At 44.4% G+C, this 72089-nt stretch overlaps 2 protein-coding genes across 5 annotated transcripts; one reads left to right on the plus strand and one right to left on the minus strand.

The window, feature by feature from the left end:
- Positions 1 to 246: 246 nt before the first annotated feature.
- On the plus strand, positions 247 to 23701 carry LOC121573284 (inhibitor of nuclear factor kappa-B kinase subunit beta). Its single transcript, XM_041885141.2, has 22 exons — positions 247 to 385; positions 920 to 1068; positions 8488 to 8582; positions 10973 to 11093; positions 11211 to 11280; positions 14517 to 14605; positions 15311 to 15400; positions 15711 to 15835; positions 16375 to 16482; positions 16611 to 16743; positions 16890 to 17084; positions 17277 to 17391; positions 17546 to 17669; positions 17839 to 17990; positions 19069 to 19130; positions 19224 to 19327; positions 19488 to 19537; positions 19700 to 19799; positions 20186 to 20333; positions 20428 to 20528; positions 20800 to 20899; positions 22632 to 23701. Exons 2-22 carry the CDS (start codon positions 964 to 966, stop codon positions 22689 to 22691), a joined length of 2247 nt encoding a protein of 748 aa, XP_041741075.1. The 5' UTR covers positions 247 to 385; positions 920 to 963; the 3' UTR covers positions 22692 to 23701.
- A 1833-nt stretch (positions 23702 to 25534) lies between these two features.
- On the minus strand, positions 25535 to 46479 carry LOC121573279 (voltage-dependent anion-selective channel protein 2-like). 4 transcript variants are annotated; one of them, XM_045226956.1, is made up of 12 exons: positions 46375 to 46469; positions 43746 to 43860; positions 42085 to 42200; positions 37109 to 37180; positions 36471 to 36520; positions 35555 to 35557; positions 34520 to 34672; positions 34280 to 34332; positions 33840 to 34067; positions 33419 to 33569; positions 33231 to 33288; positions 25535 to 26938 (listed from the first exon to the last, which is right to left on the minus strand). In XM_045226956.1, exons 3-12 carry the CDS (start codon positions 42194 to 42196, stop codon positions 26847 to 26849), a joined length of 972 nt encoding a protein of 323 aa, XP_045082891.1. In that variant the 5' UTR covers positions 42197 to 42200; positions 43746 to 43860; positions 46375 to 46469; the 3' UTR covers positions 25535 to 26846. The 4 variants fall into 4 exon arrangements, with proteins under 4 accessions (XP_045082891.1, XP_045082889.1, XP_045082892.1 ...); XM_045226954.1 differs by lacking the exon at positions 43746 to 43860 and having other exon boundaries at positions 46375 to 46479; XM_045226957.1 differs by lacking the exons at positions 35555 to 35557; positions 43746 to 43860 and having other exon boundaries at positions 46375 to 46479.
- Positions 46480 to 72089: the final 25610 nt, after the last annotated feature.

The following is a 72089-nucleotide window of genomic DNA, read 5'->3' on the forward strand; positions in this document are numbered from 1 at the left end:
TCTCCTTCTCCAAACAAAGACAGCACTAGTCACTGAGTCTCCATTGGAGACATTGACAGAGATTATGAACATAGCTACTGTATCCGTGTATCAGGTATTGACCTATATCAGCAGTGACCTATTTCAGCAGTACCAGTCTACAGTAGGCCTTCAGTTTCACACAGACGAAGAATGCGCTATGCTCTTTGTGGGCGGATCAACCCCGCGTTCAGGTTTACAGGAAATCTGACTTTCAGGAAGTAGATTTTGAGATTTTTTTTGTCGCCATCTACAGTAGTAAGTCGAGAGAAAGTGAAGGTTACTTTCATGAACAAAAGTGTATGCTAGGTAGCTGCGTCTATCATTATAAACCGAACTTTTTCATTGGCCAAAGTCTACGTTTCAGGTAGGCCTAATTTTACAGTCACTACTCACGATCGAAAGGTGAGAGGTCCTCGCGGTAGTTGTGCTACATTACAGTAGCATCGGGGAAGCCTAATGCCAGCTGTAGTCTTCTATAATAAGCGGAAAACAGCAACTAGAAAGATTGTGATGTTTATAAACACAATATAAGCATACTTTTATTTTTTATAAATCGAAACACACACACAGAAACTATCCGCATTATACTGCTGTGCTGCTGCTTTATAAAGAATACATTTTATGTTCTCCTGTAGCCTGCTGACAATCAGTGTTGTCATTTCAGTGTTGATATAATGTAGCCTATTATGTATTCAGAGAGAACAGCTATGGATGTTGAGCTAGTAACCCTGTCATTATAGTGCAAGTAGTAGCCGAAGTTACTTGTTACCATATATTTAGAAATAAATACGGCCTGCTTGCTACTACCTTCAGTGCCCCAAAGGTCCAGACATGCTTTAGTTAGGCCTACATACAGTGTACATACAGGCAAATAATGCTGTAGTAAACTTTTTTCCAGATCCTGTGTTGTTGTGTGGCTGAGGTCAGGACTATCTGAGGACCATGAGTTGCGTTCCCCTGCAGCAGCAGCAGAGCTGTGGCTCCTGGGAGCTGAAGGAACGCCTGGGGACCGGGGGCTTCGGGAACGTCACCCGATGGCAGAACAAGGTAATAATAATATAATAATAATATGCCATTTAGCAGACGCTTTTATCCAAAGTGACTTACAGTCATGTGTGCATACATTTTTACGTATGGGTGGTCCCAGGGATCGAACCCACTACCCTGGCGTTACAAGCGCCATGCACTACCAATTGAGCTACAGAGGACCACCCATACCATTCATGTGTGTATTTTGTTACCTTTAACTTTTACCATATTTTTTGTGTTTGCAAAGGTGCTATGCTATCACGTATAAGCTGCCTCAGTGGTGGCATTTTTTTATACTTCTTACTGTCATCAGATAGCCTACGACCTATGCTGCTGCACACCTAGCAGAACCTGTGGAGGCCCCCACATTAATATCTGATGTAATATTACATTCCCTCATCATGAATGCTTTAAATTTAACTTACAGGAAATACACTCAGCTTTATCCTGTCACCTGGCCCATCCTCCCTGGCCTATGACATCACAGGATGAGAGGGACGTAGATGTACAGTCAAGTTCTTCCACACCAATCTCGACAAACCATTTCTGTATGGACCTCGCTTTGTGCATGGGGGCATTGTCATGCTAACACAGGAAAGGGCCTTCCCCAAACTGTTGCCACAAAGTTGGAATCACAGAATCAAACCCAGATTAGTCCGTTGGACTGCCAGATGGTGACGCGTGATTCATCACTCCAGAGAACGTGTTTCCACGGTTCCAGAGTCCAATGGCGGCGAGCTTTACACCACTCCAGCTGACGCTTGGCATTGCGCATGGTGATCTTAGGCTTGTGTGCGGCTGCTCGGCCATGGAAACCCATTTCATGAAGCACCTGACAAACAGTTCTTGTGCTGACGTTGCTTCCAGAGGCAGTTTAGAACTCGTGTTGCAACCGAGGACAGACAATTTTTACGCGTTACACGCTTCAGCACTCGGCGGTCCCATTCTGTGAGCTTGTGTGGCCTACCACTTCACGGCTGAGCCGTTGTTGCTCCAAGACGTTTCTACATCACAATAACAGCACTTACAGTTGACCGGGGCAGCTCTAGCAGGGCAGAAATTTGACGCACTGACTTGTTGGAAAGGTGGCATCCTATGACGGTGCCATGTTGAAAGTCACTGAGCTCTTCAGTAAGGCCATTCTACTGCCAATGTTTGTCTATGGAGATTGCATGGTGTGTCCTCGATTTTATACACCTGTCAGCAACGGGTGTGGTGAAATAGGCGAATCCACTAATTTGAAGTGTGTCCACATACTTTTGTATATATAGTGTAACTTCGGTCTGTCATAGGAAATGGAGGGAAGGGCATGAGGTGCTCTGGCATTGTGTTCATGGTACTTCCTCTGCTACTTTCTGAATCACTGGTGATGATGCCATCCGTTACTTCCTGGATTGTTGAGGATGCCATCTTAATACCCCAAATAAACAATAAGCTGGTCGTACAGCTCATTATGTGTTGCCCAGAGTTTAAGTGTTAATTGATTTATTACTGCAACTCGCTGTTGGCTGGGCTCCCTGCCTATGCCATTAAACCCCTACAACTCATCCAGAACGCTGCAGCCCGTCTGGTGTTCAACCTTCCCAAGTTCTCTCACGACACCCCGCTCCTCCGCACACTCCACTGGCTTCCAGTTGAAGCCCGCATCTGCTACAAGACCATGGTGCTTGCATACGGAGCTGTGAGGGGAACGGCACTTCCGTACCTTCAGGCTCTGATCAGTCCCTACACCCAAACGAGGGCATTGCGTTCATCCACCTCTGCGGAAGCACAGTTCCCGTTCAGCCCAGTCAAAACTGTTCGCTGCTCTGGCACCCCAATGGTGGAACAAGCTCCCTCACGACGCCAGGACAGCGGAGTCACTCACCACCTTCCGGAGACACTTGAAACCCCACCTCTTTAAGGAATACCTGGGATAGGATAAAAGTAATCCTTCTACCCTCCCCCTACCCAAAAAAATATAATATATATATATATACAGTGGGGAGAACAAGTATTTGATACACTGCCAATTTTGCAGGTTTTCCTACTTACAAAGCATGTAGAGGTCTGTCATTTTTATCATTTACATTTTAGTCATTTAGCAGACGCTCTTATCCAGAGCGACTTACAGTTAGTGAATACATATTTTTTTATACTGGCCCCCCGTGGGAATCGAACCCACAACCCTGGCGTTGCAAACACCATGCTCTATCAACTGAGCTACATCCCTGCCGGCCATTCCCTCCCCTACCCTGGACGACGCTGGGCCAATTGTGCGCCGCCCATGAGTCTCCCGGTCGCGGCCGGCTGCGACAGAGCCTGGATTCGAACCAGGATCTAGTGGCACAGTTAGCACTGCGATGCAGTGCCTTAGACCACTGCGCCACTCAGGAGTTATCATAGGTACACTTCAACTGTGAGAGACGGAATCTAAAACAAAAATCCAGAAAATCACATTGTATGGTTTTTAAGTAATTAATTTGCATTTTATTGCATGACATAAGTATTTGATACATCAGAAAAGCAGAACTTAATATTTGGTACAGAAACCATTGTTTGCAATTACAGAGATCATACGTTTCCTGTAGGTCTTGACCAGGTTTACACACACTGCAGCAGGGATTTTGGCCCACTCCTCCATACAGACCTTCTCCAGATCCTTCAGGTTTCGGGGCTGTCGCTGGGCAATACGGACTTTCAGCTCCCTCCAAATATTTTCTATTGGGTTCAGGTCTGGAGACTGGCTAGGCCACTCCAGGACCTTGAGATGCTTCTTACGGAGCCACTCCTTAGTTGCCCTGGCTGTGTGTTTCGGGTCGTTGTCATGCTGGAAAACCCAGCCACGACCCATCTTCAATGCTCTTACTGAAGGAAGGAGGTTGTTGGCCAAGATCTCGCGATACATGGCCCCATCCATCCTCCCCTCAATACGGTGCAGTCGTCCTGTCCCCTTTGCAGAAAAGCATCCCCAAAGAATGATGTTTCCACCCTCCATGCTTCACGGTTGGGATGGTGTTCTTGGGGTTGTACTCATCCTTCTTCTTCCTCCAAACACGGCGAGTGGAGTTTAGACCAAAAAGCTCTATTTTTGTCTCATCAGACCACATGACCTTCTCCCATTCCTCCTCTGGATCATCCAGATGGTCATTGGCAAACTTCAGACGGGCCTGGACATGCGCTGGCTTGAGCAGGGGGGACCTTGCGTGCGCTGCAGGATTTTAATCCATGATGGCGTAGTGTGTTACTAATGGTTTTCTTTGAGACTGTGGTCCCAGCTCTCTTCAGGTCATTGACCAGGTCCTGCCGTGTAGTTCTGGGCTGATCCCTCACCTTCCTCATGATCATTGATGCCCCACGAGGTGAGATCTTGCATGGAGCCCCAGACCGAGGGTGATTGACCGTCATCTTGAACTTCTTCCATTTTCTAATAATTGCGCCAACAGTTGTTGCCTTCTCACCAAGCTGCTTGCCTATTGTCCTGTAGCCCATCCCAGCCTTGTGCATGTCAACAATTGTATCCCTGATGTCCTTACACAGCTCTATGGTCTTAGCCATTGTGGAGAGGTTGGAGTCTGTTTGATTGAGTGTGTGGACAGGTGTCTTTTATACAGGTAACGAGTTCAAACAGGTGCAGTTAATACAGGTAATGAGTGGAGAACAGGAGGGCTTCTTTAAGAAAAACTAACAGGTCTGTGAGAGCCGGAATTCTTACTGGTTGGTAGGTGATCAAATACTTACAGTGGGGAAAAAAAGTATTTAGTCAGCCACCAATTGTGCAAGTTCTCCCACTTAAAAAGATGAGAGAGGCCTGTAATTTTCATCATAGGTACACGTCAACTATGACAGACAAATTGAGGAGAAAAAAATCCAGAAAATCCCATTGTAGGATTTTTAATGAATTTATTTGCAAATTATGGTGGAAAATAAGTATTTGGTCACCTACAAACAAGCAAGATTTCTGGCTCTCACAGACCTGTAACTTCTTCTTTCAGAGGCTCCTCTGTCCTCCACTCGTTACCTGTATTAATGGCACCTGTTTGAACTTGTTATCAGTATACAATACACCTGTCCACAACCTCAAACAGTCACACTCCAAACTTCACAATGGCCAAGACCAAAGAGCTGTCAAAGGACACCAAAAACAAAATTGTAGACCTGCACCAGGCTGGGAAGACTGAATCTGCAATAGGTAAGCAGCTTGGTTTGAAGAAATCAACTGTGGGAGCAATTATTAGGAAATGGAAGACATACAAGACCACTGATAATCTCCCTCGATCTGGGGCTCCACGCAAGATCTCACCCCGTGGGGTCAAAATGATCACAAGAACGGTGAGCAAAATCCCAGAACCACACGGGGGGACCTAGTGAATGACCTGCAGAGAGCTGGGACCAAAGTAACAAAGCCAACCATCAGTAACACACTACGCCGCCAGGGACTCAAATCCTGCAGTGCGAGACGTGTCCCCCTGCTTAAGCCAGTACATGTCCAGGCCCGTCTGAAGTGCATTTGGATGATCCAGAAAAGGATTGGGAGAATGTCATATGGTCAGATGAAACCAAAATATAACTTTTTGGTAAAAACTCAACTCGTCATGTTTGGAGGACAAAGAATGCTGAGTTGCATCCAAAGAACACCATACCTACTGTGAAGCATGGGGTTGGAAACATCATGCTTTGGGGCTGTTTTTCTGCAAAGGGACCAGGACGACTGATCCGTGTAAAGGAAATAATGAATGGGGCCATGTATCGTGAGATTTTGAGTGAAACCCTCCTTCCATCAGCAAGGGCATTGAAGATGAAACGTGGCTGGGTCTTTCAGCATGACAATGATCCCAAACACACCGCCCGGGCAACGAAGGAGTGGCTTCGTAAGAAGCATTTCAAGGTCCTGGAGTGGCCTAGCCAGTCTCCAGATCTCAACCCCATAGAAAATCTTTGGAGGGGAGTTGAAAGTCTGTGTTGCCCAGCGACAGCCCCAAAACATCACTGCTCTAGAGGAGATCTGCATGGAGGAATGGGACAAAATACCAGCAACAGTGTGTGAAAACCTTGTGAAGACTTACAGAAAACGTTTGACCTGTGTCATTGCCAACAAAGGGTATATAACAAAGTATTGAGAAACTTTTGTTATTGACCAAATACTTATTTTCCACCATCATATGCCAATAAATTCATAAAAAATCCTACAATGTGATTTTCTGGATTTTGTTTCCTCATTTTGTCTGTCATAGTTGACGTGTACCTATGATGAAAATTACAGGCCTCTCTCATCTTTTTAAGTGGGAGAACTTGCACAATTGGTGGCTGACTAAATACTTTTTTTCCCCACTGTATGTCATGCAATAAAATGCAAATGAATTACTTAAAAATCATACAATGTGATTTTCTGGATTTTTGTTTTAGTTCCGTCTCTCACAGTTGAAGTGTACCTACGATAAAAATTACAGACCTCTACATGCTTTGTAAGTAGGAAAACCTGCAAAATCGGCAGTGTATCAAATACTTGTTCTCCCCACTGTATATATATATATATATACAGTGAGGGAAAAAAGTATTTGATCCCCTGCTGATTTTGTACGTTTGCCCACTGACAAAGACATGATCAGTCTATAATTTTAATGGTAGGTTTATTTGAACAGTGAGAGACAGAATAACAACAAAAAAATCCAGAAAAACGCATGTCAAAAATGTTATGAATTGATTTGCCTTTTAATGAGGGAAATAAGTATTTGACCCCTCTCATGACTTAGTACTTGGTGGCAAAACCCTTGTTGGCAATCACAGAGGTCAGACGTTTCTTGTAGTTGGCCACCAGGTTTGCACACAACTCAGGAGGGATTTTGTCCCACTCCTCTTTGCAGATTTTCTCCAAGTCATTAAGGTTTCGAGGCTGACGTTTGGCAACTCGAACCTTCAGCTCCCTCCACAGATTTTCTATGGGATTAACGTCTGGAGACTGGCTAGGCCACTCCAGGACCTTAATGTGCTTCTTCTTGAGCCACTCCTTTGTTGCCTTGGCCGTGTGTTTTGGTTCATTGTCATGCTGGAATACCCATCCACGACCCATTTTCAATGCCCTGGCTGAGGGAAGGAGGTTCTCACCCAAGATTTGACAGTACATGGCCCTGTCCATCGTCTCTTTGATGCGGTGAAGTTGTCCTTTCCCCTTAGCAGAAAAACACCCCCAAAGCATAATGTTTCCACCTCCATGTTTGACGGTGGGGATGGTGTTCTTGGGGTCATAGGCAGCATTCCTCCTCCTCCAAACACGGCGAGTTGAGTTGATGCCAAAGAGCTCGATTTTGGTCTCATCTGACCACAACACTTTCACCCAGTTCTCCTCTGAATCATTCAGATGTTCATTGGCAAACTTCAGATGGGCTTGTATGTGTGCTTTCTTGAGCAGGGGGACCTTGCGGGCGCTGCAGGATTTCAGTCCTTCACGGCATAGTGTGTTACCAATTGTTTTCTTGGTGACTATGGTCCCAGCTGCCTTGAGATCATTGACAAGATCCTCCCGTGTAGTTCTGGGCTGATTCCTCACCGTTCTCATGATCATTGCAACTCCACGAGGTGAGATCTTGCATGGAGCCCCAGGCCGAGGGAGATTGACAGTTCTTTTGTGTTTCTTCCATTTGCGAATAATCGCACCAACTGTTGTCACCTTCTCACCAAGCTGCTTGGCGATGGTCTTGTAGCCCATTCCAGCCTTGTGTAGGTCTACAATCTTGTCCCTGACATCCTTGGAGAGCTCTTTGGTCTTGGCCATGGTGGAGAGTTTGGAATCTGATTGATTGATTGCTTCTGTGGACAGGTGTCTTTTATACAGGTAACAAGCTGAGATTAGGAGCATTCCCTTTAAGAGTGTGCTCCTAATCTCAGCCTGTTACCTGTATAAAAGACACCTGGGAGCCAGAAATCTTTCTGATTGAGAGGGGGTCAAATACTTATTTCCCTCATTAAAATGCAAATCAATTTATAACATTTTTGACATGCGTTTTTCTGGATTGTTTTGTTGTTATTCTGTCTCTCACTGTTCAAATAAAGCTACCATTAAAATTATAGACTGATCATTTCTTTGTCAGTGGGCAAACGTACAAAATCAGCAGGGGATCAAATACTTGTTTCCCTCACTGTATATATATATATATATATATATATATATATATATATATATATATTGTAAAGTGGTTGTCCCACTGGCCATCATAAGGTGAATGCACCAATTTGTAAGTCGCTCTGGATAAGAGCGTCTGCTAAATGACGAAAATGTAATGTAAATGTAAAATGTATGTGACTATTATACTTCAGACAGGCTTTACGTTGCGTAGGCGCTTTACATTGCGTCAGGCCTGTCTCTTTCTGTGTACTGTGTGTATTGTAACAGCATTGTAAGTGTGTTTGTGTGTGTGTTTATGTGTGTGTGTCTAATCCTACGTGTGTGTTGTTGTGTAGGACACAGAGGAGCAGATAGCCATTAAGCAGTGTCGTCAGGAGCTGAGTGAGAGGAACAGAGAACGCTGGTGTCTGGAAATACAGATAATGAAGAGGTGAGAGACTTTTTCCCACCAAACTTTTTTGTCTACGAAAACGTTTTATTTTTATTTACCGATCTTAAGGGACTTGCATCGTGCGAGCAATATGGCAATGGGTCCACTTAGCTTTACAATGGGTTTAGGGTAGCTGTAGACCAATCCATTTGCGTCATATCTGCCAACACAGCAGGGGAAGGGATATGGATGGCTATGGAGTACAGTAAGACAGGAAGTTGGCAGTGTGAATCCAACAAATTAGCCTTATTACCAAATCACCAATTGGGATTACGTTACGTATATCCCACTTGAGCCTGTCTTACTCACAGCATCACTCAATATTACACAGCATCACTCAATATTACACAGCATCACTCAATATTACACAGCATCACTCATATGCTGCTGCTACTCTGTTTATTATATATCCTGATTGCCTAGTCACTTTTACCCCTACCCACATGTACATACTGTATTACCTCAACTACCTCTTACCCCTGTACATTGACTCGGTACTGGTACTCCTTGTATATTGCCTCGTTATTGTGTTACTATCTCCTTTTTTATTTACAAAATATTTTTCTTACTTTTTAACGCTGCATTGTTGGGAGCGGGCTCGTAAGTAAGCATTTCACTGTAAAGTCTACACCTGTTGTATTTTGCGCATGTGATTTGATTAGATTTATTTGTAACGAAACATTCAGGGAGATTTGCATGTTTCACAATGCCTATTTGCTTTGTTCTCTCTGCTATTAGCATCATGCCTCAGCTTGCCTTCTGTCGTAGAGAAAGGCCACATAAGATGTCACGGCACATTCCATGACACTGACACTTGTTATGGCCCCTCATTTGTTTTGCAGTCCACATTGGGGCAGGAAAAATACTACAATGGAACAATTGTTTTATTCAGCTGTAGTAAAAATGAGCAATGACATTAAAAAGACATGAAAGCTGGGTCTATTTCAGTCTGTGGGTTCTGTGTTGGTCATTTGGCACAGGATAGGTAGTGTTCCACCAGCTCATCTTGGCTGTGGTGCCAGTGGTACTCCTGTTGGCGAGTAGCGCTGTGTGGGGGGGTGACAATTTGTCTTGGTGTCAGAAGGGGTGGGAAGGGGGGGGCTAATTCTTGGTGGTCAAGTTGGGTGTGGGTGTGGAGAGGTAATTTGCCAGTGTGTGTATTTTTGTATGAATGTGTGAGGATTTCTTGTTGTCAGGTCATGCTTTAACGAGTGTGTTGTTGTCAGACAGATGTGGTCTCAACCACAACCCTCTCTTGTACCCAAGCACTGCTAAGCCACACACACACACACACCGTCATAGCCTTGCCCATGCAAAGTTTAAACCCAAAGTTCAATGTAATAACATCAGATTTTCAGCCAAGGTCAACTGAAGCCCTTAAATGTTGAGTCAAAGTCAGCTTCAGGTTTTTTCTTTTGTGTGTGTGTGTGTGTGTGTGCAGTGCAGTGCAGTGCAGGCATGAAAGCCTTTGATAGAGTCACACTTTTACAAACACCTTATAACACCTCACACACACCCCACTACATCATACATTTACAGACACCCCATAACTGCACACACACTGCCCAGCGGACGTCAGTTAACCTTACAGAAGTCACTAGAGATTTTCCATTTCCAGTCATACATTTTTCACTATACTGCCTCACACCGTGTCCAGTGGTGATGGGTTGTTATGATATTCTGATAATGTTTGGGTTAGCAATCAGTTACTTCTCAGACTACCATTATGAGACTAAAACACACAATGACTGTACATTGTCTGCTGACTGATGATGACCTCATGACTATTTATTATCCCAGTGATTACCATCATCTGTATCACCTAACCACTTGCATATTAGGTACAGTAATATAGTGAAATTGTTTTCACAGGTTTTTATTGGACGGTTTTAGGACAGTTCAGCCTGGACAATCAGAAACACATTTATACATTCTACAGTGATGCAACAGTACATAACTGTCTCTCTCCTACCCTCTGTCTTTTTCTCTCTCTCTCTCTCTCTCTCTCTCTCTCTCTCTCTCTCTCTCTCTCTCTCTCTCTCTCTCTGTCTCTCTCTGTCTCTCTCTCTCTCTCTCTCTCTCTCTCTCTCTCTCTGCTCTCTCTCTCTCTCGCTCTCTCTCTGTCTCTCTCTGTCTCTCTCGCTCTCTCTCTCTCTCTCTCTCTCTCTCTCGCTCTCTCTCTCTCTGTTTCTCTCTGTCTCTCTGTCTCTCTCTCTCTCTCTCTCTCTCTCTCTCTCTCTCTCTCTCTCTCTCTCTCTCTCTCTCTCTCTCTGTCTCTCTCTGTTCTCTCTCTCTCTGTTTCTCTCTGTCTCTCTCTCTCTCTCTCTCTCTCTCTCTCTCTCTCTCTCTCTCTCTCTCTCTCTCTCTCTCTCTCTCTCTCTGTCTCTCAGACTGGACCATGTGAACGTGGTAGCAGCGAGGGAGGTTCCTGAAGGACTGCAGTCCTCCTTACGCATCCACGATCTACCTCTACTGGCCATGGAGTACTGTCAGGGAGGTGACCTGAGGAAGGTGTGTTATATACACACACACACACACACACACACACACACACATACACACACACAAACACACAGCCTTATGCTGTTCATGTTTCTCCTGTGTGTGTGTGTGTGTGTGTTTCTCCAGTATCTGAACGTGTTGGAGAACTGCTGTGGAATGAGGGAGGGTTCCATCCTTATTCTGCTACGGGACATATGTGAGTAGTAGCTCTAATGCATTGCATTTACACTGGGATTTTGACCAATTCTCAAAGTGTCAGACATGGTGTCTGTGTCAAATGCCAGCAGTTTGGCCATGTTCCACGTTCCTGATGGTGACATCACAGAGCCACTTCCTGTGAGGTGACAGTTAATGTATGATCAACTTCCTGTTGGATGGAGTAAATGGGCATGGCCTGTGTGTGTCACACACACACCTGTCTGTCTGACTTTTAGAGTGACATCATCAACAACCCTAACCACAGGCCAGTCACCATTGACACCACTCACACATAGTGTGATGGTTTGATTCCTGCATAGGCCACATGTACTGAAAATATGTGTTTACTGTGAGTTTCTTGCTTTGGTAATAGCGTCTTCTAAATGATTATCTTATTACATGTATATTACATAGTGAAGACAAGCCAGGAAGTCCAGTGAACCCACAAACATGTATTTTCATTTTCATCATCGAGTAGGCCTTTTTAGATGCTCGACAGTTGCTGAACTTGCTTTAACTGCTGACACATTTCAGATACATTTTGTCTAAACTTTGATAGTGTTTTCCATTCACCCTGTTTACCTTATACATTTAGCAGACACTCTTATCCAGAGCGACTTACAGGAGCAATTAGGGTTAAGTGCATTGCTCAAGGGCACATCGACAGATTTTTCACTGGCATGACATGACCAGACATGACCATACTAAATATGAAACTGCAAGTCTTCATAAGCTAACCGCAAACTTCCTGATATTCATAGGCACACATCGTCACACTCACACCAAATCATAAATCATCTTATACATGCACACAGATATGCGAGAGCAGGACTGTGTACAGACTTCTACACTTGAACACACTCACACCATACTCACAGGAGGAAACACGCATAAATAAACAAACACACACACGCTCAGGGATGCATATACAGTGGGGAAAAAAAGTATTTAGTCAGCCACCAATTGTGAAAGTTCTCCCACTTAAAAAGATGAGAGAGGCCTGTAATTTTCATCATAGGTACACGTCAACTATGACAGACAAAATGAGGAAAAAAAATCCAGAAAATCACATTGTAGGATTTTTTATGAATTTATTTGCAAATTATGGTGGAAAATAAGTATTTGGTCAATAACAAAAGTTTCTCAATACTTTGTTATATACCCTTTGTTGGCAATGACACAGGTCAAACGTTTTCTGTAAGTCTTCACAAGGTTTTCACACACGGTATTTTGGCCCTTTCTCCATGCAGATCTACTCTAGAGCGTGATGTTTTGGGGCTGTCGCTGGGCAACACGGACTTTCAACTCCCTCCAAAGATTTTCTATGGGGTTGAGATCTGGAGACTGGCTAGGCCATTCCAGGACCTTGAAATGCTTCTTACGAAGCCACTCCTTCGTTGCCCGGGCGGTGTGTTTGGGATCATTGTCATACTGAAAGACCCAGCCACGTTTCATCTTCAATGCCCTTGCTGATGGAAGGAGGTTTTCACTCAAAATCTCATGATACATGGCCCCATTCATTCTTTCCTTTACACGGATCAGTCGTCCTGGTCCCTTTGCAGAAAAACAGCCCCAAAGCATGATGTTTCCACCCCCATGCTTCACAGTAGGTATGGTGTTCTTTGGATGCAACTCAGCATTCTTTGTCCTCGAAACACGACGAGTTGAGTTTTGACCAAAAAAGTTCTATTTTGGTTTCATCTGACCATATGACATTCTCCCAATCCTCTTCTGGATCATCCAAATGCACTCTAGCACGGGCCTGGACATGTACTGGCTTAAGCAGGGCACTGCAGGATTTATGTCCCTGGCGGCGTAGTGTGTTACTGATGGTAGGCTTTGTTACTTTGGTCCCAGCTCTCTGCAGGTCATTCACTAGGTCCCCCCCGTGTGGTTCTGGGATTTTTGCTCACCGGTCTTGTGATCATTTTGACCCCACGGGGTGAGATCTTGCGTGGAGCCCCAGATCGAGGGAGATTATCAGTGGTCTTGTATGCCTTCCATTTCCTAATAATTGCTCCCACAGTTGATTTCTTCAAACCAAGCTGCTTACCTATTGCAGATTCAGTCTTCCCAGCCTGGTGCAGGTCTACAATTTTGTTTCTGGTGTCCTTTGACAGCTCTTTGGTCTTGGCCATAGTGGAGTTTGGAGTGTGACTGTTTGAGGTTGTGGACAGGTGTCTTTTATACTGATAACAAGTTCAAACAGGTGCCATTAATACAGTTAACGAGTGGAGGACATAGGAGCCTCTTAAAGAAGAAGTTACAGGTCTGTGAGAGCCAGAAATCTTGCTTGTTTGTAGGTGACCAAATACTTATTTTCCACCATAATTTGCAAATAAATTCCTTAAAAATCCTACAATGTAATTTTCTGGAATTTTTTTCCACAATTTGTCTCTCATATTTGACGTGTACCTATGATGAAAATTACAGGCCTCTCTCATCTTTTTAAGTGGGAGAACTTGCACAATTGGTGGCTGACTAAATACTTTTTTTCCCCACTGTATAAATCCATAGATCTCACATCTCTGAGAGCAGGCACAGACAGATAGGTGCAACACTTGAAATGCAGACATGCAAAACATACTCATACTCAAGTAGTAACACACACCCACTCAAATCATTCCTCTTCCTGTTGAACTTTGGTGGGCACTTCCTGCTGATGAGAGTTTTACAATGTACCACCCGCCGAGCCCTGACACACACACTCACATACAGGGGCATTGGGGTTACGGGATCCGCATCATTTAACACTCTTAGCCAACTCACTCACCAGTCACCCATTGATGCAGGATGTTAAGTGACCATGCCAATCAACCCTACAGCACAGAGACAAAGGCCAGACCCTTACTGGACATCAATGACACAGTATGTTGAATCACACAGTACCATGCACAAGTGCCCCCCCCACACACACACGGCTGTATCATTAGTCTCGGACTCATTACATTTCCAGAGTGGTCAGGTTGCTTTTCGATGCCCTATTAGCAGTGTAATGTAATGCCAAATGATTCACCCCCTAAATGATGCTGATGCTCTCCTCTGGTTAGTCTGTATTGACAAGAGAAAGCAGGAAAGAAGCCCAGGATCCTATTTGATTACCTGTTTGATTAAAATACCAGGATACTGTTTGATTACACTGGGTTGTGACTGGATAGCTTGGTTTTGTTTATTCTCTCTCTCTCTCTCTCTCTCTCTCTCTCTCTCTCTCCCCCTTCTCTCTCTGTCTCCTAGCCTCTGCTCTGACCTACCTCCATAAGAAGAGGATCATCCACAGAGATCTAAAGCCAGAGAACATCGTCCTACAGCAGGGAGAGAAGAGAGTGAGTCTCCCTGTGTGATTTTAGAAACTGAACTCTTTGCAGTCACTCCCAGACAAATGCCTTGGCTTTGGCTCAACAGGCTAACATGATCTTGAATATGGGTTCATGACCTGCCTAATCACAGAACCACAAACCACTGCAAACGCCAAAACCAACAGACACCCACCCTCTGTAATAGTTCTTACCTTGCCCAATATGTCTCCATCTAGTTAATAATGCAATATATACCATCCATCCCTAAACTTCTCAATAGGATTGCATGGACAGAAATCTAGTTGTATAACTAACTAAGGCCAGACATATTAAAACAAGTTGTTGCTAAATGTTTATGTATACGCCCTTGTATTGTTTGATAGCATTATATGAAGGGTACGGCACAAAACACACATATTTCTTTCTGGTTTAAATTGACCGTAAATGATTTTTATTGTGAAACGTTTCACACACAATAGCAATACTAAACGCCCTCCTGGTGACGGTGTGTGTTTGGAGTACAGTGCTTGCTTTGAGAAGTAGGGGCCGTAGAACTATTATATGAAACGGTTCTTAAAGGCAGTAGAGCACCAAAGTAGTTATTTGATATTTATTAGTTAATTATATGTTATGTAGTTACTGTTTTACCATGTCATTTCTTAGTTAATACTAGGAATACATCGTGAAATTAAGCATAACCCGTGACACTGTTATCTCTTCCTCTCTCTGTAGTTGATCCATAAGATCATAGATCTGGGCTATGCCAAGGAACTGGACCAGAACAGTCTGTGTACCTCATTCGTTGGAACACTGCAATACCTGGTGTGTGGTGCTACTGTGGCTAACACTTATTCTATCTGTTCTATTTGTATATCTCTGTGGTAGTATCAGAGATATACATTTACTAGGAATTATCTCACTTTCCCTCTCTGTTCTTTTATCTCTCATAGGTTCTTCTTTTTCATAGCAATTTTTCACAGTTCTTCTCCCACTCCCCTTCCTGTCTCTCTCTCTCCCCGCTTTCTCTCTCTCGCTCTATCTCTCTCTGTCTATCTCTATCTCTCTCTGTCTATCTCTATCTATTTCTCTCTCTCTATGTCTATCTCTATCTCTCTTTCTCTCTCTCTCTCAGGCTCCAGAGCTCTTGGAGAGACAGAAGTATACAGTGACCGTGGATTATTGGAGCTTTGGAACATTGGTGTTTGAGTGCATTACTGGGTTCCGCCCCTTCCTGCCAACCTGGCAACCCGTGCCCTGGTACTGCCACACACAAACGAACACACACTCACTACGCACACACACACACACACACACACACTAGACACACCCACTACAAACACACACACACACCCTCCAGCTAAACCTCTTATTGTTCTTTCCCCTGTTAGAAACACGGACCCATTGTTGCTTTATCCTGCTGTGTTCAACCTTGAGCTACAATAATAAACCTGTTGAATGGTATTCCTAAAGGGTGGTATGTTTGGTTATGATAGACCACACTCCAGACTCAAGTTATACTGTAATATGATTATATTTCAACACGCTATCAAAGACCTAAAGAACAAGGGGAAATGTGTGTGTACTGCCCATGTGGGCCTCTGTGGCCAGCGTTGACAAGACTGGCATGGCCAAGCTTGCATTCCCTATGTGTGTGTGTGTGTGCGTGTGTGTTTGTCTGTGTGCAAGCATGTGAATGTATATCTTATCGTTAGCAATCTAAGCAATTGAAATAGAAAAATACTAATTATCTGTTCTCCTCCCCCTCATCTCTCTCTCTGTCTCATTCGCTCTCTCAGGCATAATAAGGTGAAGTTGAAGCAGGATCATGACATTGTGGTTTATGAGGACCTGACAGGGGAGGTGCGCTTCTCTAAACACCTGCCCCAGCCCAACAACCTCAACACGTGAGTCACTACACCGCCACCTGGGGCCATTTCTCCTTGCCAATAAAGTACTTTCAATTTATTAAGACATGAGATAAGTCATTTGATCATTTGGGTGAATTATTCCTCATTGTGTGTGTGTGTGGTAGTCTGTTGTTGGGCCGTCTAGAGAGCTGGCTGCAGCTGATGCTGAGGTGGTCTCCCCAGGAGAGAGGCAAGGCAGACCCCCAGACCACCTCCTCAGACTGCTTCTCTCAGCTAGAGACTATACTGGGGCTGAAGGTACACACACACTTTCTGGTCCATTCTCTCTCTTTAATTCAGTACACATCTCTCTCACAGGATCCTTGGTTGGCAAGACACTGGGTTGTAATGGAAGGATTTGTTTTGTTGATTCTTTCTCTCTCTCTCTCGCTCTCCCTCGCTAGCTGGTTCACGTATTGAACATGGTGTCTGCTAAAATCTTCACCTACTCTGTCTCGGCCAATGAGAGCGTGGCTGATCTGCAGCAGCGAATCGGGTGTGACACCAACATCCCTCCAGCAAATCAAGAGCTACTGTTGGAGGCAGGACTAGCTCTGGAGCCACAGGGCGAGGCGGGGCAGTGTGCCATCGACTACACTGTAATCTATCTGATGTTGACACATAATCTATAATCCAATCAAAATGTGTTTCATATAGCATGTCGGACAGAGTAGTCAAGATATTGCAGGTGTAAAGGATAATAAGAAGTCTTCACGTATCTTTACTCTCTCTCTCTCTCTCTCTCTCTCTCTCTCTCTCTCTCTCTCTCTCTCTCTCTCTCTCTCTCTCAGGAGATAGACGGGAGGAGGACAGACCTTCCTCTGGTGTTTCTGTTTGACCGTTCCTCCTGCAGCTACGAGCCCCAGTTCACCCCCCGCAAAATGCCAGAGAACATACGCTTTGTCCGTGAGTTCACACACACACTAATGCTAAGAAAAGTGAAAGATATCAATGAAAAGTGGCCATCTCTCACAACTGTCTCTACTTTCTACATGTGAATATGTGAGCATTCTGTTATACACTGGAACTGTCTCTCTCTCTTTTTCTCTCTCCCTCTCAGAGACGGACCCTAAGCACGTGTTGACCTACAGTCCTCTGAGGAGGACCTGGGGCCAGGCCTGGGACACCATCCGCACCCTGAAGGAGGATTGGCAGAGGTTACAGCAGGGACAGAAAGCTGCCCTGTAAGACTCAAAAACATACTTATTCTATCCGGGGAGTCAAATGTCAAATACTTAAAGAGCTGTTGATTTAGCTTGCCTGGTACAATGAAAGTCACGGAATAGTCCCAAAACTCTCTCTCTCTCTTTCTACCTCTCTTTCTTTATTTCTCTCTCTCTCTCTTTCTATCAGTATGAGTTTGCTGAGACACAACAGCTCCCTGTCGAAGCAGAAGAATGAGATGGTGTCTATGAACCAGAGGCTGACGGCCAAACTAGACTTCTTCTCTACCAGCCTGCACATAGACATGGACAAATACCAGGAGCAGAGAGCTACAGGGATAGGTAGGCTACTGGATACACAGGTACTGTAATGTACAGGGGTCACAACTGGAATATATCAGGACCAGACAACAGCCATAGTATATGTTTATGACTGCCCCAGACTGCAACTCAGCATGGATAGGTTGACTATATATTGACTGAGTGTACAAAAGATTAGGAACACCTGCTCTTTCTGTGACATAGACTGACCAGGTGAATCCAGGTGAAAGCTATTACACCTTATTGATGTCACCTGTTAAATCCACTTCATTCAGTGTAGATGAAGGAAAGGAGACAGGTTAACCTTTTACTGCAGTGGGCTAAATCAGGGTCACACAGAGTGATTCTTGGTAGTCTTAAACAAATCTACTTTGAAACAAAAGTATACACCTCACACACATCGTTATGGGCTTAAGAAAAAGAAGACGCCTGTACCATGTCAGATATAGAGTTGAAATGTATTACATTTTGAGTTTGCATCCCAATATTACACTTGATATACATCACAGAAGACAGAACTATAACAAAACTCTGACATAGAAACACCAGATTTTCGTCAATTTTTTAAAACTAATCTTTATTAATGATGAAATTATGAAAAATATGAATAACAGGCCAAAGAGGGCGCTTTTGGTCATTGACTGCAGTAAAGGGCTACAGGAGTTTTAATTCTTGAGACATGGATTGTGTATGTGTGCCATTCAGAGGGAGAATGGGCAAGACAAAAGTTTTAAGTGCCTTTGAACGGGGTATTGTAGTAGGTGCCAGGCGCACTGGTTTGAGTGTGTCAAGAATTGCAACGCTGCTTTGTTTTTCACGGTCAACAGTTTCCCGTGTGTATCAAGAATGGTCCACCACCCAAAGGACATCCAGCCAACTTGACACAACTGTGGGAAGCATTGGAGTCAACATGGGCCAGCATCCCTGTGGAATGCTTTCGACACCTTGTAGAGTCCACGCCCTGACGAATTGAGGCTGTTCTGAGGGCGAAAGGGGGTGCAACTCAATATTAGGAAGGTGTTCCTAATGTTTTGTACACGCAGTGTATATTCCACACTATAGTACTAGACTAGTGTAATGTAACGTGTTCTGTCTCTAGCCTCTGAAAAGCTGCTGGGTGTGTGGAGGGAGATGGAGCAGACTGCAGTCAGCTGTGGCCAGGTAAGTGTGCGTGCCTGCCTTCCTATCTGTGTGTGTGTGTGTTTGTTTGTGAGTGTGTGTGTGTGTAAGTAAATATGTTTGTTTGTGTTGCAGGCAGAGAGGGTGACAGAGCTGGAAGAGGAGATGATGCTCCTCCAGACAGACATCGTGGACCTCCAGAGACAACCGTGGAGGAGTGGAGAGGCCCTGGACACACTGTAAGAGACAGACAGAAACATCTCAACAGACCAGTCTTTAATCCAGAACAAGATCTATAAATGCATCTAAGCAGTTTACCCTGTCAGCTGATCCCTGGCCTTTAGTGAGCTAAAACTTGAACTGTTCCTTCTATTTTCTCCTCTCCTCGTTCGGCTACAGTGAGGGGAAGGCCATGGAGTTGTTCCGTAAGCTGAGAGAGAAACCCAGAGGTTGGTTTACCACTTTTCCATTCGTGACGATTTACCATCACAGTATAGACTTCTGCTGTCTACTTGTGATTCTGAGAACATGTCATTATAGACTAGAAAACTTCCTCTCTCACTTCCTCTCTCCCTTCTCCCGCTCTCTCTCTCTTCCCTCCCTCTCTCCAGACCAGAGGTGTGGGGGGGACAGTCAGGAGGTAGTGCGTCTGGTGGTCCAGGCAGTCCAGTTCTACGAGAGGAAACTCAAAGACTTCTACACACACCTCAGGTGTCCATGCACACACACTCACACTCACACACTCACACACACACACACACACACACTAGTCTACACACACCTCAGGTGTCCATGCACACTCACACACACACACACACACACACACACACACACACACACACACACACACACTAGTCTACACACACCTCAGGTGTCCATGCACACACACTCACACACACACACACACACACACACACACTAGTCTACACACACCTCAGGTGTCCATGCACACTCACACACACACACACACACACACACACACACACACACACACACACACACACACTAGTCTACACACACCTCAGGTGCCGTTACATATACATACATTTGCGTTTTTTCACTCTCTCCCTGTAGTAAGACGTGTGTTTGTGTTGCAGTAAAACAGTGGTGTGTCGTCAGCGTGTGCTGGAGCTGCTACCCCGTGTAGAGGGCGTGGTACAGAGGATGGCTGAGAGTGAACAGGTCCTGATGAATCTACAGGAGAGACGACAAAAGGAACTATGGAACCTGCTTAAAGTAGCCTGTGTAAGTGCACACACAAATACATACAGAAACACGGACACACACACACATACACACACACACTCCTGATCAGTGTGTATCCTTCGTTGTTATTCAGAGTAAGGTGCGCAGCCCGGTGAGTGGGAGTCCTGTGGATGCGGGACGTTCTTCCTCCTCCGTTCCCCCTCTACTGACCCCCAGACCCAGCCTACAGCAGCTGTGAGTACACCCACACATACACACACACAACCACACACACCTCCTTCAGGTGGACAGACGGCTGGACACAGACAGACAGACAGACAGACAGACAGATAGATAGATAGATAGATAGATAGATAGATAGATAGATAGATAGATAGATAGATAGATAGATAGATAGATGGATGAATGTGTTTATGATGGTGTGTGCTCTTCTCTGTAGTGAGTTGGTGTTTTGTGTGTATTTGAAGTGTGTCTGAGACTGCTTGCATGTGTGTGTGTGTTTCAGGGATGAGTCTCTATTGGTGATCGAGGAGAGCAGGACGTTTGAGAGTCGACTACAGAGCCTGCTACAGGAGACCATCCAGGAGTCGGAGAGCGATATGCAGGTACACACACATACAGTGGGGAAAAAAAGTATTTAGTCAGCCACCAATTGTGCAAGTTCTCCCACTTAAAAAGATGAGAGGCCTGTAATTTTCATCATAGGTACACGTCACCTATGACAGACAATTTGAGAAAACAAAATCCAGAAAATCACATTGTAGGATTTTTAATGAATTTATTTGCAAATTATGGTGGAAAATAAGTATTTGGTCACCTACAAACAAGCAAGATTTCTGGCTCTCACAGACCTGTAACTTCTTCTTTAAGAGGCTCCTCTGTCCTCCACTCGTTACCTGTATCAATGGCACCTGTTTGAACTTGTTATCAGTATAAAAGACACCTGTCCACAACCTCAAACAGTCACACTCCAAACTCCACTATGGCCAAGACCAAAGAGCTGTCAAAGGATACCAGAAACAAAATTGTAGACCTGCACCAGGCTGGGAAGACTGAATCTGCAATAGGTAAGCAGCTTGGTTTGAAGAAATCAACTGTGGGAGCAATTATTAGGAAATGGAAGACATACAAGACCACTGATAATCTCCCTCGATCTGGGGCTCCACGCAAGATCTCACCCCGTGGGGTCAAAATGATCACAAGAACGGTGAGCAAAAATCCCAGAACCACACGGGGGGGACCTAGTGAATGACCTGCAGAGAGCTGGGACCAAAGTAACAAAGCCTACCATCAGTAACACACTACGCCGCCAGGGACTCAAATCCTGCAGTGCCAGACGTGTCCCCCCTGCTTAAGCCAGTACATGTCCAGGCCCGTCTGAAGTTTGCTAGAGTGCATTTGGATGATCCAGAAGAGGATTGGGAGAATGTCATATGGTCAGATGAAACCAAAATAGAACTTTTTGGTAAAAACTCAACTCGTCGTGTTTGGAGGACAAAGAATGCTGAGTTGCATCCAAAGAACACCATACCTACTGTGAAGCATGGGGGGTGGAAACATCATGCTTTGGGGCTGTTTTTTCTGCAAAGGGACCAGGACGACTGATCCGTGTAAAGGAAAGAATGAGTGGGGCCATGTATCGTGAGATTTTGAGTGAAAACCTCCTTCCATCAGCAAGGGCATTGAAGATGAAACGTGGCTGGGTCTTTCAGCATGACAATGATCCCAAACACACCGCCCGGGCAACGAAGGAGTGGCTTCGTAAGAAGCATTTCAAGGTCCTGGAGTGGCCTAGCCAGTCTCCAGATCTCAACCCCATAGAAAATCTTTGGAGGGAGTTGAAAGTCCGTGTTGCCCAGCGACAGCCCCAAAACATCACTGCTCTAGAGGAGATCTGCATGGAGGAATGGGCCAAAATACCAGCAACAGTGTGTGAAAACCTTGTGAAGACTTACAGAAAACGTTTGACCTGTGTCATTGCCAACAAAGGGTATATAACAAAGTATTGAGAAACGTTTGTTATTGACCAAATACTTATTTTCCACCATAATTTGCAAATAAATTCATAAAAAATCCTACAATGTGATTTTCTGGAAATCTTTTTCTCATTTTGTCTGTCATAGTTGACGTGTACCTATGAGGAAAATTACAGGCCTCTCTCATCTTTTTAAGTGGGAGAACTTGCACAATTGGTGGCTGACTAAATACTTTTTTTCCCCACTGTACACTTACACACACACACACACACACACACACACTCTCTCTCACAAACACACACACACACACACACAGGGTGGTAAAAACATACAACCCTCTCTGGCTGTCTTTGTCTCCTAGTTGCTGAGAGAGTGGACGTGGCTGAGTGAAAGACAGGACCTTTCCTCTGATCTTTCCTGATTCTACTGGTTCCCTCGGAGGAGGCAGGAGTTTCCCCTAGCTACTGATACAGGGTCAGATATGATGTCATCCCCATAATTGTCATGTTAAGGATTGGAGTTAGAGTAATCTGATCCTAGACCTGAGGTTAAGGGACGATTCTGTCTCAAGCTGATGTCAAACAGAAGAGCCGTCCCATTCCAGACCCCCTGTTGTGGTCCTCTGCTGCTGCTGTGTGGTAGGGAAGACTTGCTGCAACAGAGTGCATCGCACAATTTGACATTGACTCTTGGGGGTGGCCCAAAAATAATGGATTGAGCCAACATTGATATTTTCCAGGCTCATTGGGGTGCCTACATTAACATGCGCAATACCGCTGTAATCTATATCCTGGTGTATTGGAGTCATCTAATCCTGCTCTAAAGGGTGTAGGTTTGAATGAGGAAAATGGATGTTGACCACTGGCATAGCTGTATTTCAAAATCAAAACCAGTAATCTCACTGGTTGTCCTCCTCACTAAAGTCCTGGTGGTACTGGTTCTAAAAAAGTCTGGTCTGGACCCTGGTGATGATTCCTAATCTTTCAAATGTTTTTTTATGCTTGCCACAAAATATTCTCTGACCAAGGTTTTAGCTGTAGCTTGTATATTCAGTTACCATACTCAGGGTTCTCCCCAAAAAATTTAAAAGAGGCGCTGCGCCCCCCTTATGGACTGGCTGTGCCACTATGTAAAAACATAAATATTTTGTACTTTATTTGTTATCATATAGGGCACATTTTTGCTCTAGATTGCAGGAAATGGCAGTTACAGGTGTTAAAAAACGCAAAAATCTTTGAGTCCAAGGTTGGCACTGCCCCCCTCCGGGCCTCCCCCAGCTGTACTCGGCAGCACCACCTTGTTAAAAAATCCTGGGGAGAACCCTGCATACTGTAACAGTTAGTAGAACCGGGCTTTTGGGGGAAAACGTTTTAGAAACTGTACATTTTATAATGCCTTATGCTGGAGCTCTACAGTGGGGAAAAAAAGTATTTAGTCAGCCACCAATTGTGCAAGTTCTCCCACTTAAAAAGATGAGAGAGGCCTGTAATTTTCATCATAGGTACACGTCAACTATGACAGACAAAATGAGAAAATAAAATCCAGAAAATCACATTGTAGGATTTTTAATGAATTTATTTGCAAATTATGGTGGAAAATAAGTATTTGGTCAATAACAAAAGTTTCTCAATACTTTGTTATATACCCTTTGTTGGCAATGACACAGGTCAAATGTTTTCTCTAAGTCTTCACAAGGTTTTCACACACTGTTGCTGGTATTTTGGCCCATTCCTCCATGCAGATCTCCTCTAGAGCAGTGATGTTTTGGGGCTGTCGCTGGGCAACACAGACTTTCAACTCCCTCCAAAGATTTTCTATGGGGTTGAGATCTGGAGACTGGCTAGGCCACTCCAGGACCTTGAAATGCTTCTTACGAAGCCACTCCATCGTTGCCCGGGTGGTGTGTTTGGGATCATTGTCATGCTGAAAGACCCAGCCACGTTTCATCTTCAATGCCCTTGCTGATGGAAGGAGGTTTTCACTCAAAATCTCACGATACATGGCCCCATTCATTCTTTCCTTTACACGGATCAGTCGTCCTGGTCCCTTTGCAGAAAAACAGGCCCAAAGCATGATGTTTACACCCCCATGCTTCACAGTAGGTATGGTGTTCTTTGGATGCAACTCAGCAGATGCAACTGTCCTCCAAACACGACGAGTTGAGTTTTTACCAAAAAGTTATATTTTGGTTTCATCTGACCATATGACATTCTCCCAATCCTCTTCTGGATCATCCAAATGCACTCTAGCAAACGTCAGACGGGCCTGGACGTCTCGCACTGCAGGATTTGAGTCCCTGGCGGCGTAGTGTGTTACTGATGGTAGGCTTTGTTACTTTGGTCCCAGCTGGGATTTTTGCTCACCGTTCTTGTGATCATTTTGACCCCACAGGGTGAGATCTTGCGTGGAGCCCCAGATCGAGGGAGATTATCAATGGTCTTGTATGTCTTCCATTTCCTAATAATTGCTCCCACAGTTGATTTCTTCAAACCAAGCTGCTTACCTATTGCAGATTCAGTCTTCCCAGCCTGGTGCAGGTCTACAATTTTGTTTCTGGTGTCCTTTGACAGCTCTTTGGTCTTGGCCATAGTGGAGTTTGGAGTGTGACTGTTTGAGGTTGTGGACAGGTGTCTTTTATACTGATAACAAGTTCAAACAGGTGCCATTAATACAGGTAACAAGTGGAGAACAGAGGAGCCTCTTAAAGAAGAAGTTACAGGTCTGTGAGAGCCAGAAATCTTGCTTGTTTGTAGGTGACCAAATACTTATTTTCCACCATAATTTGCATATAAATTCATAAAAAATCCTACAATGTGATTTTCTGGAGAAAACATTTCTCAATTTGTCTGTCATAGTTGACGTGTACCTATGATGAAAATTACAGGCCTCTCTCATCTTTTTAAGTGGGAGAACTTGCACAATTGGTGGCTGACTAAATACTTTTTTCCCCCACTGTATGTACGTAACTAAGGCTGATTCAGGATATCCTCTGTTTTTGTGTATATACTTAATTTTAATTGTTAAAGTTTTTAAATAATTGATGTTTCAACATTTCTTGCAGTATAATAATTGTTTTTTTTATTTTGCTGTATTTTACTTGATTTAACTGTGGTGTATTATTATGTGTAAGTACGTGAATCTGGTTGAATTGAACTTCAACCACCACAGAGCAATAAGACTGCTCGACATATAATGGTGACATGACATTACTACCATGATTTTAAACAAAGATATGTATTAATTTTGAATACAGGACACTCAAAGTGTTTGACATTCTTCTTTATTCCATAAATTCCTTAAAGTCAGTTTGAGGTTTCAATTATCACCAACCTTCCCTCTTCCAAACACAGCACAGACACAACATTACATAATGTGGTAGAGAGTTCAAAGATGAAAAGACAAAAACGAAACATGACAAAGAGGTATGGAAAATATCCACACATGCCTCTATGTCTTCTCAAAACTCGGAACCACAAGAAGAGAGTTCAAATGGAGAAATGTTTGGGGTATTAGTTTGCCAATAAAAGAAACACACAGAGAGTTGAAATGGTCAAAACAGAGCTAACAAGGGGCATTGAGCCAATGGTGGGACATTAGGCAGAACGTTCAGCCATTGATACATTGCTTTATGTTATAGAATGAGAACACAACTCAGTCAACAAATCTTACTGTCAAGGTGGAATCTTCAAGTTCTCTGTACTGCAGATATTTTCCCTGATTTGGAAAAAGAAAATCAACCAGTCGCCTATTTTTAATAGAGTTCTAAGCCGCCCATTTTATTGCAGTACGCTCGTGTCATTGTGTCCCTGTGTATGTGTCACTGAAAGTGGTCATCCACCCACAGAAAGGCCTGTAAAGGTCTATGTCTGGGACAAGGGAACTTCATGAAATGTACAAATAAGTTGTTCCTTCAAAACAACTCCCTACTGGCTTTGATAGACTCAATAGAATGTACCACACATACACAAAGTCTACTGTCAATCTCATTCAAGTCAAAAGTAAATGAAATACATGATCTCAGGCAAAGTGAAATTATACCACACAATCAAACCCTACTAAAAAGGAAAGAAAATGAGATATGTCTGCTTATGGGGAGGAAGTGGAACAAAAGGTTGACTTGAGAGCATATTCTCCATATATTACACCACTTTGGACCAGAGCCCTATATGAAGTAGTCATAAGTAGTATACTATCTGGTGAATAGGGTTTGTAATGTTTGTTTAAGTAGGGGTATTGCTAAGGAGATGATACAGAGAGATGGTGAACCAAAAAAACAACTGGGTTCTCAACAGTCTGTCAATTTCATTACAGTACTGGAGGTCTCAGAAGCTGCTAAGGGCTGTAGGGTTATGGCCAAAAGACTTGGGAGGTGTGTGTGTATGTGTGTGTTGCATACAGAGGTGGAGATGTGTCAGGTGTCATTTTTTTAAATTATTATTATTTATGTTTTACCTTTATTTAACTAGGCAAGTAAAATTCTTATTTACAGTGACGGCCTACAGGTCAGGTGTCATTAAGGTTTTGTCAGATCCAGGCTCTTTTCCTTCTCTTCGCCCATCTCCTCTTCCCTCCATCCTTATGCCTCCAGCTCAAAGCCCATGCCAACCTTGTGACCGCCTGCATTGAAGTTCTTCCCATTGATCAGAGCTGAGAGAGTCAGCTTCACTCCTAGAGAGAGAGAGACATTAGTCTTAACACAGAAAGTACTGCTCCTTTCATTTATACTGAACAAAAATATAAACGCAACATGCAATTTCAAAGATTTTACTAAGTTACAGTTCATATAAGGAAATCAGTCAATTGAAATAAATTCATTAGGCCCAAATCACATGACTGGGAATACAGATATGCATCTGTTGATCACATACACCTTAGCCAAATACATTTAAACTCAGATTTTCACAATTCCTGACATTTAATCCTAGTAAAAATTCCCTGTCTTAGGGAAGTTAGGATCACCACTTTATTTTAAGAATGTGAAATGTCAGAATAATAGTAGAGAGAATGATTTATTTCAGCTTTTATTTCTTTCATCACATTCCCAGTGGGTCAGAAGTTTACATACACTCAATTAGTATTTGGTAGCATTGCCTTTAAATTGTTTAACTTAGGTCAAACGTTTCGGGTAGCCTTCCACAAGCTTCCCACAATAATTTGGGTGAATTTTGGCCCATTCCTCCTGACAGAGCTGGTGTAACTGAGTCAGGTTTGTAGGCCTCCTTGCTCGCACATGCTTTTTCAGTTCTGCCCACAAATGTTCTATAGGATTGAGGTCAGGGCTTTGTGATGGCCACTCCAATACCTTGACTTTGTTGTCCTTAAGCCATTTTGCCACAACTTTGGAAGTATGCTTGTGGTCATTGTCCATTTGGAAGACCCATTTGCGACCAAGCTTTAACTTCCTGACTGATGTCTTGAGATGTTGCTTCAATATATCCACATAGTTTTCCTTCCTCATGATGCCATCTATTTTGTGAAGTGCACCAGTCCCTCTTGCAGCAAAGCACCCCCACAGCATGATGCTGCCACCCCCGTGCTTCACGGTTGGGATGGTGTTCTTTGGATTGCAAGCCCCCCACCCCCTTTCCTCCAAACATAACAATGGTCATTATGGCCAAACAGTTCTATTTTTGTTTCATCAGAGCAGAGAAAAATACGATCTTTGTCCCCATGTGCAGTTGCAAACCGTAGTCTGGCTTTTTTATGGCGGTTTTGGAGCAGTGGCTTCTTCCTTGCTGAGCGGCCTTTCAGGTTATGTCGATATAGGACTCGTTTTACTGTGGATATAGATACTTTTGTACCTGTTTCCTCCAGCTTCTTCACAGGGTCCTTTGCTGTTGTTCTGGGATTGATTTGCACTTTTCGCACCAAAGTACGTTCATCTCTAGGTGACAGAACGCGTCTCCTTCCTGAGCGGTATGACGGCTGCGTGGTCCCATGGTGTTTATACTTGCGTACTATTGTTTGAACAGATAAACGTGGTACCTTCAGGCGTTTGAAAATTGCTCCCAAGGATGAACCAGACTTGTGGAGGTCTACAATTTTTTTCTGAGGTCTTGGCTGATTTATTTTGATTTCCCCATGATGTCAAGCAAAGAGGCACTGCGTTTGAAGGTAGGCCTTGAAATTCATCCACAGGTACACCTCCAATTGACTCAAATTATGTCAATTAGCCTATCAGAAGCTTCTAAAGCCATGACATCATTTTCTGGAATTTTCCAAGCTGTTTAAAGGCACAGTCAACTTAGTGTATGTAAACTTCTGACCCACTGGAATTGTGATACAGTGAATTATAAGTGCAATAGTCTTTCTGTAAACAATTGTTGGAAAAATTACTTGTGTCATGCACAAAGTAGATGTCCTATCCGACTTGCCAAAACTATAGTTTGTTAACAAGAAATTTGTGGAGTGGTTGAAAAACGAGTTTTAATGACTCCAACCTAAGTGTATTAAACTTCAAACTTCAACTGTATCTTTAAAATAAAGTAGGGACGTGGATCAGAAAACCAATTAGTATCTGGTGTGACCATCATTTGCTTCATGCAGCGTGACACATCTCCAGTCCAGTGTAGCTCAGTTGGTAGAGCATGGCGTTTGCAACGCCAGGGTTGTGGGTTCGATTTCCATGGGGGGCCAGTATGAAAATGTATGCACTCACTAAAAAACTGTAAGTCGCTCTGGATAAGAGTGTCTGCTAAATGATTAAAATGTAAATGTAAAATGCACAGAGTTGATCAGGCTGTTGATTGTGTCCTGTGGAATGTTGTCCCACTCCTCTTCAATGGCTGTGCGAAGTTGCTGTATATTGGCGGGAACTGGAACACGCTGTCGTTCATGCTTATACATACTATATACATTTTATGGACACAGTCACTAATTATATTTTGTTTGTTTTTACTCCTGAACTTCCTCCGATCATTTTCATGATGTCCATCTGGTATGCTTCTATATGCCATATCTTTCTAACTGTGCTCTTTCACAAAAGCTCACAATATATAACCTATATACTTATTATGGACACATCATGTCTTACACTAGTTATCTTGTTGTTATTAGTTGTTGTTATTAGTCCCATCCTTCAGCTCCATTCAACACCTCCCATCTATCTCTTAACACCATCCATATTGGATTTCTATTTGCCATATATTTTTCAACTGTACTGTGATGTTTTACAAAAGTTCTGAACCTTTCTATTCTCATTGTTTCTACAGTTTGTGAATTGAAAATAAACATATTTGCTAAAAGTATTATTATATTATTGATCGATTGACTATGACTTTTCAGATCACCCAGTAGTGCTATCTGCAGGGTCAGCTCCATGCAAATATTGCAATCATTCAGCCATTCCTGGACCTGTGTCCAGAAACAAGCTACAAATGGACAGTACCAAAACAAATGATCTAATGATTCTGTCTCTTCACAGCCAAATCTGCAGAGCTGGGAAGATTGTATCCCCATACAAATAACATTCCATTGGTAGCAAGAATTTGATATAATAATTTAAATTGAAAAATTCTAAGTTTTGAATCCGGCGTCATTTTGCGTATCAGTCTTCTGGTATCCGGCTGTCAATCTTCTGGTAAACTTTTTTATTTATCACAATTTTCTTTAACCAATTATGTTCTTTAATGCAAGGCCGACAGACAAGTTCCTTACTTTTTCCCCCTTCCACTTTCCTCTTCCATTTTTGCGGTAATGCTGCAATTATTTGGTTGTAGTTTTGGGTAGAGCAGACATTTCCATATGTTTTTGTTAGCTGCATGTGCGACATAACTCCACCATTCCTACTGATAATATCATTTTCGAAGATTATACCTTTTTTAAACATTTTCTAAAAAAATAATGTTTTTTTTATCAATTAGTATATTTGAGTTTAACCACAATATTTGTTGCAATATTTGTTCTGTCATTTCTGGAGGATTCAATTGAAATTGCAACCAACTTTCTATGGCTTGTTTTATAAATAGTGATATTTGGGAGATTATTTCCTTTTCAAATACCTGAAAGTGAGGGGTTGTAATCTGAATAAAGGGAAAAAATCCCTTCTTGCACATTGGGTGAGACAATCTTACTAGTTTGCTAGAGAACCAGTTCAGATTTAAGTATAATTTTTGTATGACTGAAGCTTTTAGTGATAGGTCTAATGCTTTAATATTTAATAATTTCTGTCCTCCTAATTCATATTCATTATATAAATAGGCCCGTTTAATTTTGTCTGGCTTGCCGTTCCAAATAAAATAGAATATTTTTTTTCTCATATAATTTTAAAAAACTGTTCGCTAGGCGTAGGCAAGACCATAAGCAAATAGGTAAACTGGGATAATACTAAAGAGTTAATCAGTGTGATTTTTCCACAAATTTACAGGTATTTACCTTTCCATGGTAGCAAGATCTTATCTATTTTTGCTAATTTTCTATTAAAATGTATTGGAGTGAGATCATTTATTTCATTTGGGATATGTATTCCGAGTATATCCACATAACCATCAGACCATTTTATTGGTAAACTACATGGTAATGTAAAAATTGTATTTTTTAGTGATCCAATACATAATATAGTAATTTGGTTGTAATCCAGAGAGGTTAGAAAATGTATCTAGATCCTCCATGAGGCTGTGGAGGGAATCAAGTTGTGGATTTAAAAGAAAACATGAATCATCAGCGTACAATGACACCTTTGTTTTTAAGCCCTGGATTTCTAATCCCTTGATATTATTGTTGGATCTGATTTTAATAGCTAACATCTCGATGGCCATAATAAATAGATATGCCGATAGTGGACAACCTTGTTTCACTCCTCTTGACAGTTTTACATTTTCTGAGATATAGCCATTATTTACTATTTTACACCTAGGGTTACTATACATGATTTTGACCCATTTTATAAGAGATTCTCCAAAATGTAAATGCTCCAGGCATTTATATATAAACCCCAGTCGTACTTTATCAAATGCCTTTTCGAAGTCTGCTATGAATAGCAGGCCTGGTTTCCCAGATTTTTCATAGTGTTCTATTGTTTCCAGTACTTGCCTTATATTATCTCCAATGTACAGTGTGGGAAAAAAGTATTTGATCCCCTGCTGATTTTGTACGTTTGCCCACTGACAAAGAAATGATCAGTCTATAATTTTAATGGTAGCTTTATTTGAACACTGAGAGACAGAATAACAACAACAAAATCCAGAAAAACGCATGTCAAAAATGTTATAAATTGATTTGCATTTTAATGAGGGAAATAAGTATTTGACCCCCTCTCAATCAGAAAGATTTCTGGCTCCCAGGTGTCTTTTATACAGGTAACGAGCTGAGATTAGGAGCACACTCTTAAAGGGAGTGCTCCTAATCTCAGCTTGTTACCTGTATAAAAGACACCTGTCCACAGAAGCAATCAATCAATCAGATTCCAAACTCTCCACCATAGCTAAGACCAAAGAGCTCTCCAAGGATGTCAGGGACAAGATTGTAGACCTACACAAGGCTGGAATGGGCTACAAGACCATCGCCAAGCAGCTTGGTGAGAAGGTGACAACAGTTGGTGCGATTATTCGCAAATGGAAGAAACACAAAAGAACTGTCAATCTCCCTCGCACTGGGGCTCCATGCAAGATCTCACCTCGTGGAGTTGCAATGATCATGAGAACGGTGAGGAATCAGCCCAGAACTACACGGGAGGATCTTGTCAATGATCTCAAGGCAGCTGGGACCATAGTCACCAAGATAACAATTGGTAACATACTACGCCGTGAAGGACTGAAATCCTGCAGTGCCCGCAAGGTCCCCCTGCTCAAGAAAGCACATATACAGGCCCGTCTGAAGTTTGCCAATGAACATCTGAATGATTCAGAGGAGAACTGGGTGAAAGTGTGGTGGTCAGATGAGACCAAAATCAAGCTCTTTGGCATCAACTCAACTTGCCGTGTTTGGAGGAGGAGGAATGATGCCTATGACCCCAAGAACACCATCCCCACCGTCAAACATGGAGGTGGAAACATTATGCTTTGGGGGTGTTTTTCTGCTAAGGGGACAGGACAACTTCACCGCATCAAAGGGACGATGGACGGGGCCATGTACCGTCAAATCTTGGGTGAGAACCTCCTTCCCTCAGCCAGGGCATTGAAAATGGGTCGTGGATGGGTATTTCAGCATGACAATGACCCAAAACACATGGCCAAGGCAACAAAGGAGTGGCTCAAGAAGAAGCACATTAAGGTCCTGGAGTGGCCTAGCCAGTCTCCAGACGTTAATCCCATAGAAAATCTGTGGAGGGAGCTGAAGGTTCGAGTTGCCAAACGTCAGCCTCGAAACCTTAATGACTTGGAGAAGATCTGCAAAGAGGGTGGGACAAAATCCCTCCTGAGATGTGTGCAAACCTGGTGGCCAACTACAAGAAACGTCTGACCTCTGTGATTGCCAACAAGGGTTTTGCCACCAAGTACTAAGTAATGTTTTGCAGAGGGGTCAAATACTTATTTCCCTAATTAAAATGCAAATACATTTATAACATTTTTGACATGCGTTTTTCTGGATTTTTTGGTTGTTATTCTGTCTCTCACTGTTCAAATAAAACCTACCATTCAAATTATAGACTGATCATGTCTTTGTCAGTGGGCAAACATACAAAATCAGCAGGGGATCAAATACTTAATTCCCTCACTGTATCGCCCATGTAAAAAACCTGTCTGATTAGAATGAATAATGTCCGACAATACCTTTATATTTCTATGCGCTATACATTTTGCTAGAATTTTTGCATCACAACACTGAAGTGTAAGGGGCCTCCAATTTTTTAACTGGACTGGATCTTTATATTTTCCACTTGTATCCTGTTTCAGTAATAATGAAATCACCTATTAGTTTATTCTACCCCTCCTCTGGTACTAATAGTCAAGGTTTGTAGATAAAGACAGATGTAGCTCGGCATCTGGTAGATACAGGTTAAGGTTAAGGTGATTTGAGTTACCTGGCCGGAGGGCCTGTGTGTAGCCGACTCCAATTAGACTGGCGTTGTTGACTTTGGCCTGCAGGGGGAGACAGACCAACACAGAGGTGATACAAGCACGCATTTGGCTGGTTGTGTGGTTCTAGTCCTGGCAATATGGACAGGTGTGTGGTTCTGTGTGGTTATGTATGTGTGGTTGTGGTACTCACAGACAGCGAAGCGTCCTTGTCCAGCTGGTATTTGGCTCCGATGCCGAAGCGTGTGTTGTTGCTGCCGGCCGTCCAGGCCAGGTTGATGGCTGTTTCCAGGTGGCAGTTCACCTTATGGTAGATGGAGCCGCCGAACTCTGTACCGTCGTTACTGAGAGGATAAAACACCATGGGCTTATTCAGTACGGTGCTACATAGCTTTTAAATCAACTTCTGGTGGATCATGACTGGCCACTTGGCAAATGTAACACATAAGTAATGGAAATAATGAAATTCATGGAGAAAGCAACTTAGCGCAAACACAAAGCAACCTCTGCTGGTCAGTGGTTAGGTTAGAGTCAGGGTTGGGGGTAGTAGTTAGGGTCAGGGGTAGTGGTTAGGGGTAGAAATTAAGGTTAGGGTTAGGAGTAGTGGTACTCACACGTTGGTATGGAGCTGGAAGTCCCCAGCCTTGTATCCCAGGGCAAAGTTGTTCTGGGACAGTTTAGACTTGGCTGTGTCGAAAGCCATCTGGTACCCGGCCAGCCAGCCCTCGTAGCCCAGCACAGCAGCTGCGTGAACCGTAGGGCCGGCCATGTCAAAGTCAAGGTCACAGCCCAAGTTGATGAAGTCGCGCTTGTAGCCAGTCTTCAGCTTGGCACTCGTCTTACTGCAGACAGAGAGGAAGGGGCCAGATAAAAGTAGAGAGGGTGTCAGGCTTCATGTGACATTATGGGCCAATTTGACAATAGAAAACAACAGCTCCAGTGACCGTATTACGTCTATACTGGTGCTGCGATTATTTCAAAATCCTTCATGTTCATGTGGACTACTAAAGATTAGGGAGGGAGGTAAAGATTGATCAGTGAGTGATCAGCTTACCCAGTGTTGGGCACAAACGACGTGTCCAGGGCCAGCTTCAAGCCCTTAGCCAGCTACAGACACACAGGATAGAGGAGGTATATCACATATTGTTGAACAGCAGACACAAAACAATATGAACAATATGGCTAATAATAGTACTGACTTTCAAACGTTGCGTATACATACCAGTTTTCATTTAATGAGTCAATATCAAGTGTGGTGTAACCTGGTTTTAGGCTGAACTGGTTTCAAACTCACCTGGTCCTCCATGGAGACCTCTGTGGTCAGGGTGTTGTCTGTGTTCCATTTCTGGTTGAAGCTCAGGCCCAGCTTCTTCACCTTGTACTTGGTCTCCAGGTTACCTGTTGCCTTCCCTGTGTCTGTGTTACTGGAGCCTGAGGTTGTAAACTCCTGAGAAAGAGAAGGAGAGAGGAGGGAGAGAGAGGAGTGAGCGATGTTGGAGAAGGAGAGGGGAGGGAGAGAGAGGAGTGAGCGATGTTGGAGAAGGAGAGGGGAAATGAGGGATGGTTAATAGCAGAAAAGTAAGAGAGCACAGCAGAAGAAACTGGAGCAAAGGAGAGAAAATAGAAAAGAGAAGGGGAACTGATACAGAAGAGTAGTCTTAACGAGAGCTTAGCACACTCCTCACTGAAGAGAGAGAGAGAGAGAGAAATAAAGAGATAAGCACCCCTTCCACATCTCTGCCAAGCAATTCCTCTCAGGTTTGCATGACTGGTTATAGTCAGTAGCTACTATTTTGAGTAATGGTAGATACCCTTAAACAGTGATCACTGACATTGGTCATGGACAGTGTGCAGGCTTTTGTTCCACCCAGCACACCTGCTTTAACTAATCAACTAATCCTCTAGACCTTTAGTAGTTGAATCAGGTGTGTTAGTGCTGAGCTGGAACCAAATCTAGTGTTGATAACCACTGTGTTAGACACTGAGGGAATCCATGGAGAGGTGAGTGGGGAAAGGATGCTAGGGGTATGCTGTGAGCTGAGGGAAGAGACCCTGTTTGCTGGTCAAGCCAGTCATCTAGTCACTGGCAGACCAATAACTAGTAACCTATAGACCAGTAACCTGGCCAGTTAGACCAGTCTAAAGGTGTGTGTGTCTAGGGATAGGAGTTAATGTCGTTATAGCTTTAGCAGTGTAGGGGGAATGGTATCAATCAATCAGCTGGGACACTGCTGCAAAAAAGCCTGCAGGGAGCAAAAGCCTGCTCCACACAAACACACACACACACACACACACACCCACACACCCACACACCCACACACACCCTTACCATCTGACAATGAAGTCCAGAGAGGAAGCAGAAAAAAGGCAAAGGAAGAGAGAGGCAGAGAGTTCAGTCAGAAACACACAGGTATTCACACTCAATCACTTTTCCACTCTTTCAGAAAAGAAGAGAAGATTCCCATGTCCATACTGTATACCAGAGACACCAACACTGCACCAATGTGTTTGAACTGTGAATCAGAGCTGTACAACCTCTCATTTTACAAGATACGGTTGAGTTTTCTGAGAAGTCCAAATAAAGTGTATTTCATGAAGTCTTCTTGGTGATTGAATTTAGTCAGAGGGAGCGTTAGATTAGTTATCCAAACGGGTAAAATACATATCCAATGTGTACAGGCGAAAATTAGATGAAGATAATGACACACACACACCCCTAAATAATCCTGCACACAGTATTGCTGCCCCTAACACTTTTAAGAGCGGATAACTGACCATTTCAGGGAACAGCAATGCTATGAGCGGGATCCATTTTGTTCTAACGTAGAAGGAGATTCTAGTCAGATAGACAGTGATGTACCGAGCTGACTCTGTGAGTTAAACAGTCTGTCAGACTCTCTGGCAGACACACACACATACACTACCAGCAGACAGTGAGTCAGCCATTTTGACTGTCCTGCTCAGCCCTGAGGCCCTGAGGTGTTAGACATGAGGCTTATAGGGCCAGACTATACGCACACACACACACACAAATGAATGGGTCACTCGGATCGAGTGAAGCCTAAATATAAATGTTACACATCTGTGATGAATGCTTTGAAAAACATGATATCCCTCCTTTTGCAACAAGGCCTTTACAGCCAGGTTACCGTCCTAAAATAAAGGGTGATATGTAAATAAATGTATAAAAAAGAGGAGGGATTCAACAAATGACAGTGAAAGAGGGAGCGAGACGTTGTACTTACAACTCCACTCTGGGCCTTGGTCTTTAGGTCCAGTTTCACGATTCCAAAGCCTAGAGGGAAAAAGAGAGAGAGGAGAATGAAGAGGGGGAAGAGAAAACTCATGGTCCTGTATGGCTCAGTTGGAAGAGCATGGCACTTACAACACCAGGAATGGAGTCACTTTGGATAAAAGCATCTGCTAAATGGCATATCCTATACTGTATATATTCTAAATAGAGGAGCAGACCACATTTGTACCTTTCGTTATTGTATACATCATTTACATGATTGTTTTCAATGAGGGTCATCCAAGCTTTCAAGCTTCACAGTTGTGAAACAAGAACATTTGCAGAAAAGTTGATCTAATGGTCAGATACAAAGATGCCAAGAGGCACTGTTTGACTCATTATGAATGAGGATGAACCACGTCTAAACACACACACATTGAGTCCCAGCCCCCATCCCCTTACAGTTGTAAATCAAAGGCTAGAGGTCACAGAGTCCTTGATGACCAGCTGAGGTTTATGGTCTCAGGGGGAGAGAGAGAGCGAGAGAGAGAGGTTGAGTGATCCTAAGAGCGTACAGACACATGAAATATGCAGGTGTCTCCTCCCTTTCTCCTTGTGTGTGGTGGTGGAGGGGGTGATTTGATGACTCACCATAGCCCTTGCCGAAGATGTCTTTGGTGGCTTTTCCCAGGTCTGAGTATGCAGGAGGAACAGCCATGGCGACTGTGGAGAGAGATATACACATTAGGGTGTATCTCTGATACTACAACATCACTTCTATAACTCATAGGAGGCAAAAGGCTGTTCAAACGGAGCGCGCACTCCAGCACACATCACACTACTTCTACGAAGAAAAGGTCCAACACAGCACCTACCTATAACTTCACACAGAATACAGCTGTGTTCTAGTAAATTAGCTTTGAACTGAAACAAACACACACAGCATCTAGGCCAACACACAGTGTCCACACAGCAACTAGGCCTACACACAGTGTCCACACAGCATCTAGGCCTACACACAGTGTCCACACAGCATCTAGGCCTACACACAGTGTCCACACAGCAACTAGGCCTACACACAGTGTCCACACAGCATCTAGGCCTACACACAGTGTCCACACAGCATCTAGGCCTACACACAGTGTCCACACAGCATCTAGGCCTACCCACAGTGTCCACACAGCATCTAGGCCTACACACAGTGTCCACACAGCAACTAGGCCTAGACACAGTGTCCACACAGCATCTATCTACAGTGCCTTCGGAAAATATTCAGACCCCTTGACTTTTTCCACATTTTGTTAAGTTACAGCCTTATTCTAAAATTGTTTAAATTGTGTTTTTTTCTCTCATCAATCTACACACAATACCCCATAATGACAAAGCAAAAAAAGTTTTTTAGAAATTTTTGCAAAGTTATAATACAAAATACAAATAACTAATACATTTACATAAGTATTCAGACCCCTTACTCAGTACTTTGTTGAAGCACCTTTGGCAGCGACTACAGCCTCGAGTCTTCTTGGGGATGACGCTACAAGCTTGGCACACCTGTATTTGGGGAGTTTCTCCCATTCTTCTCTGCAGATCCTCTCAAGCTCTGTCAGGTTGGATGGGGAGCATTGCTGCACAGCTATTTTCAGGTCTCTCCAGAGATGATTAATCGGGTTCAAGTCCGGGCTCTGGCTGGGCCACTCAAGGACATTCAGAGACTTGTCCGGAAGCCCCTCCTGTGTTGTCTTGGCTGTGTGCCTGCGAGAGGACGTCCGAAGGGAGCTAGCCTGCCGGGACACCATTTTGTCCTTCAATCAACTGGTGGACTTGGCCATCCGTTTGGACAACCTGCTGGCTTCTAGAGGACGTCCTGGAAGTGGTCAGTCCGTTCCCCCCCCCCCTCCCCCCCAACCCAGATCACGAGATGATGGAGCTGGGTGGTGCGGCGATCCGGGAGAGCGGAGGACGACAGCGCCAGTGTCACTCTTGTGGCACGAGAGGACATTCTACTGTACGCTGTCGTCAGCGTTCTTTTGGGTCTGGAGGCGGCAGGCAGGGCACTCTCACGTCACCCCAGATATCGAACACCCACACTTGTTCAGAGCCCTCTGCTGCGCACTGTACCCTACACATCCGCTTTCCTGATTACCCGGTAGTTCAACAGTGTAAGGCGCTGGTCGATTCAGGCACAGCTGGGAACTTTATGGACAGGTCGTTAGCACATATTCTAGGTATTACCTTGGTTCCCCTATCCATTCCACTCCTCATCAGAGCACTTGACAATCAACCATTAGGGTCCGGGTTCGTTAGGGAAGTTACAGCACCAATCACTATGGTTACGCACAAGTCCCATAGAGAGCAAGTCACTTTTTTTTTTATTATTGAGTCACCTGATTTCCCTGTTGTGTTAGGTCTTCCCTGGTTAGCATTACACAATCCCACCTTTTCATGGCCGCAGAGGGTTCTTACGGGGTGGTTGCGAGAGTGTCAGGGTAGGTGTATTGATGTTTCCGTTGGTGCAACCACGGTGGAAAGTCCAGACACTACCTCCACCGTGCGCTTTCCCCCTGAATACCTCGATTTGGCGCACACGTTTTCCAAAACACAGGCGACTAAATTACCACCTCATCGGGCGGGGGATCGCGCGATAAACCTCCGGGTAGACGCTGTGCCTCCCAGGAGTCATGTGTATCCCCTGTCGCAGGCTGAAACTGAGACATACGTCTCCGAGTCCCTGCGCCAGGGGTTCATACGTCCCTCCACTTCGCCCGCCTCCTCAAGTTTCTTTTCGTGAAGAAAAAAGACGGAGGTCTGCGCCCTTGCATTGATTACCGAGCACTGAACAAGGGGACAATACGTTATAGTTATCCTCTACCCCTCATTCCATCTGTGATCGAGTCAATGCATGGGGCGCGCTTCTTCACAAAATTAGATCTCCGGAGTGCGTACAACCTGGTGCGTGTCCGAGAAGGGGACGAGCGGAAGACAGCATTCAGCACAACCACGGGCATTACGAATACCTGGTGATGCCTTACGGTTTGATGAATGCTCCATCCGTCATTGGCTGACTCCAACCACGGTCAAGGAGGTGCAGCGCTTTATTGGCTTTGCCAACTACTATCGGAGGTTTATCCCGGGCTTTGGCAAGGTCGCAGCTCCCGTAACATCTCTGTTGAAGGGTGGGCCGTCCCGGCTCCGCTGGTCTGCTGAGGCTGACAGGGCCTTCAGTAACCTGAGGGTTCTGTTCACCTCAGCCCCGGTACTGGCCCATCCCGATCCATCACTACCGTTCGTAGTGGAGGTGGATGCGTCCGAGGTAGGGATAGGCGCTGTACTGTCTCAACAGCCACTCCGCCTGCCCTGCCGGAAGCTGAGCCCACGGTTTGTGGGGCCGTTCAAAGTCCTGAGGAGGGTAAACGAGGTTACATATAGGTTATTACTCCCTCCAAACTACCGTATTAACCCCTCGTTCCATGTGTCTCTCCTCAGGCCGGTGGTGGCTGGTCCGCTCCAGGAGTCTGAGGTGCGGGAGGTTCCTCAACCCCCTCTGGACATCGAGGGGGCCCCGGCGTACTCCTTCCGTTCCATCCTGGATTCGAGGCGTCGGGTACCTTGTGGAGTGGGAGGGGTACGGTCCGGAGGAGCGGTGCTGGGTTCCGGTAAGGGATATCCTCGATCCCTCCCTATTGCGGGATTTCCACCGTTACCATCCGGCTCGCTCTGCTCCGCGTCCTCCTGGCCATCCCCGAGGCCAGTGTTGGCGCGCTGCTGGAGCTGCGCGTCAAGGGGGGGGTACTGTCACGACTTCCTCCGATTTGTCATTATGGGGTATTGTGTGTAGATTGTTGAGGATTTTTTTTGTTTTATTCATTTTGAAAAAGTCAAGGGGTCTGAATACTTTCCGAAGGCACTGTATGCGTTCACAGTCACACACACCACACGCTGCTCTAGAAAGTTTTTCAACAGAAGCAAACACACACACCAACATACACCACACAGTGTCTACTAACTAGTGGATATACAGGCCCACTAATGCCTTACTCTTGGTAAGGTGCTCACACAATCCTTGACTGTGTCCTAAATAATATTCACACTAGTATACTAGGCTATTCAGTATGAATGGCAAATACATAGCTTCATACTAAAGTAGTATCCAAAGTTGTGTTGGAGCCTTGTTACTGAGCTAAATTTGGGAATCTAATTCTCTTTTATAAAGGTGTTCTTTGTCAAATCAATGTACTGTCAAGTACTGATGGCCGGGCCAGCTACAGTAGCCCTGATCTGGTCTACTGGGCCTGTGATATATTGCTTCTCGCTCCCCCCTACCTCCCCACTCTAGCCCAGCCAATTGGTTTAACACCATTTATTCCTGGCATCAGTCTATTAGTGAACCGCTAGCTAGCATGGTTTAACTTAATGGGATTGACTCTTACGAGGCAGGGACTGCTTGTGTTTTGGCCCCTGGTATACCAGGTAAACATCTCTCTAAATAGGAAACCACATGGCACAGCCTGATTTGGGACACCTTAAGATAGGAATAAGTTGCCCTAAAATCAAAGTTTGTTTGATTTTGGGGTGAACTGTGCCTTTAAAAGCATGTCACTTCATTGCCTAAGTCAGTGCTGTTAGTAGCTAGCTGCCTGCGTATGAAACTGTTAGCGTAAGAAGATGTGGAAGCAGATGTATGCCATATAGCGATCGCGGTATACGCCACAGCACTCACTCTAGTATGCCACTATGCGCTATTGAACGAAAGTAAGCCTAAGCCTAAGCCTAAGCCAGAGTTTGGCTGGTCAGCAACTACCACTGCACACAACTGCACTATGCTAACTTTTATAATGTCACCATGGTCCCCTGTGTCTCTGCTTGGATATTGGACCTGTGTGTGTGTGTGTGTGTGTGTGTGTGTGAAGGTGACTTTGCTGTGGCAGTGTGTCTCTTTCTGCTCTTGCTGGTGACTAGGGGCTGTCCCAACACTCCTAATACCTTCCTACCCTTGTCTCCTTTCAAGTTTTTTCCCCCTCAATGACCACTTTAATATATGCCCTTTCAGATTAGTGGCATGTAACGTATCACGTTACCTATCAAGTCCTCTCACATCCGTAGTTGTGACGGAATGGCGACAAGGACAGGGCAAGAATGGAAACAAGGACTGTTGGGTGTGGGGAAAAGCCCAGTGTTTCTTAAAGGGATACTTCGGGATTTTGACAATAAGGCCCTTTATCTACTTCCTCAGAGTCCGATGAAATTGTGGATACCATTTTTATGTCTCTGTGTCCAGTATGAAGGAAGTTAGAGGTAGTTCCGTGAGCCTGCTAGCAGACACTCATAGACTTCCAGTCATTGTGCTAACGCTAGTTAGCAATTGCGTTAGAACTAGTTAACAACTTCCTTCAAACTGCATGCAGAAACATAAATATGGTATCCAAAAGTTCATCTGACTCTTGGAAAGTAGATAAAGGGCCTCATTTCCAAAATCCTGAAGTATCCCTTTAAGTACTCTCTGACACTTGTGTTTGTAATAAGTGCTATACATCTGTAACATCTGAATGATAGATTGATCGATCGATTGAGACAGTCCAGGGGACCCTGATGACATCTTTGTCCCTCTCTCCCCCACCTCCCTCACTCACCCTTGTGGCAACATGGCGCACAGGGAGCTCCTTTGTTCTGATTGGCCTGTGCTGCTGGACTCGCCTCCTCCTTCCTCACCACGCTCGCCTTCTCTCCTCCTTTGTCTGACATGACTCTTCAGATGTGGGGAAGAGTACAAGGAAGGACAGAAGACTTAGGCATGCAATCTCTCACTGTTTTCACAACAATGCTAGTGGTGTGTGTACTGTGAGTTTGGTCTGCTTTGGTTTAACTGGACTGGTCCAAACCTCATGTCTCTATCATAATCCGTAAAAAATGTATTGGTGGTAAAAATTAGGGCGACTAAATCAATGGAGGCCAGCGAAAAGAAGTGGCCAAAAATCTGGAAAATAGCATTGCGTCAGATAGGCTGGATGCTGTGCAAGAATGAAGGTACCTGACAGGCTTACCATTGAACTCCTCATCTTTCTTCTCAAATCCGAAGGACAGAAAACAATATAGATGTAAGATAGATATTGATTTGTAGTATTTTCATATTTTAGAATACACTGTTCATATTAATAGGAAGTTCATTTTGGAAGACTTCTCACAAAAACAAGCGTATCTCTGAAATGTCAATGGAGCACTGAGTGGAAACAACTAGGAAGATAACGAACACAAAATGTAAAATCCTCTAAAAGTTTCGGCAAGAAAGCTGCACCACTCTGTCAACAGAGCTTGGTGCTTATTATTGAATGTATTAGGTTACGAAAATCCAACTTTTTGGATATAATGTTAAAGGTGCCCTATGTTAATAGTTCACCTAATTTCAGTTTGTGACAAAACAAGCAAGTATAGTGTAGAGAATCATTGTACCATCTAAACCGCCGTGAAATATCTTTTGCATAACCAAAAATATTGTATTTTCAGCTGTTTGAAGCTGGAGTATAAAACCAAAAGTAAAAGATGCAAAAACGAAACTTAAGAACGGGAAGCATAGAAATAGCGCACCTATAACAGATCTACCACTTCTTAAACTTGCTTTCAATGAGAATGACAGATCTATAACTCACATTTCTATGTGCATTTGGCCGCGTTGCCCAGAAAGTTACATATTGTAGCTTTAATGATATGTTAGAGAAAGACCCCACTGAACTATTCAGAACACGAAGAATCATATTTGTCTTGGTAAAATGTATTTTATAATATAAAGTGATGTTATAGATATGTGGTAGTAGAGTAGAGGCCTGAGGACACACACTTAATACGTTGTGAAATCTGTTATGAATGTATTGTAATGTTTTTAAAATGTATAACTGCCTTAATTTTGCTGGACCCCAGGAAGAGTAGCTGCTGCCTTGACAGCAGCTAATGGGGATCCATAATAAATACAAATGTCATCACCAAAGCACGTTTTCACGGTGGACATACTGAACCATTTACATTTTTATCCAGAGCGACTTACAGTTTGTGAGTGCATACATTTTCATACTGGCCCCCCGTGGGAAACAAACCCACAACCCTGGCGTTGCAAGCGCCATGCTCTACCAACTGAGCTACAGGGGACCAGAGGGTGTGTCCTCAGCACTGATAAAGCAGTGCTCTATGGCCCATATAGAAAACTGCTGATATGTTTATCACTCAAAGGGCCCACGGCTGTATAGATGACAAACACACACCACCTATGACAACATCTGATGATCTGGTAACACACACATACCTTACTGTGGTACCGAGAGCATCTGGTGATTTGGGGACACAGCAGTGAGGTGGATGATTTGTTTCCGTGGTGATGGTTACCCTGGTGTCACTGGAAATGTAGACTCACTCACCCCCTACCACACACACATACGCACACACACACACACACACAAACACACCTCACTCCATAATGTGACTGATGTGAGGAGAGCAGTCCTGTCCTCTATGTTTTCCTCAGTGCTGTTGTCTATGCTCAGGGACTTTATGACAGTAGGCTGGCTGATGTGAGGGGCCATTCTGCAGACCCAGCACGGTGTGGGATCTGTCTTTGTCAGTTACACCCCCCACACACACACACGTAACCACACGCCCCTTCTCACTTCCATTCCTCCTTACTCAGTCCCTTATTCCCAGCTTCCTCACTGTCTCCTCCCCCTTCTCCCCCTGACCCCTGTTCTATAAATAACCCAGGTGGACTTGACACCATGCCTCATATGACCATGCCATTTTGAAATGGATGCTTTACCCCTCTACCTCCTGCTACCCTAACCTCACACACACCTCTCATCACTCCTACCCAACCCACACCCCCATAGACGCACACTCTTTCCTATCTCCACCCTTGACCCCTACTTTCCTCTCTCTTGACTTCCCACTCTCTCTCTCTTTCTCACTCGCCTCCTCTGACCCCTTCACTAGCCTGTCCCCCAAACAAATGTCAAACACACATTCACTGAGCTCCAGGGGTCACAAGGACATTCATAAATCAGCTATGCACAGGACAGGAAAACAAGTGCACACTCAGACAACAACTTGGCTGGCCCAAATGACCAAATGGATATAACACATCCAGTGGGATCCTGGGAAATGTAGATACCAGACAGCCAGTATTCACAATTGTATTCCTGGGTCTTTATGCTATTCAAACTAAATAAGCACCATTGTTGGGGATATCAGTCAGCTGCAAAAGTTATTATCATGCCAGCCCAGAGACTGGTTTGGTGATGGAGACAGACTAGGGACAGGCGAGGGTGACGCTTTACTTAAGGTCTGCTTATAAACTGCCAAATTCACATAGAAATGTGAGTTATAGATATATCATTCGCATTGAAAGCAAGTCTAAGAAGTGGTAGATATGTTCTATGTGTAATATTTCTATGCTTCCCATTCTTAAGTTTCGTTTTTGCATCTTTTACTTTCTGTTTTGTACACCAGCTTCAAACAGCTGAAAATACAATATTTTTGGTTATTGAAAATATATTTCACAGCGGTTTAGACAGTACAAGGCAGCCAAATTAGGCTACACCTAGTGAATTTATGGCCTGAATATACAGTGGTGCATGGGTTAGCTATGGCTACCACATTGCCTACTCAACAGGTAGCCTAGTGGAAAGGTTGCTGGTTGAAATCCCCGAGCTGACTAGGTGAAAAATCTGTTGATGTGCCCTTGAGCAAGACACTTAACCCTAATTGCTCCTGTAAGATGCTCCGGATAAGAGCATCTGCTAAATGACCGAAATGTAAATTCCTTCCAGCCAACGCCAGGCACTTCAGGACAGCCATTTTCCTATAGGGGTTGATATTCAGCCTGTGTATATGGAGCTAAATATTCATCTGCTCAACACTAAACACAGCCAAGGAACCTAAATTGTGATTAACAGCATTCTTTTACCGTCTGAGTCTAAAATTGAACGTACTATCACTGGCTATAGGCCTACTCTCTTCAGACTTATTAAAAGGACTAGGCCTACTGCTTCAGACAATAAGAAGCAAGGCTTGGATCATTCTTTGTTGTCCATAGGTACAATTGGATTGTGATTACTCTTTTTTCACAATGACTTGAAATTCCAAATCGTATTTCACTTTCATTTCTGTTGTGGGCCGACCTTCTGGCGATGGATTATTGAATTGCTGCGTGTTACATCAGAACCAGCGTGCGTAAAGAGCACTATGCCAACACGAGGATAAATCTAACCCTCTTTGTTTCTGGGGCACAAACCATGCTGTTAATGGGCATACAAATTTAGAAAACATGTTATAAAACACTGACAATGTATTATATAGGGCGTAATTTATGGGCTCACATAATTGCCCTTTGGAATAGACAGATGGCTAGCCTAGGTCTCAATTGTTCATAGTTAAATGCATTGCTCATGTTTGCAAAAATGTATAGTGCTAGAACCAGATACTCTGGAGAAAAAAATTACAATTCAAAAAATCTACAATTGAATTGACAATAACTGTCTAGCCATTTTAATATTCTGCTGAAATTCTGAGACTGTAATTGGCACTAAAAGTGAAATACTGTGCGAAATACTCAATATTTAGCATCAACATTTTTATTATAGGCTATATAATCAGTTTATGTATATCCTATAATAAACCTACATAGCCTAGTGCTATCTACTTTGTCCGAAAGTTGTAATGCCTGAATATGTAAAAGTACTGAGACATTTGCAGTTGTCAGATAGTCAGGCCTGCCCTGTCCTGCAGCCCTACTATTCTGTAGCCTACCACACTGTACTCTCGCTTCCACACTTTGAGCCATCTAAACAAAAATCAAATGAGTAAAATATTATTTCAATATCACTCAAATAGCCGTGAAAGTTTTTCTGAATAAAATATCGTTGGTGTTATGAATTCCCTACCTTATTTGCGGGGCGATGCGCGGAGTTTCAGAACAGTCTGGGTCTCGCGCAATAGGGCACAGTGAAGGAGAAAAAGAAAGTACAGAGGGGTGGACTGAGCAGGCGCAATCAGACGGACTGAGCAGGCGCAATCAGACGGACAAAGAGGGCGGGGTCGTTGTGTAATTGTCATTGAGCAAAGAGAGAGAGGTAGTCTACAAAACAAGCCAATTGTTTTCCAAAGCTTGTTTATGTTTTGCAGGCAGGGGCGTCATGCATCCCAAAAATCTGAGGGGGCACAAAGTACGTGAGGATGGCTGGCCGCCCCCAGTCAGGAAGTTGGAGAATTTTGCATTTTTCAAACACCTGAAACTGCTTTTTCCTGCAATCTAGAGCCATAGTCATTATGCTTAATTCTATGTTTAAAAAAAAGTATGGATATTTTTCTGCATATCTAAGCGTACCTCTTGAGCTGTCTGTATCCTCCATTAAAAAAAAAAAAAACTAAATATGCTTCTCTGCATCTTTGCTAAAATCTGGGTAAAAGATTGAAAGGAATGTGAGTCTTATTCAGTACATTTAGTTATTGCTTGCTTTTCTAAAGTCTACCAACCTCACCAGCAGGCATGCCAGCTAAGATAACTTGATTCATAGCCTGAAATAGCTTCTTGGTAGCTAGTTATAATAATACATATATTTTTATTTTAACTAGGCAAGTCAGTTAATAACAAATTCTTATTTACAATGACAGCCTACACCAGCCAAACCCGGACAATGCTGGGCCAATTGTGCACCGCCCTATGGGACTCCCAATCACAGCCGGTTGTGATACAGCCTGGAATTGAACCAGGGGGTCTGTAGTGACGCCTCAAGCACTGAGATGTAGTGCCTCAGACCACTGCGCCACTCGGAAATATATTTATTTTATAGAGCTAGCGCTTTTATTCCAAGTAGAATTTCAAAGTCGCTTTAAAAATAAACCAAAAACAATTTAAAGCTACAATACGTAACTTTTTTGGTGACCTGACCAAATTCACATAGAATTGTGAGTAATAGTCCTTTCCTTCACATTTAAAGCAAGACTAAGAAGTGGTAGATCTGTTCTATGTGCACTATTTCTATACTTCCCGTTCTTAAATTTAGTTTTTGCTTTTACTTTCGGTTTTGTACACCAGCTTCAAACAGCTGAAAATACAATACTTTTGGTTATGGAAGTGATTTCCACAGCGGTTTAGATGTTACAATGATTCTCTACACAATGACTGCTTGTTTTGTCACATAAACTGAAATTAGGCGAACTATTAGAATTTTAGCAACCAGGAAATGGCTTTCTGCATAGTGCATCTTTAACAGAACAAATATAGGGATCTTGCAGTATTTGGGCGATGGTCTTCCACATCTTTATAGGCAGTTCAGAAAGGTAGTATCTTGAGAGGAGGGAGCATAGATGGTACAGCCAGGCAGGGAGGTAGAGACATCTGACTGACAGGCCACAGAGCTCCTCAACAGGCACCTGGTCGTCTTCGATAGTCACAGCTCCTCCTCCGTAGGTAGGCTGGATCATCTCCACTACTGAAATGTAGTACCCACCTGGGTGATGATTCGGCGACTGTAAAAGCACGAGTAAGACCACCACACCTCAATAGTGGTCCAGAAAAGCCCCCTTGCAGGCTATTGCGAAATGTACATTCAAGCAAACACTATGCCTTGGCTAGTCCTACAGTAGGTTAGACTATCTGTAGAAACCTCCCTGTATGCAAAGCCTCTGCCAAGAGGTCTGGATCTTTATGACACAGTAACTGTTATTATTAGCCTATGTTGCCCAACAAACAGGATTCATCCATCCTACCTCAGAGCGAAGTAACACACTCGCATTAGCCCTCAATTGCTCATTCATGCCTTGGCTTTATTTCTCATAATAAGCATTATAACGTTACATAATCAAAACAACGTGTAATAATAGTTCAATATCAAGAATGTAGCATAGGCTTACATATGGTGACTAGAATAGGCCTATTACCAAATATTTATAACGCTCTTTATGCTATCTGTGCTATTACTTTCCATTCCAATCCACAAAATAAACAATGGTCCATGTACATCAAAATCATCCTTTCTATATTTTGTATCAAACTTGGAAGCAAATATCTGCCAAAACCAGTTACATTCAACGGATACGTCTTGTTACATTAAACGTTAGTGACCTCATAATGGCCATTCGCTCTAAAGTAGCCTCTATATTTGTTTTGAGTTTGAGAATGCCACTGTTTGGCAGTTTTTGCCTTATATTCAGTGCCTTCGGAAAGTATTCAGACCCCTTTACTTTTTCCACATTTTGTTACGTTACAGCCTTTTCTAAAATGTATTAAATTTTTCAAAAGCCTCAGCGATCTACACACAATACCCCATAACGACAAAACGAAAACAGGTTTTTAGAAATGTTTACACCTTATTTACATAAGCATTCAGCCCCTTTGCTATGAGAATCGAAATTGAGCTCAGGTGCATCCTGTTTCCATTGATCATCGTTGAGATGATCCATTTTAGAATAAGGCTGTAACTTAACAACATTCAGAAAGTATTCAGACCTCTTGACTTTTTTCACATTTTGTTACATTACAGACTTATTCTAAAATGGATTCAATTGTTTGTTTCCCCTCATCTATCTACACACATTACCCCATAATGACAAAGCAAACAGGTTTTTAGACATTTTTTCAAATGTATTCAATATAAAAATGGAAAATACACATTTGCATAAGTATTCAGACCCTTTGCTATGAGACTCGAAATTGAGCTCAGGTGCATCCTGTTTACATTTATCATCCTTGAGATGTTTCTACAACTTGATTGGAGTCCAACTGTGGTAAATTAAATTGATTGGACATGATTTGGAAAGGGACACACCTGTCTATATAAGGTCCCACAGTTGACAGTGCATGTCAGAGCAAAATCCAAGCCATGAGGTCGATCGAATTGTCCATAGAGCAGGAATGTATCGAGGCACAGATCTGGGGAAGGATAGCAAAAAAATTCTGCAGCATTGAAGGTCCCCAAGAACACAGTAGCCTCCATCATTCTTAAATGGAAGAAGTTTGGAACCACAAAGACTCTACCTAGAGCTGGCTGCCCGGCAAAACTGAGCAATCGGTGGAAAAGGGCCTTGGTCAGGGAGGTGACGAAGAACCCGATGGTCACTCTGACAGAGCTCTAGAGTTCCTCTGTGGAGAACCTTCCAGAAGGACAACCATCTCTGCAGCATTCCACCAATCAGGCCTTTATGGTAGAGTGGCCAGACGGAAGCCACTCCTCAGTAAAAGGCACGTGACACCCCGCTTGGAGTTTGCCAAAAGGCACCTAAAGGACTCTCAGACAATGAGAAACAAGATTCTCTGGTCTGATGAAACCAAGATTGAACTATTTGGCCTGAATGCCATGCGTCACGTCTGGAGGAAACCTGGCACCATCCCTACGGTGAAGCATGGTGGTGGCAGCATCATGCTGTGGGGATGTTTTTCAGCGGCAGGGACTGGGAGACTAGTCAGGATCGAGGGAAAGATTAACAGAGCAAAGTACAGAGATCCTTGTTGAAAACCTGCTTCAGTGCATTCAGGACCTCAGACTGGGGCAAAGGTTCACCTTCCAACAGGACAACGACCCTAAGCACACAGCCAAGACAACGCAGGAGTGGCTTCGGGACAAGTCTCTGAATGTCCTTGAGCGGGCCAGCCAGAGCCCGGACTTGAACCCGATCGAACATCTCTGGAGAGACCTGAAAATAGCTGTACAGCGACGCTCCCCATCCAACCTGACAGAGCATGAGAGGATCTGTAGAGAAGAATGGGAGAAACTCCCCAAATACAAGTGACAAGCTTGTAGCATCATACCCAAGAAGATTCAAGGCTGTAATCGCTGCCAAAGGTGATTCAACAAAGTACTGAGTAAAGGGTCTGAATACTTATGTAAATGTGATATTTAAGTTTTTTATTTGTAATACATTTGCAAAAAAATCTAAAAACCTGTTTTTGCTTCGTCATTATGGAGTATTGTGTGTAGGTTAAGGCTGTAACGTAACAAAATGTGGAAAAAGTCAAGGGGTCTGAATACTTTGCGAACGCAAGTAACAAACACATCTCAACATCAACTGTTCAGAGGAGACTGCGTGAATCAGGCCTTCATGGTCGAATTGCTGCAAAGAAACCACTACTAAAGGACACCAATAAGAAGAAGAGACAAGTAATGATGGACTGTCGTTTCTCTTTGCTAATTTGAGCTGTTCTTGACATAATATGGACTTGGTCTTTTACCAAATAGGGTTATCTTCTGTATACCAACCCTACCTTGTCACAACACAACTGATTGGCTCAAACGCATTAAGAAGGAAATAAATTCCACAAATTAACTTTTAACAAGGCACACCTGTTAATTGAAATACATTCCAGGTGACTACCTCATGAAGCTGGTTGAGAGAATGTTTTATTGTCACATACACCGGATAGGTGCATATGTTGTAGCTGCTATGTTTGTTATATTTTGGATTGTAAACATATATTATTTTGTAGTTTTGGGGTTTGTTAAATTTCCACAATTATATCTCCATAAACTAAATGTTCAACATTATCTACTGTCTCATGATGTCCACAAATGACCACAGGTCCACGCTCACTGATACACTTTCCCTGTCTGTCAAATTTCAAAGCCACTTGTTACAGAAAGGGCTGTAGCACTGTAACACTGTATCCGGCTCAGAGTTACATCCAGCATCCAGCTCAGAGTTACATCCAGCATCCGGCTCAGTGTTACATCCAGCATCTGGCTCAGAGTTACATCCAGCATCAAGCTCAGAGTTACATCCAGCTCAGCGTTACATCCAGCACAAAGTAATATCCAGCATTCAACATCCGGCTGAGAGTTACATCCAGCATCTGGCTCAGAGATACATCCAGCATCCGGCAAAGAGTTACATCCAGCATCCAGCATCCAGCTCAGAGTTACATCCAGCATCCGGTTCATTGTTACATCCAGCATCCGGCTAAGAGTTACATCCAGCATTCGGCTGAGAGTTACATCCAGCATCCGGCTCAGAGTTACATCCAGCATACGGCTCAGAGTTACATAAGGCATCCAGCTCAGATGTCCCCTAATATGCCATGCCAAAATAAAAGTCCTGCATTTCCGATTTCAAAATAAAACTCCCTCGCTTTGTCATGCCAAAATAAAAGTCCTTTGATTTCCGATTTCAAAATAATATTACCTTGATTTATCATGCCCCCCAAAGTATGTTGATTTGTCATGCCAAAATAAGTCCTGCATTACCAATTTAAAAATAAGAGTCCCACGATTTGTCATGTATTTTTATTAATGTATATTTTATTTTATTTCAATAGTAATATAAAACCCCAGGGAGGAATGTCATAACATTAATTGTCAAGGCACAGATATACATTAAACACAATGTCATGCTGTTAACACACCCCTTTGTTAGTGTTATCACAACTCAGGTTAGGTTGCCTCTGACATTTACAGTGGCTTGCAAAAGTATTCACCACCCTTGGCATTTTGCCTATTTTGTTGCCTGACAACCTGGAATTAAAATAGTTTTTTGGGGGATTTGTATCATTTGATTTACACAACATGCCTACCACTTTGAAGATACAAAATATTTTTTATTGTGAAACAAACAAGAAATAAGACAAAAAAAACTGAAAACTTGAGCGTGCATAACTATTCACCCCCCTAAAGTCAATACTCTGTAGAGCCACCTTTTGCAGCAATTACAGCTGCAAGTCTCTTGGGGTATGTCTCTATAAGCTTGGCACATCTAGCCACTGGGATTTTTGCCTATTCTTCAAGGCAAAACTGCTCTAGCTCCTTCAAGTTGGATGGGTTCCGCTGGTGTACAGCAATCTTTAAGTCATACCACAGATTCTCAATTGGATTGAGGTCTGGGCTTTGACTAGGCCATTCCAAGACATTTAAATGTTTCCCCTTAAACCACTCAAGTGTTGCTTTAGCAGTATGCTTACGGTCATTGTCCTGCTGGAAGGTGAACCTCCGTCCCAGTCTCAAATCTCTGGAAGACAGAAACAGGTTTCCCTCAAGAATTTCCCTGTATTTAGTGCCATCCATCATTCCTTCAATTCTGACCAGTTTCCCAGTCCCTGCCGATGAAAAACATCCCCACAGCATGATGCTGCCACCACCATGCTTCACTGTGGGGATGGTGTTCTCGGGGTGATGAGAGGTGTTGGGTTTGGGCCAGACATAGCGTTTTCCTTGATGGCCAAAAAGCTAAATTTTAGTCTCATCTGACCAGAGTACCTTCTTCCATATGTTTGGGGAGTCTCCCACATGGCTTTTGGTGAACACCAAACGTGTTTGCTTATTTTTTTCTTTAAGCAATGGCTTTTTTCTGGCCACTCTTCCGTAAAGCCCAGCTCTGTTGAGTGTACGGCTTATAAAGTGGTCCTATGGACAGATACTCCAATCTCCGCTGTGGAGCTTTGCAGCTCCTTCAGGGTTATCTTTGGTCTCTTTGTTGCCTCTCTGATTAATGCCCTTCTTGCCTGGTCCGTGAGTTTTGGTGGGCGGCCATCTTTTGGCAGGTTTGTTGTGGTGCCATTTTCTTTCAATTTTTTAATAATGGATTTAATGGTGCTCTGTGGGATGTTCAAAGTTTCTGATATTTTTTTATAACCCAACCCTGATCTGTACTTCTCCACAACTTTGTCCCTGACCTGTTTGGAGAGCACCAGGGTCTTCATGGTGCCGCTTGCTTGGTGGTGCCGCTTGCTTGGTGGTGCCCCTTGCTTAGTGGTGTTGCAGACTCTGGGGCCTTTCAGAACAGGTGTATATATACTGAGATCATATGACAGATCATGTGACACTTAGAGTGTACACAGGTGGACTTTATTTAATTAATTATGTGACTTCTGAAGGTAATTGGTTGCACCAGATCTTATTTAGGGTATTCATAGCAAAGGGGGTGAATACATATGCATGTACCACTTTTCCGTTTATTTTTTTATTTTTTAAACAAGTTATTTTTTTCATTTCACTTCAACAATTTTGACTATTTTGTGTATGTCCATTACATGAACTCCAAATGAAAATCCATTTAAATAACAGGTTGTAATGCAACAAAATAGGAAAAACGCCAAGGGGGATGAATACTTTTGCAAGGCACTGTACGTCTGCATCTACAGCGCATTTGGAAACTATTCAGACCCCTTGACTTTTTTCACATTTTGTTACGCTACAGCCTTATTCTAAAATGGATGAAATCGTTTTTTTCCCTCATCAATCTACACACAATACCCCATAATGACAAAGCAACATTACCTGGTCAGATGAATCCCAAATCAAATCAAATCAAATTGTATTTGTCACATACATGTGTTTAGCAGATTTTATAGCGGGTGTAGCAAAATGTTTGTGCTTCTAGCTCCGACAGTGCAGTACTATCTAACAATTAATATCTAACAATTTCACAACATATACCTAATACACACAAAACTAGTAAGGAATGGAATCCCGGTTCCTGTTACGTCATGCTGATCACAGAGTCAGGATTTGGCGTAAGCAGCATGAGTCCATGAGTCCAGTGTCAACGGTATAGGCTAGTGGTGGTGGTGTAATGGTGTGGGGAATGTTTTCCTGGCACATGTAAGGCTCCTTGATACCAATTGAGCAACATTTGAATGCCACAGCGTATCTGAACATTGTTGCTGACCAAGTGCATCCCTTCATGGCTACAGGGTTTTCCGACCCGGTACTACATTTACATTACATTTTAGTCATTTAGCAGACGCTCTTATCCAGAGCGACTTACAGTTAGTGAGTGCATACATTATTTTGTATTTTTTCATACCCCCCATGGGAATCAAACCCACAACCCTGGCGTTGCTAACGCCATGCTCTACCAACTGAGCTACATCCCTGCCGGCCATTCCCTCCCCATGTTACCCAAACCCCATGTTACCATAACCCCATGTTACCAAACCCTATATTACCAAAACCCCATGTTACCCAAACCCCACGTTACCAAAACCCCATGTTACCAAACCCCATGTTACCAAAACCCCATGTTACCAAAACCCCATATTACCCAAACCCCATGTTACCCAAACCCCATGTTACCCAAAACCCCATATTACCCAATCCCCATGTTACCCAATCCCCATGTTACCCGAAACCCCATGTTACCCAAACCACAAGTTACCCAAACCCCAAGTTACCAAAACCCCAAGTTACCAAAACCCCATGTTACCAAAACCCCATGTTACCCAAACCCCATGTTACCCAAACCCCATGTTACCCAAACCCCATGTTACCCAATCCCCATGTTACCATAACCCCAAGTTACCCAAACCCCATGTTACCAAAACCCCATGTTACCAAAACCCCATGTTACCATAACCCCATGTTACCAAACCCTATATTACCAAAACCCCATGTTACCCAAACCCCATGTTACCAAAACCCCATGTTACCAAAACCCCATGTTACCAAAACCCCATGTTACCTAAACCCCATGTTACCCAAAACCCCATATTACCCAATCCCCATGTTACCCAATCCCCATGTTACCCAAAACCCCATGTTACCCAAACCACAAGTTACCCAAACCCCAAGTTACCAAAACCCCAAGTTACCAAAACCCCATGTTACCAAAACCCCATGTTACCCAAACCCCATGTTACCAAACCCCATGTTACCCAATCCCCATGTTACCCAATCCCCATGTTACCATAACCCCAAGTTACCGAAACCCCATGTTACCAAAACCCCAAGTTACCGAAACCCCATGTTACCAAAATCCCATGTTCCCCTGGTAGCAAAAAACAAACTAAAAGGAATAATGGTGGTTGCAGTCACTCCTTTTATATTTCTTCCAAGGTTCTAGAAAGATAAACTAATTCTGAACATGTTATTAAAATTAGAACCACTTAAGGTTTGTCACCACATTTTAAACACCAGTCCACTGCTGACCATCGATTTTAAAACACAAAACTGACCTAAGATCAGCATGTGAGGTCAGCGTCATTCTACTCCTACTCAGTCCCCTGGGCTGCTCTCTCCTCTCCCGGTCCAGCTTCTAGATGGGTGTATCTAAAAACTGGCCACTGAGTGTCAGTGTATGTATATTACATCATATGATTTTATTTTCATCAACAAGTACTATTATATAGAGGGAAAACCCTGCAGAGTACACAATTTATGATGTGGGAACTGGCAACTAGACCAAAATCAAAGGAAGAAAATATATGAATACATTTGCAATGCTTGTTATTTTGACCATTGCAACTGACAACACAGGAAAAAATACCACAACGTAGCACACACAGACATTTATGTAAATTATTAATGAGATCACAGAATGAAACAGCATGGTTATGGATATGTTTTTGGGGTGGTATTAACAATACATTCAGCTACAATTGTTTGTGCCAGACAAGACTAACCTAGAGACAGCAGTCAGAATATATTAAATCCTATCAGGAAAGGGTAACATAAAATATTTAGTCAACATGTAATTAATCATTAGTTTCAATCAAACAATCACTTTATTCACTGTTTTTGGTCTATCTTGTGAGTGATAGTGTTCTGGTGGTTTCACTTTGATAAACACCTGTCAAACAGACAGCCTCTTATGTAATTGTACCATTTGAAGCGTTTGGGTCAGGCAGGATCCTGTCAGTGTGGAGACGGTTTTCGACACAATATGGACCATAGCTGCAGCCACCTCTTCCAGTTCAGCTTGAGTTAGTGTGGCATCCAGCTCACCCAAGCAAAGGAAGGGAAAAAGCAGTATGAGTCAACACATGTAAGACCTTCTGTTATGTGGGCAGCTTGTCTCTCCCTTTTCTGGTTCCCTTCCTCCTTGTTTTGTCCCCTCTTTATCTGTCGTATGTGGGTTTGTCCCCATTATGTTGGTGCGTCTGCCGGTGTGTGTCTGGAGTGGATCGGAGGGCGTGCTCATGATCTGCCTCTCCTGTGCAGCTGCGGGTTGTTTCCAGTGATTCCTGCCTACGCAGCTGCATCCTATTCTCTCATCAACCTGCACTACTAATTCCTGGGCATGGCTCTCCACCGGCGCCAGATCGTTGTTCTTACTAGAGCGGTAACTTAGCGCACCAGTAGAGTTTAATTGTCTTTGTCTTCAGCCTGGCTCTTTACTCTCCTTAACCTGTCGTTTGTTTTGTCTTCAGTTCAGACATTCCTGCCTGCCTGCCTGCCTGCCTGCCTGCCTCAGCCTCTCCTTCCTCCGGAGCCGACTAGCCCACTCTGTTCCTTTTCTTCAGTTGTTTTTTGGACTAAGACAAATTTTATTTTTATTAAAAGCATTTTTGTTTCTTCCACTCCCTTAGTCGTGTTTTGTTTCTCTGAGTGCTGGGTTTAACCATAGCCTAACAGAACGATCTGGCCATGGACCCAACAGAGAAACAGCACGAGGCAAACGAAGACAGCTTCCAACAAGCTATCCAGGCTCAAGGAACGTTGCTAGGACAGCATGACCAATTGATTCGGACTCTTTTGGAAAATAATCATCAACTGCTGAACCAGGTGACTCAGTTAACTACACAAGTCTCTAAATTGTCTGTTATCAGTTCTCCATCTCTCTCTGACCCTCAGTTTGATGCACCCCAAGTTGGTTCCTCCGACGTTATGCAGGCTTCGTTCCATCGGGAACCCCCTGTCACGTCGCCTGAACCGTTCAATGGAGAATTGGACAAGTGCCGGGGATTTTTGCTTCAGTGTGACTTGATTTTTCGGCAGAGACCACTGTCGTTTTCTACTGATTCCTCTAAGGTACATTATGTTCTGGGGCTGTTAAGAGGGAGAGCTCTGGTTTGGGCTGAGGCTGTGTGCTCAAATCAAACTTTGACTGGATTGACTTTTGCTGATTTTTCTGCTAAATTGAAGACTGTTTTTGACCAGCCTGACCATGTGGGTAATTCCTCCAAGATACTTTTTAATTTGAGGCAGGGTTCTAACAGTGTGGCTGAGTACTCTATTGAGTTCTGGACTTTGGCAGCGGACTCCAAGTGGAACAATGTGGCACTTCAAGGAGCATTTCTAAACGGTTTGAATGAAGCCATTAAGGATGAACTGGCTGCTCGTGACGAGCCACATGATTTACATTATTTAGTTTCCCTGTCCATTAAGCTAGACAACCGGTTGCGGGAGAGGCGTCGGGAGAGAGGCGGTCGGCCACATCTAGGAGGACGAGTTCCCCAGCCTTCAACCACTCGAGTCTCGCCTCCCCGGAGCCGGCAGCTTCTTGTTCCTGATCCCATCCCAAGCACAGAGGAGGAACCAATGCAAGTGGGTCGAGCTCGACTACCTCCAGCAGAGCGGCAACGGCGCCTCCAGGCGGGTGAGTGCCTGTACTGTGGAGACGCCACACACATTCTGGCTACATGCCCTAAGCGACCAAAAGACAAGGCTCGCTCGTAACGATGGGTCTACTTGCGAGCCCAGAGTTAGATCCTGAACCCATCATTCCCCGATTACAAGTACCTGTAACCTTACGTTTCCAGAGTCATTCCCTGCCACTCTCAGCTCTCATAGACTCAGGTGCAGAAGACAACTTTATTAGCCACCAGTTCGTTACACAAGCTCGTATCCCCGTGGAGCCACTACCTACCCCCATTCGAGTCACAGCCCTTGATGGGCGCCTCCTCGCGGAGATAACTCATCAAACCACCCCCGTTTCCCTAGTGATTTCTGGCAATCATTGTGAAAGCATTCAGTTAAGAGTTATGTCTGGCTTAGCTACCCCCCTTATCCTTGGTTTCCCCTGGTTGGCTCTTCACAACCCACAAATGGATTGGACACATCACACCATTCTCAGTTGGAGCACTAACTGCCATTCGGAGTGCCTTAGGTCAGCGGTTCCCCCCACTAAGTGTAACCCAACTCATCCCTCAGCTCCTCCTGATCTGTCGTCTGTCCCCAAGGAATACCATGACTTAGCGGAGGTTTTCAGTAAGGACAAGGCTCTGTCTCTACCACCACATAGGCCTTATGATTGCCCTATTGAACTGCTTCCTGGTGCTCCCTTGCCCTCTAGTCGCTTATACAATCTGTCCCGACCGGAAAGAGAGGCAATGGAGCAGTATATTGGTGATACTCTGGCCTCGGGCATAATCCGTCCCTCGTCGTCTCCTTTGGGTGCAGGTTTCTTTTTCGTTGAAAAGAAAGACAAGTCGTTACACCCCTGTATCGATTTCAGGGGTTTAAACAACATAACTGTCAAAAACAAGTATCCCCTTCCACTCATCAACTCAGCTTTTGAACCTCTGCATGGCGCCACGGTTTTCTCCAAGCTCGACCTCAGGAACGCTTATCACCTTGTCAGAATCCGAAAGGGAGATGAGTGGAAAACCGCTTTCAACACTCCACTGGGGCATTTTGAGTATTTGGTCATGCCCTTTGGGCTCTCTAACGCCCCTGCTGTATTCCAAGCCATGGTGAACCATGTTCTTAGGGATTTTTTTAACCGATTTGTCTTTGTATACCTGGATGATATTCTTATTTTTTCCAAGTCACCCGAGGAGCATGAGTCACACGTCCGTCAAGTCCTTCAACGGCTCTTGGAGAATAAGCTGTACGTCAAAGCAGAAAAGTGTGAGTTCCACAAACGGTCTACATCGTTCCTTGGTTTCATCATTGAGAGCGGGCAGGTGAAGGCGGACCCCGAGAAGATCCGGGCAGTGACGGAATGGCCCACACCCACCACCCGTAAGCAACTTCAACGATTTTTGGGCTTTGCTAACTTCTACCGTAGATTCATTAAGGGTTTTAGTAAAGTGGTGGCACCCCTTACTAGACTCACATCCCCAAAAGTCCCTTTTCTGTGGTCCCCTGAGGCGGAGCAGGCGGTAGGGGGTTTTGAAGGAACTGTTTTCCACCTCCCCCGTGTTGATACACCCCAATACCTCTCTGCAGTTTATTGTGGAGGTGGACGCGTCTGACTCAGGTGTGGGAGCAGTCCTCTCCCAGCGCTCCCCCACTGACCAAAAGCTTCACCCCTGTGCTTTTTTCTCCAAGAAATTGTCACCCACAGAACGGAATTACGACGTTGGAAACCGGGAACTGCTGGCGGTCAAGCTTGCACTGGAAGAATGGCGGCACTGGCTGGATGGAGCTGAACTGCCGTTTGTGGTCTGGACAGACCACAAAAACTTGGCTTACATCCAAGCCACTAAGAGACTCAACTCACGCCAAGCCAGATGGGCCCTGTTTTTTAGTAGGTTTAACTTTATTCTTACATACAGACTGGGGTCAAGAAATGTTAAACCAGATGCTTTGTCCCGCCAGTTTGCTGACCCTTCGGAGACCAGCGAGCCTGAGGCAGTCCTACCTTCCTCATGCGTCGTGGCGGCAGTACAGTGGGAGATCGAGTCTCTTGTGAAGACTGCACTTGCCACGGACCCGGGACCGGGTGATGGACCTCCCAACCTACTCTTTGTTCCCGAGACGGTCCGGTCTCAGGTGTTGCAGTGGATTCACACCTCCCGTTTTGCTGGTCACCCTGGGATGAGACGCACGTTGACACTGCTTAAGAGACATTTTTGGTGGCCTTCAATGGAAACTGACGTTCGGGCTTTTGTGGCAGCCTGTTCAACCTGTGCTCGGGGCAAAGCCTCCCATCGGGCCCCTTCGGGGCTGCTGCTACCCCTCCCAGTTCCCAGCCGTCCCTGGTCCCACATAGCCATGGATTTTGTCACCGGCCTACCCAAGTCTGAAGGTAATGATACTATACTTACCATTGTGGACAGATTCTCTAAATCTGTTCACTATATAGCATTACCAAAATTACCGTCTGCCAGTGAGACAGCGGACCTCCTAGTCCAACATGTATTCCGTCCCCATGGAATACCTGTGGACATCGTATCTGATAGAGGCCCACAGTTTACTTCCCCGTGTTTGGAAGGTTTTCTGTTCTGCTTTGGGTGCTTCCGTTAGTCTGTCCTCAGGGTTTCATCCCCAGACCAACGGTCAAACAGAAAGAGCCAATCAAGACCTCGAAGCAACCCTTCGTTGTGTGGCTGCTCAACATCCATCATCCTGGGCCAAACATCTGCCTTGGATAGAGTATGCCCACAACTCCCTCACCACCTCTGCCACCGGCCTTTCACCCTTCGAGGTAACCATGGGTTATCAACCCCCTCTGTTTCCTGCTCAGGAGAAGGAATTGGCTGTTCCTTCGGTTCAGGAGAACCTCCGCCGCTGCCAGAGAGTGTTGAGCGACGCTCGGGAAGCGTTGCTTCGGACCACCGACAGGAACACGACGACAGCGGATAGGAGCAGGACTCCCGCACCTGTGTTTCATCCTGGTCAAGAAGTTTGGCTGTCATCAAGGAACGTACCTCTTCGTACCAAATCACGCAAGCTGTCTCCTCGGTACCTGGGTCCGTTTGTGGTGGAGTCCATCGTTAACCCCGCTGCGGTTCGTTTGAAGTTGCCTTCAGCCATGAAGATACACCCTACTTTCCACGTCTCCCAACTGAAACCTGTGTCCTCCAGCCTTTTGTGTCCGCCGGCAGATCCACCTCCACCTGTTCGCCTCATTGACGACCATCCGGCCTACACCGTCAGTAGGCTCCTGGACTCTCGGAGGCGGGGTAGGGGTCTCCAATACCTAGTCGATTGGGAAGGTTATGGACCTGAGGAGAGGTCTTGGGTCCCTAAGCGTTTTGTGTTGGATCCTCAGTTGATCACGGACTTCCATCACGACAACCCTGACAGGCCTGGTGGGTCGCCAGGTGGCGACCATTGAGGGGGGGGTACTGTTATGTGGGCAGCTTGTCTCTCCCTTTTCTGGTTCCCTTCCTCCTTGTTTTGTCCCCTCTTTATCTGTCGTATGTGGGTTTGTCCCCATTATGTTGGTGCGTCTGCCGGTGTGTGTCTGGAGTGGATCGGGGGGCGTGCTCAGGATCTGCCACTCCTGTGCAGCTGCGGGTTGTTTCCAGTGATTCCTGCCTACGCAGCTGCATCCTATTCTCTCATCAACCTGCACTACTAATTCCTGGGCATGGCTCTCCACCAGCGCCAGATCGTTGTTCTTACTAGAGCGGTAACTTAGCTCACCAGTAGAGTTTAATTGTCTTTGTCTTCAGCCTGGCTCTTTACTCTCCTTAACCTGTCGTTTGTTTTGTCTTCAGTTCAGACATTCCTGCCTGCCTGCCTGCCTGCCTGCCTGCCTCAGCCTCTCCTTCCTCCGGAGCCGACTAGCCCACTCTGTTCATTTTCTTCAGTTGTTTTTTGGACTAAGACAAATTGTATTTTTATTAAAAGCATTTTTGTTTCTTCCACTCCCTTAGTCGTGTTTTGTTTCTCTGAGTGCTGGGTTTAACCATAGCCTAACACCTTCAGTGATACTGAGAGCGTCAACATGTTTTGCCATATTGTCCTGATTAAATAAAAGTTGTGGGTCTACTTTAAAGTTGGTAAAAGTAGTTAGACAAATGGAAAATTATCAACATGGGAACTACAATTGTGATAGCTGTAAAGTTATCTCGTACCCCAATATTGGAAAAATACATGTTGAATTGAGTGGGTAACTGCCCCGTCAGTGGTTTGGCAAAATATACACTACCGTTCAAAGGTTTGGGGTCACTTAGAAATGTCCTTGTTTTCGAAAGAAAAGCAAATTTTTTTGTCCATTAAAAGAACATAAAATTGATCAGAAATACAGTGAAGACATTGTTAATGTTGTAAATGGCTATTGTAGCTGGAAACGGCAGATTTTTTATGGAATATCTACATAGGCGTACAGAGGCCCATTATCAGCAACCATCAGTCCTGTGTTCCACTGGCACATTGTGTTTGCTAATCCAAGTTTATCATTTTAAAAGGCTAATTGATCATTAGAAAACCCTTTTGCAATTATGTTAGCACAGCTGAAAACTGTTGTGCTGATTAAAGAAGCAATAAAACTGGCCTTCTTGAGACTAGTTGAGTATCTTGAGCATCAGCAATTGTGGGTTCGATTACAGGCTCAAAATGTCCAGAAACAAATAACTTTCTTCTGAAACTCGTCAGTCTATTCTTGTTCTGAGAAATGAAGGCTATTCCATGCGAGAGGCGACTCCGGGATGTTGACCTTCTAGGCAGAGTTGCAAAGATAAAGCCATATCTCAGACTGGCCAATAAAAAGAAAAGATTAAGATGGGCAGTCTGAGATATGGCTTTTTCTTTGCAACTCTGCCTAGAAGGTCAGCATCCCAGAGTCGCCTCTTCACTGTTGACATTGAGACTGGTGTTTTGCGGGTACTATTTAATGAAGCAGCCAGTTGAGGACCTGTGAGGCGCCTGTTTCTCAAACTAGACACTCTAATGTATTTGTCCTCTTGCTCAGTTGTGCACCGGGGCCTCCCACTCCTCTTTCTATTCTGGTTAGAGCCAGTGTTGTACTAGCTAGATAGCAGTGGCGGCTGGTGGGAGGAGCTATAGGAGGAGGGGCTCATTGCAATGGCGGGAATGGAATTAATGGAATGGTATCAAACACATAAAACATATGGAAACCACATGTATGACTCAATTCCATTGATTCCATTCCAGCAATTACAATGAGCCCGTCCTCCCACCAGCCTCCACTGCTAGATAGCTAGTGTGCATGTAGTGACGTAATACTAGTGGGCGCTGCATGTAGTGATGCAATACTAATGGGCATAGTACTGTTACCACTGAGGTAGAATAATAACAGGAGACTGCGTCCAAGATGTCTGCCCATTGTTTTCAAGGTAATCTACTCACGTTCGCATACACCGATTCATGGACCGTCTATATCCGGGTTGCATCTGGTTTATTGGACCAACATCACATGCGCACTAACACTCAGTGCGCACACAATGTCATCCAAAAACATGGCAGACATTGGATGAATATAAAATGTAAATATCTTCGTCTGTGAGTGATGAAAAAAAAATCGGCCTCAGCAACAATTATTTTAATAATTCAATGGATGTTTTCTGCACAAAGGTGATTACTACATTTTCAAATCTGACTCCTCTATGTGGCCGTATGGAAATTGTCTTTCTGGGCCGGGCGTTAGATAAACTGCAGTAATGAAGCAAAACTGTAGGAGCAGTCGAAACCGTGTTTCTAGACCAGAACTCTGGCCCCTTGACTGTTACAAGTACCCTCAATGGCAGTGGGTGCAGTGTGTAGTGCGTGCAGCATAGTTACTGCAGTCCACAGATATACACTGAACAAAAATATAAACTCAACATGTAAAGTGTTGGTTCCATGTTTCATGAGCTGAAATAAAAGATCCCAGAAATGTCCACAAAAAGCTTATTTATATCAAATTTTGTGCACAAATTTGTTTACATCCCTGTTAGTGAGCATTTCTCCTTTGCCAAGATAATCCATCCACCTGACAGGTGTGGCATATCAAGAAGCTGATTAAACAGCATGATCATTATACAGGTGCACCTTGTGCTTAGGACATTAAAAGGCCACTCTAAAATGTGCCGTTTTGTCACACAACACAATACCATGGATGTCTCAAGTTTTGAGGGAGCGTGCAATTGGGAATGGTGACCGCAGGAATGTCCACCAGAGCTGTTGCCAGATAATTGAATGTTCATTTCTCTACCCTAAGCTGCCTCCAATGTCGTTTTACAGAATTTGGCAGTATGTCCAACCGGCCTCACAACCGCAGACCACGTGTATGGCGTTGCGTGAGCGAGCGGTTTGCTGATGTCGACGTTGTGAACAGAGTGCCCCATGGTGGCGGCGGGGTTATGGTATGGGCAGGCATAAGCTTCGGACAACGAACATAACAGCATTTTATCGAAGGCAATTTGAATGCACAGAGATACTGTGACGAGTTCCTGAGGCCCATTGTGTGCCATTCATCCGCCACCATCACCTCATGTTTCAGCATGATAATGCACGGCCCCATGTCGCAAGGATCTGTATACAATTCCTGAAAGCTGATAATGTCCCAGTTCTTCCATGGCCTGCATACTCACCAGACATGTCACCCATTGAGCATGTTTGGGATGCTCTGGATCGAATTGTACGACAGCGTGTTCCAGTTCCCGCCAATATCCAGCAACTTCGCACAGCCATTGAACAGGAGTGGGACAACATTCCACAGGCCACAATCAACAGCCTGATCAACTCTATGCGAAGGAGATGTGTCGCGCTGCATAAGGCAAATGGTGGTCACACCAGATACTGACTGGTTTTCTGATCCACACTCCTACCTTTTTTTAAAGGTATCTGTGACCAACAGATGCATATCTGTATTCCCAGTCATGTGAAATCCATAGATTAGGGCCTAATAAATGTATTTCAATTGACTGATTTCCTTACATGAACTGTAACTCAGTAAAATATTGTATTTATATTTTTGTTCAGTTGTCAACTTAGCAACTTTGTCGGTAGATTTAGTGAGTTTTCAGAACCCTCCAGCAACTTTTATTGGTAAAAGAGTATAGCAACAAATGTCGCTACTTTTTAAGGATGCCCCAGAAATTTTGTTTGATTTAGCAACTTCCCTGTTTGTGTATGTGCCTACTGGGCTGAGTCAGCATGTTCATTGATGTTATCCCCAGCGGCACCCCGGAACATATTCCAGTCCACGTGATCAAAACAGTCCTGGAGCATGGATTCTGATTGGTCAGACCAGCGTCGTACAGACCTGACTACTGGAACTTCCCTCTTGAGTCTTTGTTTGTAGGTGGGGAGGAGCAAAATGGAGTCATGGTCAGATTTGCCGAAAGGAGGACGGAAGAGGGCCTCATACCCTTGTCGAAAAGGCGTGTAGCAGTGGTCAAGTGTAGAATTTCGGCGAGTTGGACAGGTAATATGTTGATAGTAATTGGGGAGCACGGATCTCAAATTACTATTGTTAAAGTCCCCCGCGACAATGAACGCTGCCTCCGGGTACTCGGTCTCCAGTTTGTTCAAGGTCCAATGAACATCTTTGAGAGCATTTTTTGTGTCGGCCTGTGCCGGGTTGTACACAGCTATGGCGATATTCCTTGACAACTCTCTCGGAAGGTAAAAAGGGTGACATTTAATGACCAAGTATTCCAAGTCGGGAGAGCAGAAGGTGCAAGTTCCTGTATGTTTCCCCCATCGCACCACTTGTTATTGGTCATAAAGCAGACGCCACCACCTTTGTTCTTGCCAGAGAGAGCCCACTTCCTATCCACTCGATGAACTGTAAACCCTGCTGGTTGTGATTTGATTTGATTTGATAATCCGTTTGGATGTCAGAGGAAAGCCAAGTCTCAGAAAAACAGAATACGTCAGTCGTCACTAGTTCCCACAGCCACAAAGTCATAAACCCTGCCTATTTCTACAATTTGCCTAAACCTACACGCCTTAAGACAAAAAAGCGAATTTTTGTTGTTTTGAATATTTACAATATAGTCAATTTTGACTTTGTGGCTGTGCTATCTAGTGGATACCGAGATGTCTCGTTCATTCAACTTCCGCATCTAGTTCAACATCCACTCAAGGTCAGGGACCATAGAATTAGGAATTAGAATACTACACTGAACAAAAAATATAAACGCAACATTCAGCAATTTCCCCAGATTTTACTGAGTTACAGTTCATATAAGGAAATCTGTCAATTGAATCTATGGATTTCACATGACTGGAAATAAAGATATGCATCTGTTGGTCACAGATACCTTAAAAAAAAGTAGGGGCGTGGATCAGAAAACCAGTCAGTATCTAGTGTGACCATCATTTGCCTCATGCAGCGTGACACATTTCTTCGCAAGGAGTTGATCAGTCTGTTGATTTTGGCCAATGGAATGTTGTCCCACTCATTTTCAATGGCTGTGTGAAGTTGCTGGATATTGTTCGGGAACTGGAACATGCTGTCGTAAACGTTGATCCAGAGCATCCCAAACATGCTCAATGGGTGACATGTTTAGTGAGTATGCAGGCCATGGGAGAACTGGGACTTTTTCAGCTTCCAGGAATTGTGTACAGATCCATGCGACATGGGGCCGTGCGTTATCATGTTGAAAAATTAGGTGAAGGCGGAGGATGAATGGCACGACAATGGGCCTCAGGATCTCGTCACGGTATCTCTGTGCATTCAAATTGCCATCGATAAAATGATATTGTGTTCGTTGTACGTAGCTTATGCCTGCCCCACCACCACCATGGGGCACTCTGTTCACAACGTTGACATCAGCAAACCGCTTGCCCACATGACGCCATGCACGCTGTCCACCGAACTGCAATCCGGTCAAGACCCTGGTGAGGATGACGAGCACGCAGATGAGCTTCCCTGAGATGGTTTCTGACAGTTTGTACAGAGATTCTACGGTTGTGCAAACCCACAGTTTTATCAGCTGTCCAGGTGGCTGGTCTCAGACGATACCACAGGTGAAGAAGCCGGATGTGGAGGTCCTGGGCTGGCGGCGTTACACATGGTCTGCGGTTGTGAGGCCGGTTGGACGTACTGCCAAATTCTCTAAAACGACGTTGGAGGGGGCTTATGGTAGAGAAATTAACATTCAATTCTCTGGCAACAGCTCTGGTGGACATTCCTGCAGTCAGCATGCCAATTGCATGCTCCCTCAATTGCATGCTCCCTCAAAACATGAGACATCTGTGGCATTGTGTTGTGTGACAAAACTGCACATTTTAGAGTGGCCTTCATTGTCCCCAGCACAAGGTGCAGCTGTGTAATGATGTTGTTTATCTTCTCCTTTATCTTGGCAAAGGATAAATGCTCACTAACAGGGATGTAAACACATTTCTGCACAACATTTGAGAAAATAAGCTTTTTGTGCATATGGAAGATTTCTGCGATCTATTATTTCAGCACATGAGACCAACACTTTACATGTTGTGTTTATATTTATTTTTTGTACAGAATGGACATGAACCTTCTTACGATGTTCCAAAGGTCAGCCATGTTGGTCAGGGAGTTGGTCAACCATGGTTTGCCAGTGCTGTGATAAGATAGTGTAAAACAATGAATGTGAATAATCTGTGCTGTATGTGTGTTGGCTAGCTAGCCAGACAGTTTTAGAGGAATGATTCCATTCATTTTTCTAATTAACTGCCAATATGTGTGACGAGTACTTAGGATACGAAGAGGCAGGACGCAGACACAGGAATCAACAATGTAAAGGTTTACTTGACACTGAGCAAGAGAACAACAAAGAGCGAGTACACGACATGACACTAACAATCACACACAACACTGAACAGTCCAGGGCTATATAGGGGTGGTGATGAGATGATGAGGTGCAGGTGTGCTGGAGGTGATTAGGGTGCGTTGGGTTTCCATTCCGGTGTTGCCGAGGTGGTGCGCTCAGACCGGTGGCTCAGTAGACCGGCGAATCAGAGCGCCGGAGGGGAGCAACAGGCGGTGACAATATGCCAACATTCCATTCAAACAATGTAATCAATCCACAGCCATACACTGGCTCAAATCAGTTGATGATAGTGTAACCCTTGTTATTTTGGTGCTTTGAGAGATACAGTCCATATCCTTCCGCCCCCTCTCTGACCTCTGATACTAATGCACCTAGGTTCCAGGTTATGCAAATGAGTTGTGCATGTGTTTCAGGCATGCTGCTAAGACACAGAGTCGCATCCTTGCTTCTTGCTTATCGTACATTACTGTGCTTCTAAAACATCATATAGTGCTGGTGCCAGCTGCTGCTGCTGATGTAACGGAGCTGAATCGTTTGTCGTGTGTTGCTGCTGGATTCGTTGAGCTGACCTATCTGCATGTGATCTCGACACTGAATTCTGCTTTGCTCTTTGCCATTGAGCTGAGGACTGAAAGTGACTGACAGTGAATTAACTCTATTCCTCCTTAATATTAGGGGGCCTCCGCGAGGTATCTCTAACGTGTGCACACAATTTTTTTCCATTTATTTCAACAGTTCCGGTACTGCTCAGGGTTATTCATTGTTGAATGAAATGTATGTGTTGTATCCCCTGTATGTTTGGATGTCAATTTTCTAAGTCCTATTCCCTAAAGAATATTCAAACTCTGCTGAGTTGAGGAACGAGCAGACCTTATTATAAGAACATCTTTAGATATTGAAGGGTCACAATTGGACTTAGACAAGTTGTAAATGCAACAAGTACTGATATTGTATCATAATACGTCCCCACAGTGACCGTACGTACATACCCCAACCAGAAGCCATTGATTACAGGAAACATCCACACTGAGCTAAAGGGTAGAGCTGCCGCTTTCAAGGAGCGGGACTCTAACCCGGACGCTTATAAGAAATCCCGCTATGCCCTCCGACGAACCATCAAACAGGCAAAGAGTCAATACAGGACTAAGATTGAATCGTACTACACTGGCTCTGACGCTCGTCGGATGTGGCAGGGCTTGAAAACTATTACAGACCACAAAGGGAAGCACAGCCGCGAGCTGCCCAGTAACACAAGACTTCCAGACGAGTTAAACCACTTCTATGCTCGCTTCGAGGCAAGCAACACTGAAGCATGCATGAGAGCACCAGCTGTTCCGGATGACTATGTGATCACGCTCTCCGTAGCCGATGTGAGTAAGACTTTTAAGCAGGTCAACATTCACAAGGCCGCAGGGCCAGACGGATCACCAGGACGTGTACTCCGAGCATGTGCTGACCAACTGGCAAGTGTCTTCACGGACATTTTCAACATGTCCCTGACTGAGTCTGTAACACCAACATGTTTCAAGCAGACCACCATAGTCCCCGTGCCCTAGGACACTAAGATAACCTGCCTAAATGACTACCGACCCGTAGCACTGACGTCTGTAGCCATGAAGTGCTTTGAAAGGCTGGTCATGGCTCACATCAACACCATTATCCCAGAAACCCTAGACCCACTCCAATTTGCATACCGCCACAACAGATCCACAGATGATGCAATCTCTATTGCACTCCACACTGCCCTTTCCCACCTGGACAAGAGGAACACCTACATGAGAATGCTATTCATTGACTACAGCTCAGCATTCAACACCATAGTGCCCTCAAAGCTCATCTCACGAACCTAAGGATCCTGGGACTAAACACCTCCCTCTGCAACTGGATCCTGGACTTCTTGACGGGCCGCCCCCAGGTGGTAAGGGTAGGTAACAACACATCTGCCACACTGATCCTCAACACAGGGGCCCCTCAGGGGTGCGTGCTCAGTCCCCTCCTGTACTCCCTGTTCACCCATGACTGGATGGCCAGGCACGACTCCAACACCATCATTAAGTTTGCCGACGACACAACAGTGGTAGGCCTGATCACCGACAACGATGAGACAGCCTATAGGGGGGAGGTCAGAGACCTGGCCGTGTGGTGCCAGGATAACAACCTCTCCCTCAACGTGACTAAGACAAAGGAGATGATTGTGGACTACAGGAAAAAAAAGAGGACTGAGCACGCCCCCATTCTCATCGACGGGGCTGTAGTGGAACAGGTTGAGAGCTTCAAGTTCCTTGGTGTCCACATCACCAACGAACTATCATGGTCCAAACACACCAAGACAGTCGTGAAGAGGGCACGACAAAGCCTATTCCCCCCCAGGAGACTGAAAAGATTTGGCATGGGTCCTCAGATCCTCAAAAAATTCTACAGCTGCACCATCGAGAGCATCCTGACTGGTTGCATCACCGCCTGGTATGGCAACTGCTTGGCCTCCGACCGCAAGGCACTACAGAGGGTAGTGCGTACGGCCCAGTACATCACTGGGGCCAAGCTTCCTGCTGTAACAGTGTTGCTTCCGTCCCTCTCCCCGCCCCTACCTGGGCTTGAACCAGGGACCCTCTGCAAACATCGAAAACAGTCACCCTCGAAGCACCGTTACCTGTCGCTCCACAAAAGCCGCGGCCCTTGCAGAGCAAGGGAAACAACTACTTCAATGTCTCAGAGGGACTGACGTCACCGATTGAAATGCTACTAGCGCGCACCGCTAACTAGCTAGCCATTTCACACCGGTTACACTCACCCCCCTTTTGACCTCCTCCTTTTCCGCAGCAACCAGTGATCCGGGTCAACAGCATCAATGTAACAGTCTTGCTTCCGTCCCTCTCCTCGCCCATACCTGGGCTTGAACCAGGGACCCTCTGCACACATCGACAACAGTCACCCTCGAAGCACCGTTACCCGTCACTCCACAAAAGCCGCGGCCCTTGCAGAGCAAGGGAAACAACTACTTCAATGTCTCAGAGGGAGTGACGTCACCGATTGAAATGCTACTAGCGCGCACCGCTAACTAGCTAGCCATTTCACACCGGTTACACTGCCATCCAGGACCTCTATACCAGGCGGTGTCAGAGGAAGGCCCTCAAAATTGTCAAAGACTCCAGCCACCCTAGTCATAGACTTTTCTCTCTGCTACCACACGGCAAGCGGTACCGGAGTGCCAAGTCTAGGTCCAAAAGACTTCTCAACAGCTTCTACCCCCAAGCCATAAGACTCCTGAACAGCTAATCATGGCTACCCAGACTATTCTGGGCTACCCACCCCCCACCCCATCTTTTTACGCTGCTGCTACTCTGTTAATTATTTATGCATAGTCACTTTAACTCTACCCACATGTACATATTACTTCAACTACCTCAACTAGCCGGTGCCCCCGCACATTGACTCTGCACCGGTACCCCCCAGTATATATAGCCTCCCTACTGTTATTTTATTTTACTTCTGCTCTTTTTTTCTCAACACTTTTTTGTTGTTGTTTTATTTTACTGGTTTTATTAAAAATAAATGCACTGTTGGTTAAGGTCTGTAAGTAAGCATTTCACTGTAATGTCTGCACCTGTTGTATTCGGCGCATGTGGCCAATAAAATTTGATTTGATTTGATTTGAATAGCACTCACAGCTTTCGAAGAAAACAACATCTGAGACATTTCAAATCAAATCAAATTGTATTGGTCACATACGCCGAATACAACAGGTGCAGACATTACAGTGAAATGCTTACTTACAGCCCTTAACCAACAGTGCATTTATTTTAAAATATTTTAAAAATAAAACAACAACAACAAAAAAGTGTTGAGAAAAAAAAGTGCAGAAGTAAAATAAAGTGACAGTAGGGAGGCTATATATACAGGGGGGGTACCGTTGCAGAGTCAATGTGCGGGGGCACCGGCTAGTTGAGGTAGTTGAGGTCATATGTACATGTGGGTAGAGTTAAAGTGACTATGCATAAATAATTAACAGAGTAGCAGCAGCGTAAAAAGGATGGGGTGGGGGGGGCAGTGCAAATAGTCCGGGTAGCCATGATTAGCTGTTCAGGAGTCTTATGGCTTGGGGGTAGAAGCTGTTGAGAAGTCTTTGACCTAGACTTGGCACTCGGTACCGCTTGCCGTGCGATAGCAGAGAGAACAGTCTATGACTAGGGTGGCTGGAGTCTTTGACAATTTTGAGGGCCTTCCTCTGACACCGCCTGGTATAGAGGTCCTGGATGGCAGGAAGCTTTGCCCCAGTGATGTACTGGGCCGTACGCACTACCCTCTGTAGTGCCTTGTGGTCGGAGGCCAAGCAGTTGCCATACCAGGCGGTGATGCAACCAGTCAGGATGCTCTCGATGGTGCAGCTGTAGAATTTTTTGAGGATCTGAGGACCCATGCCAAATCTTTTCAGTCTCCTGAGGGGGAATAGGCTTTGTCGTGCCCTCTTCACGACTGTCTTGGTGTGTTTGGACCATGATAGTTCGTTGGTGATGTGGACACCAAGGAACTTGAAGCTCTCAACCTGTTCCACTACAGCCCCGTCGATGAGAATGGGGG

The sequence above is a fragment of the Coregonus clupeaformis genome, chromosome 18 (genome assembly GCF_020615455.1).
Source record: "Coregonus clupeaformis isolate EN_2021a chromosome 18, ASM2061545v1, whole genome shotgun sequence".
Taxonomy (NCBI): domain Eukaryota; kingdom Metazoa; phylum Chordata; class Actinopteri; order Salmoniformes; family Salmonidae; genus Coregonus; species Coregonus clupeaformis.

What these genes read in the sequence shown, in the direction of transcription:
- LOC121573284 (XM_041885141.2), top strand. Translation starts at nt 964, where the DNA reads ATGAGTTGCGTTCCCCTGCAGCAGCAGCAGAGCTGTGGCTCCTGGGAG. An exon ending in TACAGCAGGGAGAGAAGAGA is followed by an intron (nt 14,606 to 15,310) that starts GTGAGTCTCCCT and finishes CTCTCTCTGTAG; the next exon opens with TTGATCCATAAGATCATAGA. An exon ending in GGAGAGGCCCTGGACACACT is followed by an intron (nt 19,328 to 19,487) that starts GTAAGAGACAGA and finishes GTTCGGCTACAG; the next exon opens with TGAGGGGAAGGCCATGGAGT.
- LOC121573279 (XM_045226954.1), bottom strand. Translation starts at nt 42,196, where the DNA reads ATGTCAGACAAAGGAGGAGAGAAGGCGAGCGTGGTGAGGAAGGAGGAG. An exon ending in TTCCAGCTCCATACCAACGT is followed by an intron (nt 33,570 to 33,839) that starts GTGAGTACCACT and finishes TTATCCTCTCAG; the next exon opens with TAACGACGGTACAGAGTTCG. An exon ending in ACAAGGACGCTTCGCTGTCT is followed by an intron (nt 33,289 to 33,418) that starts GTGAGTACCACA and finishes CTCCCCCTGCAG; the next exon opens with GCCAAAGTCAACAACGCCAG.